At 38.8% G+C, this 72,089-nt stretch overlaps 1 protein-coding gene and 2 long non-coding RNA genes across 8 annotated transcripts in view; all 3 read left to right on the top strand.

Annotated features, from left to right (window-relative positions):
- Positions 1-546, top strand: part of LOC139587383 (carbonic anhydrase 2) — a 17,685-nt gene extending 17,139 nt beyond the window's left edge. For all 3 annotated transcript variants that reach the window (XM_071421654.1, XM_071421652.1, XM_071421653.1), the window contains one exon: positions 1-546. This exon is cut by the window's left edge and continues 311 nt beyond it. The gene's annotated coding sequence lies outside the window, so the exon portion shown is untranslated.
- Positions 547-35,508: 34,962 nt separating this feature from the next.
- LOC139600895 (uncharacterized) lies at positions 35,509-39,816 on the top strand. Of its 3 annotated transcripts, XR_011682698.1 has the most exons (3): positions 35,509-35,913; positions 36,493-36,577; positions 39,587-39,816. It is a non-coding gene; the product is annotated as an uncharacterized lncRNA (long non-coding RNA). The 3 variants fall into 3 exon arrangements; XR_011682697.1 differs by having other exon boundaries at positions 35,509-36,577; XR_011682705.1 differs by having other exon boundaries at positions 35,509-36,679.
- Positions 39,817-40,030: 214 nt separating this feature from the next.
- Positions 40,031-53,377, top strand: LOC139587382 (uncharacterized). 2 transcript variants are annotated; one of them, XR_011678382.1, is made up of 3 exons: positions 40,031-40,237; positions 44,377-45,015; positions 50,532-53,377. It is a non-coding gene; the product is annotated as an uncharacterized lncRNA (long non-coding RNA). The 2 variants fall into 2 exon arrangements; XR_011678383.1 differs by lacking the exon at positions 50,532-53,377 and adding an exon at positions 49,820-50,495.
- The last annotated feature ends 18,712 nt before the right edge of the window (positions 53,378-72,089 follow it).

Below are 72,089 nucleotides of genomic sequence, written 5' to 3'. Positions count from 1 at the left end.
GGGTGTGGGGTTGGGGGAGGCAGGGGGTGGGTGGCTGTGTGCATTTTGGTGACTATTACTGCGACTGACACTTTGGTATAACAGTAAGTTGGCCACTTGGGAGAGGATATGGTGGTAGCAGAATAAGCCATTTTAAGAAACCTCATCTACTGGTGTGATAGTACACGTAACTAACGATAACTTGAAGCTTTGTAAGAAGCACAGGTATACAGAATCTAGCTATAATTTAGAGAAAAAGGTATTTTGAGAAAGTTAAGCAAAATGAATATTTAGAATTAGACTTCTTAGATTTTAAGAAACTGACATGTAAATATTTTTGAGACTATTTTGCATTTTTACCCGTGCTGTCAACAGCCTTAGTTACGTCTTAATGGTAGTGTTGGTTTTTTTAATTAAAAATGTTCTAAATTAAATGTTTTCTTTAAAAGTTGTTATTACCATAGAAATGATACAAAATATCTTTTCATTGAAATAATATATGTTCTAATTTAAAAAGGAAAATAATATTGTATTTTAGATAACTTCTCTAATAAATCTATACTTCTATTTTTTTCCTTCCTTGCTATTATTTTAATTTTGGTAAGGAGTCACTAATCTGTTCACATGGTTGCATATTAAACATAATTACTAAATACATACATTGGGAATTGGCTTCAGTGACACTGAACATGAATGCAAGACTATATGGATATGTTAAGAAATTTTCTCTAAGTAGGTATCTTCTCTCTGATAGCAGAAGGAAGTGTTAATTTTGAGCAATCACTACAAATGATTGCTCAAATCATCAAATTTGAATGTATAATGAAAGATGCCCCCAAAAAACTTTTGAACAAAATTCTATTGAAGAATGGGCTAGATTTTGGTGCTAGTTTTTAAATTAATTTGCTATGAGTTTGCTACCCCATCAGGAATCACTTTGTAATTTATAAGGTATCAGTTGGGCAGGCTGTGTTCTGAAGCACCTGGATCTTGAAATGTGTATGATGAGAATGAAGATATCTTGAAATGCATACAAAGAGCTTCAGAAAAAAGTGGCAAATCTCAACCTTTGAAAAGCTTCCACATGTAAAATGCCCACCATGGTACACCGCCCCCCCCCCCCAAGAAAAAATCCAACAAACCCAAAACCAAACTATGGATTTTAAAACTCTAAACACATACTTTGACAATTATGATAACCTGAATACAAAGCAGTGAGACTGCTTGAGGAGTGGTAATCTCATTGGTACATGAACAGCTGAAAAGTTATCCAGGCTGGTACACGACAGAGAGTGTGAACTAATGGCTGGGGTAAAAACATGGAAATGCCCTTGAGGTTCTAGCCTCTGCTGAAATAAAGAGTTTCATCTTATATTCCATCACACTTCAAGGTTGCTCCATAAATAATAGCTAACAGCGAAGACAATCAGCATCAACCATATATTTATCATCTTGTTTGTGCGAGTCTGTTTACCTGGAATGTTGCCAGTGCCATATGTTTGCCTTTGCTGAGGATGAAGTACTTCTGTATTCAGCCAGACAGTTCATGCTGGTGTTCCTAGGTTACATATTTAGGTACAGGAAGAGCCTATATTACGTCTTACCTGTGTGGTCTACCAGGCAGCACTGGTCTTTTTTCTTTTTCTGGAAGTAAGCCAAATTACAGAACCACACCTCAAAATCCTTACCAAAAAAAAAAAAACAAACCCTTTCCAGCTCTCTCCAGAATAAAATGATACATGAACTTACCACAAATTCACATTTTGCAGTTTGATTCTAGTGCAATGGATAGATAACCTTTTCTAAGGGAGACACGTATTAAGTCCAACCCGGAAATAAAGAAAACAATTTCCTTGGCATTCATGATTTGTTTCCTGAATTGTGAGTTCAATTAAGATATGGTGAACAGAATCATCCAGCCCTTCTTTCTGACCTTATTTACTAATTGCTTATATAAAGAGTTTGTAATTAGGTCTTGCCATTGTTGCACAGCAGACAACACCCATTCTACCATCATCCTGTTTTAACTGGAAAACTGTTGCTGAATTTACAATGCAAATTAAGAGACCACTTTGGTCATGGAACCAGAGATGTTCCAGCACATGTAATTGTGTCAACTAGGCAGCTCTGATTAAAGGGAAATTCATGTAGAAGGAAAAAAAAAAAGGGCTAGTGCATTAATTTGAAATCATCATAGGATACTCAGCCAGCACTTGGATGGGGGAAAGAGGGAAACACATTCACTTGCAAACTGTTCATTTTGCACAGTTTGTGATCTTGTCTGGCACTTGTCTGCCAACTCCATGTGTTAGAACATTTTATGATTTTTCCACTGCTATTTCTAAGGTTTGGATGTGTCCTAGATTGACATGGGCGGGTAGAACTGTGATTAGAGATGTTCCCTGGAAGATAAGATTAATGATGCCCTTCATACAGTCAGCAATATTTATAGAAGTCCAGATAGTTTATAGAAGAGTATCGCTCACTAAATGACAGCTTTAGGATTTTCTGACTTTTCAGAGGAAAGCCATGCAAGCAACAGCAGTGTCAAATCTACTACCATAGAAACAAGGAGTGATGAAAGTACAAGCAATAGCTTTATTGAAAAACTCCCATGGACTCTCTAACGTCCACCACTTCCTCTTCCAAACCACAGCACCCCATACATTCATGTAGCACTTGGTGACAGTTGCTTACACTGAGTGTTTGGTATATTTTAAGTCTGTTTGGGAACTGGACACTTCACTGTTGTGCTCTTCCTCTTTCTGTATGATGGTAAACAGCTGTGCTGCCTTGATGCCATCAATGGTTCACTCAGGCCATGAGGCTCTCCAGCCAACAACATCCTAAAGGCAGATGTACAAAACTTTTCAGGGATCCCTGACTAATTTTAGACCACATTTCACACACTGTTTTTTATCCAAGCCACAAAACAAAGCCATTTGGTTTGGGTACATCCCCAGCCTATTGTGGGTTACAGTGCAGTGATTCTGACATTCACCCTAACAAGGAGCTCTCCAGAATACTCTCTTTGTTCAGAGCTCAAAGCAACACAGCTCTGTTGCCTGGCCTGATGGGCCCAGATGCTCAGCAGGCTCAGTGCTCACATGGAGTAGCTGTGCTGCTCCTAATCCCTGATCAGTCAGTTTTGTCAGGGAGGATGTCAGTGAACTCCAGTGTATTAAACAGTAAAAAGATGTCCTCGGGTCACTTGGAAAAAGACGATACATAAGCCTTGTCTTTATAATCTTGCATGTTGTGAGGTATTCTACATATGTATGAGCAGTCACTGGTCTTTTTTGCTCAGTGTGAACTCACACCCTGAAAGAGTAAAGAAATGCATTGATGTCATGTAACAGATGCATATTAACATATTAACATATAATTACATTATTTTCCCAAGGAACAGGGTTTAATGAGGCTTGTAATAATAATCAGTGGTCAAAGACCTGGAAAATTCACTGCAAAGTATTGACCTCCTTCTGTCTTGGGAAGCCCAAGTGAACTCACTCCAGTGAACCTGCAGGGTTTATCAGTGTAAAATCTGGAGCCCTTGACCACTGAAGGATCCTCTTTCCTCATCTTGTGCCACCGTACCTTACAGAGGAAAAAGTAGTCTGGTGTAATGATTCATGGGATATTCTCTCCCTTTCTGCTCCACAGTTGGGCCAGTGCACCTAAGCAGGGAAATGGAGAACCTTTCCAAAGAAAAGGAGGAAGGATATCCAATGATCCTGGGTTTGCAAAACTGTGTAGCAGCAAAATACTTTGCTGGAATTACTCAAAGGTCAGGGAAGATCTTCCCCTTTCCTTTGCTTAAATCCCTCTTCAATCAGCTGAATTGAGCTTGATTCAAGAAAAGGAACATGAGCATATTTAATAGGCTGACACATCAGGTGAGGCAGGATACTGTAATTTGGATGGTGCATCTCTTTACCACTTTATTAGCAGTATAAAAAGTTATATCAGAAGTTACTATGAATAGTCTAATTTTTTTTTATTCTCAAATGACAGTCTTAGATAATATATTCCTTGAATCAAAATCAATATCTAAGTGCTTCCAGATACTTGCACTGAGCACGTGTTTTGGTTGTTTTAGTGGTTACTTATCACGCTTCAAGAAGGAAGGTAGAAGTAGAAAAGAAAACAAAAGCAGCATTTGGCTGGAACAAAAGAGAAAAACAAGGCTTGAAAATATACCATCCTCACTCTAAATCTGTTCCTGGGAGACATTTACAAGGACAGCATTTTGCAGATCAGCCTAAAAAGAGGGTGGTAAACATAATTTCCTCCTACTCTCTGTAGAAGTGCATCAGGCCCTCTTAAATACTTTCTGACTAGTAATTGAAGCCATACCCAGACTGCATTTTGAAATCAAAGTATTTTAAATTATTTTTAGAGACATAAACAAGTGTTCAATTAATAATAATGCCTACACATACAAAATGCACTAGTCCCAGAATGAGTAAAATTCCCCTGCTGTGAGTTCTTAAATGTCACCTTCTGCTCTGCATTTCCTAAGTTTGTCTTTCTCTGGAGAACAACTCATCACATCATCAAGTGTATGGGGGAAGAAACAACAGAAGTTAAGGCCTGATCATGAAAACTCTGATGTGACTAATCATTTACATGAGTAATCCTATCCATTAATCAAAGTTTAATTGGTTTCCCACACACATTGCACAGGAAGGGCCATTCTCCTTCCATGAGTAGTAGAGGTAGGAGGCTGCATACTTGAAAGGTCAGGTGTCCTGTTCCTTTCAGTTTCAGTTTAGGGATGTATCCTGAGGAATAGTGGAAAGGGGATAGGATGGAGGAATGGGTGTGAGCCAGGCTGTTGGGACTGTCCATGTGAAGAAATCTGAGCATGCTCATAAGTGACTTGCAGGATCCAGCTCCTAATTTCTGTTGAGTAAAATTCTATTCCCATCTACTTATCTAATCCTTGTGAAGTCTCCAGGTAAATGGAAGTGTCAGATCATTCCCATATGAAAATCTGTTACTATTTCTCAGAGGATATTGCAACTGAGCAGCTATCTAGGTTAAGGAGAGGGGACTGTGAAAATATCTTTGTCTTTCAAAAATAAAAATAACAAACAGGAAAAAAATCTAAATTTGTGGAGCATTGAGATTTTCATTTGGAGGAATAATGTCAGAGCAATTGGCCTGGTTTGTCATCAATCACCACACTGTATTTAATAAAGTTATATGATAATAACAAAATAAATGAATAATGTGTTTTTAGACCTTAGGCCTCATATCTAACAACTGCAATATATCTGACTGCATGATAAATGTCAATCCCAATTCATAAGAAGGAAAAGTCTGCTCTCCTTCAGCATATTATGTTCTCAGTAATGTAAACCTTTGAAAAACTGTTTATTTTTGTCATTCAGAGACCATTTGTCTTAGAGTGGATATAAAATAGGAAAGCAATATAGCAATTATCATCCAAAACAAATATTCCTCATCAAGCCAATCAAGTGTTTTGTACTTAGGAAGTAGTCGCTTTATCTTTGATTTCAATCCTTTGCACTTTGATCAAAACTGTACCTTTTGAAGTGTTCACTATCCATAATAGGGAAAAACTGGGTCATATGTCTGGTCCAGTAAAACATAATGTGTATTTCAGACATCACAGATCTTCTTATGGTTGTTTAAAGAAACTAGAGATTCCCACCAGGGTTGAAAAAATGATTTATTAAAAGCTGTTTCAAGGACTCAAATGAAACTAATTGCCCAAGAGGGATAGGGAGACAAGAAAGAAGTAGGTCTGACATAGGCATAGGCAGCCATCACTCCCAGTCATTGCATTCCCGGTGACTTCAGAGCTAATGACACCAGACTCTTAGGAAATTCAGTGCCTGCAAGCTTGATTAGGTAAGACAGCAAGTCTAATCTGCATTTAATGAATGATTCAGGAATAACTTTAAGAGCCTAGCTCTACGGTAGCAGGGTATTGACAGAATTAGGTACATGCTCTATGCCTATCTTGTGACCTAGCTAATTATGGGTTTTTAAAACAGTTATTACACTTCTTCCATACAGTTTCAGAATATGTTGTCTGTTTATTCTGCCAGCTAAGATCTAGCATTTTGTTAAAACTTATGCTACCATGAAAGCAGGAGCAGGAGCTAGAAAATAATGAAAGAAAAAGGAAAACTGACTAAACCTGATATTTCTGCAGTGCAGTGTAGGCAGACAGATATTTATGCCTCCATGGAGCCCCAGAATTATTAGTGTGTATTCACCGAGATCAGTAAGAGGATTTTGACCTATATTGGTCTGAGTGACGAAAACATAAAGGTAAATGCGAACAAAGAAAACTGATCAAATACAAAAAGAAGATTAGGACATCATTCTTTTTAATCCTAATAGTATTTTTTTAAAATAGGGAAGAATGACAATCTACTTTTAAGAAGTGGTTCTTAGATGCATTTTTCAAAAAGAAATGATTTGTGAATGTTGGCAGCATTGCAAAATGTCACAAAGGGAAAACTATATTGATAAGCACAACCTGCAGCAACACCATCAAGCTATCAGTCCTTCCTGAAGTATAAAAACCCTTCAGCATGCTCCTTTTGCTTCAGCAGGGAAAACTTGCTGAGGCACATTTAAAGCTATGTATGCCAGGGTTCCAGCAGAGAACTGTGCTGTGTTCAGGAGACAGATAGTCACTACACTTTTCAGGCCTTTCTGAACGCCTTGGTCCTTCAGTCACTGAAATGTATGTGCAGAATTCATTCAGCAGGTACCACTGATGATTGCCTCCCTGCACCTTCCTTCAGGTGTCATACAACCCTCACTTTCTCAACTCCCACAGCCTCCATCACTTACCTCCTTCCCCAGCTAGGACCACACCACAGTGATCTAGACTACCATGTGCTCTGAGTGTAGATTCCCATTTTCATGTTCCGTGTCTTAAGAATACAGAGCCTGGGATAACCAGGGCACTGTGAAACAGTGTCACACTGACAAAGAAAAAAGTTGCTACCAAAATAATATAGTGATAACCTACTGAGTGTCTGAGTTATGGCCACTGGTTCCTTTCTTGTGGTTAGCAGATTAGGTTTCTCCTGTGGTTTTCTGGTTTTGTGTCCAACTGAATTTCTGTAGAGCTTTAGACAGTGGTGTGGCTAAAAGCAAAGCATTTTGCACTACTACCTGCATTTTACAATGGATAAAATAAAAGCAAACACAGAAATAAAAGTGATCTATAAAGTCATCCTCTGTACAATCAGAAAAAAAAGCCCAAGGTTCACACATCAACTAACGAGACTATTTTTACTTCCCAGCAGTAAGAAATGAGCCACTGATTGGAAGAGCAATAGAGATGTGCTTGAGAGAATGAGGGCTCTCAGCCCTTTGAAGCAGTCAGGGGAATCTGGGTTAGGCAGTGGCACCACCAGCCATGCAGCCTGTGCTCAAACAGCTTTGCACCACAGAGCTTTCCTCCTGCAGGCTGCTGTACATACCACAGCCTCGTGAGGACTGTGACGCAAGATTTCCGCAGACTTATAAGGTTGAAAATATCCTCAAGAGCTTCAGCTCTTGCAAGACATTTCAAGATGTATGCAAAACCTGCTGCAACAAGCCCAGTCTGGTTGTGCAGAGCTGAAAAATGTGGCACACTCTGCAGTATTTCTGTTATAAATCCTCTGTTCCAAGGGACTGAAATGCAACAATAATTAATCACTGCAGGACAGAGCTAGGCAAGAAAACGTTCCAGATAAGCACATACTATTTTTCTTCCAACAAAACTGAAAATATTGCACGTGCATGTGAAACACTGGGCAGATTACTCCAGAGCCTTGAAATTATTTCATTTTCCATGTTAATAAAAATAGATTTAACAGTAAAAACTGGCATACCATGAGATTTTGTAGTAATGGAATTTCACCAGATAAAAATGCTACGACCAAATTAGAGCCTGTCTACCTCTGTTCCCATGTCTCAATCAAAGGTCCTTTATTTAGCCCTTCCCCCAGTTCTGCAGGTTTTTTTAAACACAAAAGCTAGGCTTTTTCTCATGACCATAAACTAAACCAATGCCACAGAGTTTCTTCACAGAGAGCCATTAGTGGCCTTCTGTGAGTTTGAGCTTTAAAATGTGGTCCTGGAAATTTATACACCTTCAAATCCATTTTTTGTCTGTGGCTCTGTGACTACTCTGAATCCTTCTGGTGTTCTAATAGAAGCTGTGCTGTCAACAATGTCTGACAATATTTTTTGCTGTGCTTTTTTCCACCTGTTTTTTCTGGTCATCTGTGAGGCTTACATCCAGACAACTTAGTTAAATCTCCCCCTACAACCACAGCATCAAGAGAAAAAAGGGAAAAACATCTATTCAGGATGTAGTTCAAGCCTGTTTCCCAAGGAGATGGCAGGTAGGAGTATATTTACCTGAGATTTTGTTCTTATTTGTTCTGGATAGAGAATATCTGTGGAAAGTTCACTGATGACAAAATAACCATGAGACAAACATCACCCAGATGGTGTAAGCACAGGAATCACTTCTTCTGTTGTGGCACTGTCCTAGGGTAACCAGGACAGGCACAAAATCAGGTGTTGTGCAAGAAGATGATGGTTGATTTTGTAATTACTTGTATCGAGACAGACCCTGAAACTGAAGCAACCACGACCTCTGGCAAATGCTGCACACTATGGACACCAGCATCTGTAACTGTGCATCAACAAGTCTTCTGTCACTGTTTATGTGCTCTTTGTTTCATTTCACAGAAATGAAATGTCACAAGTCATGTTCTTTATCCCTCTATTTGGATAAAACTCAAGCTTTTATGAACAGATGTGTACACCCAATGAAAACTCATTCATATTTTATTGGTTCAAACTGAATGGCTTGTTCTGATTGGGACTCTATTACAGTGTCAATCAGTTTCTTATGCCAAAAATATTTTAAATGTTCATCTTTAAACATGTGTTGAAGAAAGCTTGGCATTTATAAATTTTAAAGGCATAATATGCATCTTATGCCTTTTTTCTTTTTAGTTTAATGTTCCTCACCTGGATTTATTATGGACTAGGCCATGATTTTATCATCACCACACAGAAAACAAGAAAAAAGCAGCCTATATTAGAAAGAGACAAATAGAAATGTCTAAATATGTCAGCTATACCATGAAAGCTCTTGAATACAGCAAACCATGCACAGAGGAGCAGACCAGAGAAAAAAAGATGTCAGTAATAGCATTAGTTTCTCATGGTAACTGACTGGATTTTTTTCTACACTGAGATTATTCTTTTTGTCCATAAAGATAAAACACTATCAGGACACTAACTTTTCAACAGTTTCCCACTACTTGAAGGTATTTATACACAAAATTGAAAATGAAGATAAAAATGAAGTTAATATGCTATCAATTTTTAAGAGGTAGCCATAGGCTCAAGTAGAAAATTTCTTCTAAAACCACATAGCAGTACATTGCCCACTGTGTTGAGCTGATAACAAAATTGGTAATTCAGTATTGAAAGTATCTTTTTTCTGTGGTTCTTGGTCTTATCTTTTAGAAAATGCATGAGCTGGAGTAACTGCTGACCTGGAGTTTGGTCAAGAGCAGTGGAATCTTGTAACCTGTGCTGAAATTTACTAACTTAAATCCAACAAAAATATATAAAGACTAAGGTGAGAAAAATTATTATTTGATACTCAAACAAACAATAAAATGCTTTTTTCCCCCCCTTCATCTTACTGTCCTACAGTCTCTTTATTAGCACTGTAGACCAATATCTATAATAGCATTCAACATTATTTCAGCTCTATGGTGGCCTGAGCTGGGATGAGGCCTGAGATTCCAATCAGGAATTCATTAGAGTAAATAGGCTTATGTCCTCATCCTACATGAACAGGGAGAGAGGTTTAGCTCCTCCTTTCTTGCAATGAACATAAAATCAATTCCCTACACCACTCTTTTCCCCCAGAATCCCGTTCAGACCCCGCAGAGAGGGAAGCTCTCTAAGATGAGGTCTAGTACCTTCCACTAGTACTACACTAACTTAACACCAGTTTCCAGGTTTTCATCCAAATGTAGCAAAATGTTGTGGTGGGAGTAAATTACTCTCTGTGAAACTGAACATGATGAGGCATGTGAGGGCTTTTAAAAGGGCTTTGAATCATCTCAGTCATCTTCACGCTTTCCCCACTCTTTGGCAAGTGGTACAAGACGTCTCGTTTTTAAAGGTCTGTTGCAGGCTGCCTGGTACTACTTGTGATTCAGCCTCCTTTTTGCAGACAGGTTTTCTTCCAACCTACACACCAGGGAGGCGGTGAAACAACTTCAATTCACTCAATCTCTGGGACATGGAGTCGAGTGGCAATTTTCTGGAATGTATTACTGCAGAAATCATAAAAAAATCTCAGGTATATCATCGAGGATTTGCTTCATTTTGCTACAGAAATAACCCAAAACCCCAAAATCAGCTCCCAACTGAGTAATACAAAGTCAACCAGCCTGAATTTGCTGGTATTATTTATTTATTTTTCACATGCAGCACTGGTGAAAATGATTTTTTGAACTAGTAACTCTAGAAACCACAACCATGAGGATGAGACTTGACTATCCTAAAGTACAGCAGTTTTACTCACAGTAGCAAAATGTAGTAGTGAATGAAACTTAATTTATACTTTTCTCTTTTTCTCTGTTAATGTTTTTGCAAGTAAAATTCCAAAACAGAAGCCATTACCTAGGGGTGAAATGTGTGGGACATTTTACCAGTCCAGGCAATCAGCTCTGTAATAACCATAATGCTTTAACCTGTTTTAAGAACAAGAAAAAAATACTTTCTCTGGATGCGTCAAACAAAGAAAATTGTCTGATTTTGAGCAAAATGAGTGAATACAAAACACTTGGGAGCCCTTTTGGTCTGATTATAAACAAAAGTATCAGTTGATGGATACTGTGAATTTGCTGGGATACATGTATCCATAACATTCTGGAAGTACCTATTTGTTTGATTGTGCTAATATTTCATTCTGGTTTTGCCGCATGGAGGTACAGACATACAATATTTTCAGAAGCTAATACTGGATATGTCAGAGTGGGGACTGAGACACTGACACCATGGTTTTTTGGAGTGAAAAACTTCTGCAAGCAACAGGAGGGGAGAGAGAGCTTCGGTGTTTTAATGACAGGGATTTTATTCAGCTTCAGAAGGAAACACAACTGCTATTGCAATTTGCAAGAGAATAACACTCGTAGTATTCTATTCTTTTACCAAAACTGACAATTACTGCATACCTACATTTCATGATACTGTCAATGCAACTTTTCTTCTTTGAATTAGCACATAAAAGAAGAGGTACAGGCTCATCCTATCTACAGTTGCTCACCATATAATTGTAAATTTTATGTAAATCAGTACAAAATTCTACTGTTTTTACTTCTAGGAATGTAATAATCAGGGAAAGAAATGAACAGCCCTACAGATTTCAGCTTGAAGAAAGAGAAAGGACTTTAAATAAGTACAAGTTTTTCTAGTGTTGCTCATTACTTTTTTTTTTTTTTTTTTTAGAATCCTGATGTAATGGGCATTCATATAAATATGACTCAGATGTTTTGAAATTTTGTCATGTGTATTAGGTCATGAGTTATGCTTTTGGGGTCCCAGTCCCAAGTTTTCTTTTTATTGATGGTGGGAAGCCTACTATCCTCTTCAGGCAGTCTCTACAAAGTTCAGCCTCACAATCAAATTAAGTTCTTTTGTCCTGTTTTAAAATGCAGAACATTTACATCCTAAAGACAGCTATCCTGAGCTAATCTGCCAGTGAACAGATTCTCTACAGCCATTGTCTCTGGGGGTTGGGAAGGGTGAAAGAGAGGTTATTTACTTCCCAGACTTATTCTACCTGAGCTTCTCACATGCACAGTAAGAGCCACAGCTTTCCATTGGCTATCAGGCAGAACAGAAGCAGATATCTGACAGCTTTGTTGCACAACTGATCGCACAATATAAGCTAAACTGCTCTCTGATCCAGATCCTGGACCAGGGCCATGCTTTGACACAGTCAAAACGTGCTGATTTCTAAGATCAGTGTGAGACTTGACAAAGCATTTTGGGGAAGAATGGAGGAGCACCTCATTCAAAAAATCCAGGTCACTCTCTTACTGACAGTTCACTTCCTTGACCCATGGTTGATTGAACACCTACATCCAGACAGTCCCAAATAGCTCCAGGTTTTTGTCTCCCAACAATTAACAATTCACTTCTGGAAATATAACAACAAGAAACCTTAATATATGACAGGACTCCAGGCAGAATCACTCCTCAGGCATGGCCACAGTGGCTTCTACTCAGAGAAAAATGTGTCACTGGCTGCAAAGAGATGAGTTTGCCATGTCTCTTCTATCTGAGAATTTCCTTAAGGGATTTCACAAATAACTGATTGATAGATCCTCTAGGGAACCTAGAGGACAGAAAAGGAATGTCATGACCATGAACACATCTTTGAAGGGTTTTAATTGGAGAGAGGTCTGCTGTTCTTCACAGGTATTACTCAGATTCAAGCTCTAACAGGATATCTGTGATACTTAGATACAGGCTCTAACAGGAGCTGATGCTCAGCCATGCCAGCTGAATTCATGTATCAGGCACTATAAATCATATGAGCAAAGACATTATCCTTACATGAAGGTCTGCCAATATTTTAGCTTCAGGATCCAAAAAAATTGCCTTTCAACATATATTACAGGCTGGCTGTTCCCTTAAAAATCGGTACTAGCCAAGGACCTTCTGTAAGAACAAAGAAAGCTACTTCTCATCTCTCAGAAGACATCAAATATTTATTGAAATCTTCATTTATTTAGCCACCCACAGAGAACCACATACAGAAGATCTTAGCTGCTGGTTTGACCTTGACTATTTAATGAGATGTATAATGATTCCATTGCAGCAAGCAAAGCCTGGCAGGACAAATGCAAGCAGCCACTGCATCAAGATCTCATCTTCTACAAGAGCAGCTGTGGGGAAAAATGGTAATATTAGATGAAGGAAACAAATCTCAGCATGCAGGATCAACATATGGTGGCACCAAATACCAGATGCCAAAAGAAGAACTAATGCTATTTTCTGGCCTATTTCATGCCATAGTTTTCTATGTAAGACATATGAAACATACATATTTTATGGTGGCTGATAGCAACAAATTTGTTATTGCTCAAAATAAAATGTATTTAAGTAGTGTCGTGTCTCCTATTGTATATTTGCTGCTATTTAGATCTGTGCCAAGCAAGTGTATTTCACTCACAAGACAGACATTTTGAGATTTTCTTTAGAAGTAGTGTTTGTGCAAGGGTTATATGACAGTAAAGGAATAAATCCTTTTCCAAAAGTCTTTCCAAAAGCAGCAGGAAGTATTAGAGGTCCATTAAACTTGTCAAGACTTAAAACTGCAAGATGTGCCTCCTGCTCAGAAGACAGGTTTGCACCACGTCCATACCTCTCCATCTGGAGACACGGTGACGAAACTAAATGTTATTATAATCTCTTGGGTTTCTTTATTGTACCAAAGGACAAAGCTTTCAGAATACAAGTACAGAGAATGCTTTGCCTACCTTCTGGGTTTTTTTCAGTTAGTTTCTTTAGAGGGAATATTTGTCATAATTCTGCATGTCTTCAGTCCAAAGTTTTCACCTATCCAGAGATGAGAATGGCTGTCCCAGTTCTCTGTAAGCCTCCTCATTTGGAGAGTCAGAGGTGCTCTGCAATGTCGTATATTACACAAACTATAATGATACTTTTCAGACATTGAGGGCTTTTAAAACCCTTAGGCATTGTTATTCGGTACTCAAGTCTGACTGCTCTTTATGTCGCCCATAAAGATGGCCTGTGTCATGCAGATATCTCGGAAGAAGTGCATATGAATGAGGGAGCTGGAGGTGGGAAGGTCAACTGCTTTACAGCTCAGGTCAAAGAGACATTTTAGTGAATGGGAAGGGCTGGGTTAAAGAAAGTTCACAGTCTGATATGGGGAAGGGGACCAGTATCCCTGACTCAGGCACATATGTTTAGGATAAGCAATTAATAGCGATTTCCAAAACAAAAATGGGCTTATGTTTCAGGAAAAGACCAATAAATTTTTTTTTTTTCAAAAATCCACTTTGTTAGTCAGTTTCATTGAGGAACATCTCTAATACAGAGATAGGTCACTGAGAATTAATGGAGAAGGAGAATTCTCATTTGGGCTACCTCCTTTAAGTGCCCTCCCATTGTGTGAACAACCTCAAAGCACACTGCCTAACACAGATGAACCTCCTCACTCTATCTGATCTTACACTCTCCTAAAAACATGGTTTTAATGACCAGAAAGTTCACCTTCGAGGCAGAGTAGTAAACCAATCTGTAGGTCATGCCTAACCCATTGGAAGTTGGTGGACTTTCCAACAGGAAGAGCATCAGGTGTAGAGTAGGAATATCCATATTGGAGGACATTCACTCTCCAGCCTCTCAGTGCAGACCTGTCATTTGTTCTTCCCTGCTGAGCCACTGCCCCAGTACCAGCCCCCTTCTCTCTCACTTGCATGGCCCCTTCTATATCTGTAAATCCTGAGCCCACTGTACCCACCTCTGGGAGCATCATGTGCATTATGGACACGATTACAGAGAAGAGTTTACCAAATCCCAGTATTACTGAGCCATCTGAGGTTTTTTTCCCAGGCCAGCTCCTACCAGTGTGCAATAGCCACTTCAGCTTGGCCATGGGGTAATGGGGATGATTGCAGTCAAGGGTCAACAGCATTCTTGCTCCTTTTGAATGTGATTCTTAAGAAGCCTCTTTCACTCTGAGCTGTCACCTCAGAGAGGCACAGGCAATGCAGAGGGGAAAAGTGTGCCTTGTACATTCTTTTGCCTTGTGTGGCTCTGTAAGCCAAGGCACAGAGATTTTTATTTGCTTCTAGGCCTGTGCAGCTTCATAGCAACAATTTTTCAACAAGAATTGCTGGAGATAGAGTCTTTCTTCTTCAGTAGAAACTGAAAAATATTTCCATTGTAAAAGAGACTTTTACAAGTACTTTTAATCAGATTTTTCCCTGACAGCCACTTAAAACTTCAAGTCAATTCTTTCAGCAGAGTAGGACCACTGTGGCCTTGCTTTCGTGTTAAGTTCAGTGTGCACATCTCCATGGACATTTCACAAACAAACAAAAAGATACTCTGCTCACATCTGTCTGTATTCAGTTGAATTTAGAAGTGCACTTAAGAAGCAAGATTAGAAGCTACTTTTCAAATACATTTCTTTGAGTTCTTTGGGGTTTTTTCCCCGTCTGGAAAAAAAAAAAAATTAGAGGACAAGTAATGTGAAATAAGATAAATATATACTGGAATACTATCCCTAACTTCATGGAGCAGTTAATCAGAGGGTTTATAAAGAGTTCTGTTATCATGTATCTGTCAGGAACTAGTGGTGCAAACCCATCAAAATTAGTTTTCGTAGTTAATGTGTTCTCTGTGCAGCCTGGATAATAACTCCTAGCTCAAAGTTTGTTGACAACATGGGATTATCCTTCTGGACTGATAGTCCTACATGTACAACATCTGTATAATATTTGCTTGGAAAAGTGTTCTTGTTGAAATTTCTTGTTAGTCCTGTGGCAGAAATCCTCTTGGGTTTAAGAGTCTAGTGATAATCAATGTGATCAGTTGCATTTTGTGTTATCTATTGTACAAACCAGAAAACTAAAATCAGAGACTAAAGCATGGAATATTTCTAGAGCTAATGTTTAGATTAGGCCACCTAAATCTTAATATACTTTCAGTTTATGTGGTCTTGACTTTGAATTATGTATTTTGGAAAAAATTATATAGACTCAGAGGCCATTTTTTTAAGCAGTAAAATGGAACAAAGAACACAATATATCATTGATAAATCATGGTTGCAAGCCTGGCTTCCCTTCTTGAGGAATTCAGAAAGACAAGCCCAGACTTTCTGTCTTGGCCATTTTTCTTTCACTTTTACAGCACAAAGACCTAAAGAAAGCAATTAAACTGACAGGATATTCCTATGGTTTGAAATTCAGGGAAGAATGACATGAGGGAGTTGCATTAGTAACACACAAGAGGCAGAATTGTTTCTGATTTTACAGGTAAAGGGGTCAGAAAGTTGTTGAATCCTTGCCTTTCTGGGAATAGGAAGCTCTTGGTGCAGGCTTTTCAAAGTAGAGAAGAGGGATGCACACATACACATGCAGTTGACCTCCAGGAACCTCTTCTCCCTCCTGCTCTCACATAAAGACAAAGGTTTTAGGAATTCTGAAAACTTGTGCCTTTCAAGGGCCTGACCGGTTGCTGTGCCTGATGCCCCCAGAACAGGGTTGGCCCCCCTGGCTGCCAGGGCACTGCTGACTCACATTCAACTTGCCATCGACCAGGACCCCCAGGTCCCTTTCCCCTGCACTGCTTTCAAGCATCTCATTCCCCACTTTGTCTGTACATCCTGGGCTGCCCCATCCTGGTGCAGAATCTGGCACTTTTCCCTTGTTTGACTTCATATGGTTGGTGATTGCCCAGCCCTCTGATTTATCGAGGTCTCTCTGCAGGGCCTCCCTCCTTTGAGGGAGTCAACAGCTCCTCCCAGTTTTGTATCTGTAGACTTGCTCAGTGCTCAGCATCCCTTCCAGTCCTGCATCCAGGTCATTCATGAAGTTGTTAAAGAGCACAGGGCCTCAGATGGAGCCCTGTGGAATCCCTCTATTGACAGTTCCCCTGTCTGATGTCATCCCATTCCCTGTAACTCTTTGTGCCTGACCTGCCAGTTGATCACCCATCACAGGATGTGTTTATCCAGCTGTGAGCTGGATATTTTGTCCAGAAGAATTTTATGAGAGTATCAAAAACTGTACTGAAATCCAGAAAGATTGCATCAACTGACTTCCCTTCACCAACCAGATGGGTTACCTTGTCATAAAAGGAAAAAAGTGTTTGACAAGCAGGACTGTCCTCTAATGAAGCTGTGCTGGTTGGGGCCAATGACTGCATTCTCTTTCAGGTGTATTTCAATACCTCCCAGAATAATCTTCTCCATAACTTTACCAGGCACTGAAGGGAGACTGACAGGCCTGCAGTGTCCAGGGTCCTGTTTCTTGCTCTTCTTGAAAATCTGGGCAAGGTTAGTCAGCTTCCAGTCAGGTGGGACCTCTCTGGATTCCCGAGACCTCTCAAAAACTATCGAGAGGTTTTGTAATGACATCAGCCAACTTCTTTGAAGATTCTCAGATAAATGCCATCAGGCCCCATGGATTTGTAGGGATCCAGCTGGAGCAGCAGCTTCAGGATTGACAGGGAGTTGATCATTTTTGCAGTCATGGTTCTCCAGGTCAGGCACTGAGACCCCCTTGGTCTGTCATCTCTGTTGAAGGCAGAGAAAAAGAATGAGTTAAACACCTCTGCTTTGTCTAGGTTCCTGTTTTAGAGGTGGTCATCCTCACCCTGTGATGGACTGATGTTTTTATACTGCCTTTTGCCATTTAAATATTTGAAAAACATATTTTTATTGTTCCCCACATTTCTGACCAGCTTTATCTCCAGCTGAGCTCCGGCCACATTAATTTTCTCCCTACATTGGCAAGCAACCTCTCTGTATTCTTCACATATCCACTGGGATACATCTTTCTTTTTTGCCTTATTTTCAAGAGAAGATTCCTGTTCTGCCTGTCCTGCTTGATTTCTGACATTTGGGAATTTCCTCCTCCCATACCCTTAGGAGCTGGTTTAAAAAGTCATCAGCACTGATGAAAAACCTAAAGTCTCTGCTTACAGAAAGTCATGGGGCTTTCAGAAACAGCAATAATGTACCCCTCTGCTCAGGTAGAGCCATCCACCTTGCCCACACAGGTTTCACAGAATATTTTGTGTTGGAAGGGATCCACAAGGATCATTGAGTCCAACCATTAAGTGAATGGCCCATATGGGGGTGAAACCCACAACCTTGGTGTTACTGTTCTGCTCTAACCAGCTCAGCTAACATTACACCCAGAGCACTTTTTAGAATCTCCCACGAAACAGAGAAAGGGAATATTGTAGGCTGGCTTTTCCACAGGAGAACAGAGTATCATATGACTTAGTGAGCTTTAGAACATGTGAGGACATATCAGATAATAATTGCATATTTGAATATTTCCATGAGAACATCTTGTCCCAGCTGATCCAGAATCCTTCCTTTGGGGAATGAAATGTCTGAGCCCTCTACAGAATGAAAGAAAAGGAGCACTAAGGCAAAGCAGTGAATAAGTAAGCACATTTTTGTCGACCTACAACAAACTGAAAAACAGCTTTATTTTCTGCAGTGAATTTCATTTGGATAAGAAATTAAGGAAAACCAGAAGCCTCTTAAAAAAATAAAAATGACAAAAGAGAAAACTGAAGCACTTAAAAGGCAAAGGTTATGATTTTTAAAGTTTCATAAACGGTGAGATTTTACATAGCTGTTAATTCCGTGCATCCTGCTGCTCTTTACTTCCTGATCTAGTTCTATTGCTGGGTGAAACAGAAAGATATCTTAGAAGCAAGACTGCTCTGCACAGTGAGTCACAAGATGGAATAGCTAAAAAGAGCTCCACAATTTATTCCTGATCTTAAATGGGATCTGACTTGGATCCTTTTGATCAAACCGCTGCTGGAAACCTCCTCTTGTGAGGCATCATTAACACTTTTCGTCTTCTTGTATATTTCCCTTGATGCTTTTACAAGCAATGATTACTGAGCTAGGGGATCAACTGAACATTTGAGGGAATCAAGGACATTCATAACATTTCAAGGTGACTTTTGCTTAGTAAATGAACTGATTCCACATAACAGCAAAAATATAATGTGATTTTAGATAGAGTTTGCAGTTCAAAGTGCAGTGTCTTCAGTTATAGGGGGTATAGAAAGCAACATGTGAAGAAGAGAATAGAGTGATCGAGTAAGACACCCTTGGAAGCAACAGAATTAATATCATTCCATCTATCTAGATCAGGGAATCATAGAATTGTTTGGGTTGGAAGAGACCTTAAAATCACCCCATTCTAACCCTCCTGTCACAGGCACTTTCATCTAGACCTGGTTAATCAGGACCTTATCCAACCTGGTGTTGAACACTTCCAGGGAGGGGGCCTCCACACCTTCTCTTGGCACCCTGTTCCAGTGCCTCCACTCCACAGTAAAGAATTTCTCCCTAATATCTAATCTAAACCTACCCTCTTTCAGTCTGAAGTCATCCTTTCCTATCACCACACAGCCTTTAGGCACAGGAAGGCCAATAATCTCAGATAGTCATTTAGAGATGGATTTGCATTGATTATCCATTTGTTAGGACTTTTAAATGGAAAAAGCTCCTCAAAATTGCTTGTAGAACAGCACAATTAAAATAATTCTGGGTTGCAGGATTGATGAAGCAGAGCATTTTTTTTATAATTGTTATAAATGTTGCAAAAACACCCAATGCACTTACTCTGAATACACAGCAAAGCATCAGGATACATTAAAAACATCATCCTTTCAGGCTATGTGTTTCCTTATGTCACTAATTCTTACTGTATTTTAAAGCTACCCACTCACTGTCAGGCTGCATTACTTCTTCAGTCAGTTTCCCATTTACATGATGATGTCCTGAGAGCTGACATCAACGGAAAATGCAAGCATTCACTTCTTTGCCAGATTTAGCTGCACACTGCTCCACAACCTCTTAGAAAACATATTTTCCACTACAGTTACCTCACTCAGTAGCTGGATTATTTTATACTATAAAACTCCTAGAATGTCAGCTTCTAGTCATGGAATAAGTTCTATATCTTTAAGAAAGAAACAATGAAAAGTTAGTGACTCTACAAACAACTGAATAATAAAAAATGAAGTGTGGATAAACTCTCTTATTTGACATACATGGGAACTGAGTAAACTACCCAAATTAGAAGTGAGAAATAAACATTGCTAGAGTAGGTTCAACTTTAATATAACCTTTGACCACAAATATATAAACCCTTTTGTGTTTCCTGCAGAGACTCCAACAAGTTTCCAAATAAACTCTTCTGCTGACCACACTTTTACCCCATGCTTTTTACCAGACTTCAGAGAGTTTTTAAGATTCTTCACATATCCCCATTCCCCAAACATCCTGCCTTCCACCTCACAAAGATTATTTTATGTCCGACTACACTTATTTTGTGAGGAAGCAGCACAAATGCACATTGCAGATGTGGTGTTCCTTATTTTAGCTAGGGCCTCCAGTGGGGATAAACGTGCAAACTGGAGCAGAGTCCCAGGGGATGGCTGTTTGCAGTCTGCCAAGCAGGGCTGTGTGCAGCACAGATGATTCACCCTGCTGATGCTGACTGCTTCTCAAACTCAGGAGAGGAGTCAGAAATGGCATGGTGGAGGAGCAGTTAAAGATAATATTCTTCTCTTTGATACAATATCTTAATATGAAACTGAATCACTCACAGTTGTGAGGAGCTGAAATATTTTGTTCAAGCTCATTTTCTAAAGAGTCTTTTTTTTTAAAAAAAATATTTTTTCTTTTTTTCTCTTTTTTTAGTTTTTACAGTGACCAGTTTCTCTCTTCTGAAAAGCTGAATAAACAGTGAAATTGTCTAGCTATTTGTCTAAATACTCAAAGACTCACAGTGAAGAAAGAGTTCATTTCATGTGCATGATTGCAGACAGTCACTTCCAGTGTGGACTTGTGGTCCATTTGTGGCCACATCATTTTGCAACTGTTGAGAAAAGTCTTCTATATATAATCCTGAACTCACCACATTGAATGGTTAACCATTTAGTTGCATATAACCTCCACTGAGAGGGCTCACCTGGAACTTCATTGGTGCCTAACTTCTATTTTACTGGATTTTAAATATCAGCTCCTATTGAAGATTACAGGCCTCCTGGATTCATGGTACCTGAAGGGCAGTGCAAGTCTGGCCATAAACTCTCTTGACAGCTCCATCCATTGGAACAGCAATACCATGAAACACAGGAGTAAAACCTGGATGTGCAAGAAGCAGAGTTTTCTTGGCAGCTGGCCCACTGAGCTAACAGTCACCTCTGGAAGGTGTCCAGAATACTTGACTTCTTAGCAACAGTATGAAATGGCAACGATTATTCTGTCTTTCCTTCCTGAAATACAGCCATTTGCAGTGCAGGCTGAAAATGCAAAATCCAGACCTAGGTTTACAAGGAAGTTTTTACTCACTATTAAAATACCCAGTTGTCAGGATACCTCAGCCCTGAGTTGCTAGATAACTCCATGCGTTGCTTCATGTGGAATACACGGAAAAATGTAGGCTCTAGACATAAAATATCCCCAAATTCAGCAAGCTGGACAGGTGGCACATGTTAACCTACAGAAACTGCTGAGATTTAGATCACATCTCCAGCCCGTGGGGAGTCCCCTGCTCCAGTGTTGGTTTCTAACCACCAGATTTCACCTGGACGCGAGTCCCTTCTGCCAGACCTTCTCACCAAGTATGGCCTAAACAGTGGCTCTGTTCCAATGGTGGACTTGGCTGGGTATTTATGCAAAAAAGTACAACTAGAATAGATTCATTCCTGTGCATTCCTGTGTAGGAAGTTGAATCAATGCTTTCCACATCCAACTTACTTTACCAGTGGTACTCAGGCAGAAAAGATTCTTTTCAGTCACTGTTGCAGAAGCTATATCCATCCTTGTAGATGCATTAAATATTCACTGTGTGTTATCTTAGATATCAAGAGTTCTATTATCATTATAGTGCAAGGATTCCATATCACCAGAGCCTCACACCTCCTCAACATCTCCCACAGGCAGCTCCTCTGAGCACTCTCTTCTTGGTCCTTGCAGTAGTCATCTGACTCCTGATGTCGCCAATCCACTCTCACTTGTTCTTATTGGCTACAGGTGTGGCCTGTTAAGATCAGGCCTGTTCCTAATCTTTAGTAATTGGCCCAGCTGCAACTTGTTGGGGGATAAGATTACATTCTACGCCACCTTCATTTACCCATACTGTATCCCCCTACAACTGTGCCCTAGAAAAAAAGAGACATGAGTGAACATGTCACTGTAGCTCACTGTTATTGTATGATTTTCATCAGGGAGAAGAGAAGAATCTCAGTTTTTGCACTCTTCCAATTCAAAATTTAAATATTGAAAAGAAGTACTCTATTCCACAAGAAGCCTATGGCTTAGCCCCTTAGTATTCTCATATTACTCTTCTTCCCTTGCTCTGACCTAATAAATTTTTAATTATTCCCTGGAAAGTCGAAGTTGAGAGAATTCCCCTCTAATCTACTATCAGATGCTCTCTTAGAAAATGTACTGGGAGTCTTGTTCCCCCTTCTGTGAATATTTAAACCATTACAGGTCATTAGGCCATAGACCTGAGGTACTGTAACTACCAGCAACCTCTATATTTTGTGCAGTCCCTTTGCTAATAGATGTGGTCTAGATTGTTTCTGAGTTGAACAAGAGAGATAGAAAGAACCTCCCCTGCAAAGCCTGAGTGAGCTATGCATCATCTGTCTCCTTAGAATGGAATATTGATAAAACTGAGGCATTTCCAATATACTTAACAGTAAAACTTTAGAGATTTTGCTAATGAGAACATAAGTGACTGTGGACTTGGACAATTCTAAAATAAGGCAAAACGAAGTGTTGCGTTTTGAATGCTTAACTAGCTAGAGCCAAAGTCCCAGTTAATTTCTATTGTGCTTTTCAGACAGAGTCCTGAGTCCTTAAGCTTCCTTATGCTCAGCATTGCAGTGACATGCCAGGGATTGTGTGCGAGGGAGAGCGTCCCTGGTGTCACCTATCCCCTGAACTACCACAGATTGCTCTGAGCTGTCAATGCCTGCACCTCCAGAGTAAGGCACATGTTGTGAGATAGGCAGATGTGTGGGGCTGTCCCTCCCTTGCTGTGTGAGGCAGCCTGGTAGGAGGCCCTGCAGGCACCCCTCTGACCATGGCAAACCAGGAGGAGCCACTGTAGCCCAATAACATCCAAAGAAACACTGACGCTTCCAAGAACCTTTGCCACATGACTTGAGGAATTTAACTAGCAGTTTCATTCTCTATCATGATTGTATTACAAGAGAAATTCTGAAAATAGCACAGTTTTTTTTTTGATCCTGCTGCCAAAGAAAGAGATGGCATATCTGGCAGCAGAAAGCTGCTGGTTTTGTCAATAAGAGCACAGCCAGGAAACAGAGAAGAGTCAGAAGTTGCACTGGACATTGGGGCTCTAGGTTGAAGCTTACTTTGGCTTTAACTTTTCAGATTCAGTGCATGCAATTAGAGAGGGACTCTGAAAATTTGTTCCCAGAAATGCAACAGTGAGAAGATTACTCAAATAAGAGGAAGTTCACTGAATCCCTATACACTCACAGTATTACAAACAGAGTTTGTATAGCAAGAAAGAAATTTATGCAATGGGAAGTGCAACAAGAAGAGATCCAGCTGGTGGTAAATTCAATCAGATTCATAGAAGAGCAGAAATACAGAACATTGGAAAATCATGTGCTCCAGTCCTTTGGAATGAAGCTGGTCAATAGTCTACATTAAGATAATTCTGAGACCTTTTTGTCTAACCCATCCTAAAAATCTCTAGTGAAGGATACTTTAGAACTTCCATAGGAGCACAATTTCAGTGCTTTAACAGTCAAAAAGAAGTTTTCTCTTATACCCAGTGAGATAATTTTGGTATAATTTAAGCTAATTTATGTTTGTTCTTATCCCATTGGCACTAAAGAATTACTTATCATCATCTTCTTTACAATAACATTTTATAGCAACGGAAGGAGAAAATGTTTTTCATCTTACTGGGATCAAGTAGAAGGAATAATTACCTCCCACATCTTTGTCAGCTCCTGTATGAATGCAACCCAGAGTAAAATTTGCCTACTTGGCTTCACTGTGAGATTTTTTTTTACTCGTTCTTAGTCTGTATGCATACTACTTTTTTCTTTTTGTGGTATCTTGTAACTAAATTTTTGCCTCTCTTTGAATAACTTCTGGGTACTGGTTGTATCATTTCATTGATTAGCTTGAAAATGAAAGGGTTAATAATTTAACTTTGTAGTCTAAGAAAAAATAGAAACTACTGCAACTGTGCAGGGATGACCATGTGCTTAATCTTTCTTTCTAGAACAGACCTGCTCTTCTCTTAAGAATGTAAGTTCCAACTCTGTTGGAGAAGCATAAAGTGTTATAAAACTCAAGGGGTAACTGTTTTATTTAAGGCTAAATGAATACTCAGATCCTTCCAACTCATTTATTTATGAGGGAAGTTTATTCATTAATACCAGAGGCATCAGATTCTGTCGTCCTTCTTTGAGTAAGCTTAAGAAGGAATAGTGCCAGAGGAGATGATTCGCCATCTTCACAAATGGAAAATTCTTAAAGAAAAAAAATAAATTTAGACCTTCAGTAACTCAGAGATTTTAGATTTCAGGAAGAACCCATTTCTGCATCCAGAATCTGCAGTGGTACAGAATTAGTCACCATGAAAATATATCCACTGTGGTTTCAGTTGGAGGGAATCTGTAGCTTCAATACTTCAATTTTGATGTTTTATAGAACTTGTTGCATCTTCTTTAGTCTCACATTTTTCTCACTTGCAGGGTACTATTATAACACAACAGAAAAGAGAAAATTAATCCCAGAACTCAAATAATAAAATAAGATTCTATTTTTATGCAAAAGTGTTTTGGTTTTGGTTTTTTTTTTTTTTAGTTATGAAGTTAGAAGAGTCTCTCTGTTAATCTAGAAAAGCTAGCTAATGAAGAAGAGGAATGAAGGTGCATAGTCTGAAAATTGCCTGAATTACCTGTATTTTCTGGCAGAAACAAAGAGAAAGAGAGAGAAAAAAATTAAAATCTTATGAAAAACCCCCCATGTCAAGTGTGTTTTCATGCCTTCATAATCATTTACCTCTTAACACAATAAATAATGGCTATCTAGAAATAGGAGGAGCCCATGGCAGTTAAAAGTATAGTACACAGAAATCCTATTGTGAGTTTTTTACTTATGGTTAAAAGCCAGGCTCTAGTGTTCATGAGGCCCCCTTACTGCTAACTAATGAATGTGATCTATTTTAAAATCAAACCCGTTATTCAGTTAAAAGTCAACCATTAAAATTTCTTCCTGAAAGTAGAAGGAATGTTTCACAATCAGTTGTTCTGCAAGATATTTTAACATGGTTTGGTAGATTTTCCCTTGCTTATAAGCACTGCAAGTCTAATAATGTACTGTAGGTTTTAAAAATGGGATTTACCTTCTGGCAGAATTTTGTTTTGCGCCTATACATCACTATGATTTAATAAGTCTCCTTGATATACCCCTGTGGCATTCCTCACCACAATATAGTCTTGTTGTTACAGAAATTAAACTACAGAACTGAAAATAAACCTTAGGAAGGCCTGAAAAATATGTTGCTGTTGTGTTGAAAATGGTCTGTCCTCTGTGGCACCTGGTATAACACATGGACCTGAGTGGTACTCACTCTTTACTTTCACAGACTAAAATTAATCAAGAAAAAAAAACCAAACCAAACCAAGCTTGTAATAAACATGATCCAGGATGTGAATGAACAGATCATTTAAAGGAAGAAGTGAAAGTTTTATAAACTGTTCTGTTAAGGAAAATTTGGTTCTTTGCGTGTTGTTCCCTGACTGGCCTGCACTGCTCTTACCACTCCTGCTCCAAATGAATCTCAGCAGAAGGAGGGAGAAAGAAATATTAAATCTAGTCCACAAACTTGAATTCAGTGGTTGTGCTAGAAAGACATTTGTCTACACCCAGGTGATCATTTATATCTTTGTCTGGATGGCAACATGTATGATACATGGGCAAACAGGGAGGTAGAAATGCAAGCATGGATGGCAGACTGAAACCCAAAATATGAAATGGATCATGTTTTGATCTCAGGCTCAAAGCAGGAAAAGTTAAGTGTTCTGGAATGAGGAACAAACCCAGTAAAAAGATACTGAGCTGTATAGTATAAGCTCTAAACTACATGACAGCAGCCACGTGCAATAGCTGATAGATTAAATCATAAATAAATTTATGGAAGCCCATTATATGTTATGATTTATATTGCAATAGTGTTTTACCTTTATGTAACTTCCTGATTCCTCAACTGCTAAAGAAAAGAGAAAGGATTACCCATGTGAGTAAAAATGCTATGAATCCTGAGTATCATTTAAATATGATATTCCACACAGAACACTGAGCTTTAAGAAGTTCTAGTCAACAACATTATCTTCAGTGAAACTCCTGGGATCAGTACCTAATGATCTGACCTAGTTCAGCAGCTGATATGCTGCTGATATGCTGAGCAGCTGACTCATGTCTAGCCTCAGTCTGATCACTGTAGCCCAAGGAGAGAATACAGCTTGTAGAAGTCTCGGTTTGTGCCCATGGGGTGTTTTTGATAGGCTGCATTTCTTTCTGCTCTGATCAACTAATGGAGAAACTTTGAAATTTGGTAATATTTACTACATTCACTTCTCAGTAAGAAATCTGCCTTTCACTCATTTTCAATATATTATCTTAGAATTCCATTTCTCCTTTGAAAAACCAAAGGTGGCAAGGAGAAAGTTAGGGGCAAGGTTTAAATATCAAAGCTTAGACTTGCCTACAGGACATTTTTCATTTTCACCAGAGTCCAGTTTTCTAAAATTATAGTCAACAACTTTAACCATCCAGAAAATGCATTGCCATGATGCTGCCTGAACAGCATAAACAGAATTAGAAATTAACAGATTTAGTTTCTTTCCAAGTTGTCATTCTCAGTGACACTGGTATAGTATATGGTTTTCATTAATTACTTGGCCTGAGTATGCTGTATTCCTGTGACATATTTCAAATCCTGACAGAGGCAAACAGCACAGAATGCAGGAAAGGTTCTATAGGCTTGCTAAGGAAAACATGTGCATAACTCTTAATTGGCCCTGACAGTAATGAAACCTCAAGCTTTGCCAGCTATTGCTTCATAGAATTCTTGATCTGACACAAGCACTGGATGGACATGTCTTCAAATCCAAAATACAGCTTTTACAGAGAAGAAGGTTTTGCAAGATGCATTACAATAAATTTTTAAAGAACTGGGAAGATTGGGAGCTAATCTGCTTAATGTGAGGATATACTATTTGTAAGTCTCAAATGGTTCACATGTTGGAGTCCTATAAAAGATAGACCAGAGGTGAAGTGAAAAACAGAGAGTGGAATAGCTTTCTAGATAATTTCTCATGGCTTTTCACAACACTCATTCTGATTTAATATAATTCCATTTGTCAGAAAAAAATCAGCTTCCTTCTGAAAGTCCTTTCTTTTCCAGCGTGCATAGAAGTAATGAAGTCATCCCTAACTATATAAACAGGCATTTTTCCATTGTAATGCAGCCCATATCTGTGTATAGCTATCAGAACAGCTGCTGACTGCATGCATAATTCAGTGATGGACAGAATGCCTTAATGCAGAAATGTCATTACACACCAATGTAATATGGCTGAGGATGCAGACTTAAGGAGCTGAAGATACAATTCCTCCTGGAATTGTAACTAGTTATCAGGGCAAATAATCAAACAGCAAATGTATTTCTCTGTCATGGTTCCTGGAGCATTTCCTGTAGCTCCTCTGGTACAGATGAGCAGTTAGCAAATACCATGCGCCAGAGGACAGGTTAGATGGAAATTGCCTTGGTTGATAAGTAGAGGATGAGGATTCAGAAGGTCAAAATGTAATGTCCAGATCTGCCACTGATTAGCTGATATATAGAGGACAATTCAGATAGCTATTTTATGTTCCATTTTCTTCACATGCAAACTTAGGACAGTATTGCTGTGGGTAAAACACCCTATTGGGTCCCATAGGCACTTTGATTCATGACTCTGTGCATGCTCATAGCACCAGAAAACAGAAAACAAGAAAACCAGAAAACAAGGAGTTGGTCATTTACATCCACGCTACTTTGCTCTTTAACCAGTGCTTTCAGGAACTGTGTTTACACCATATGTATGAGGAAAGCTGTAGAAGCTAAGTAGACTGCATTGCAGTCTTCAGATTCATTTTTTCTGCCCTCCAGTACAGAACGGATGCAGTAAATTATATTTCCCCTTTACATTCCCAATGCACAGCAGAAGTTATAATGCCATGTTCATATTTACAGTATGTATATCGTTTAAGCCTCTAACTACTGCAAAAGGGTCCATCAGTAGTGATGGAAAACTTAAAAAAATCCTACAGAAGTTTACATTTGTAAATCTGAAAATGTTACAAATTTCCAAATATTCTAATTCTACTGTGAGCTGTAAAAAAGAAAGCAACTCTCCCACGCACTGATGCTGACTCATGCACTGCAGGATTACTGAGACATAGCATCCTTGGAGGATTATTCAGTTACTCAGGGGAAGCTGTAGGATAATTGTCCCTCCCTTTACATGACCATTCATGAAAACACCTACTCAATATTTTGTTGCTGCTGCAGGCAAACTCTCTGAGCTGTGCTCTAGCAGGAAGATACTCCTCCTCTTCTGCTTCAGCGTTTTGATCTTCAGAAATGTAAATGGTCTGAGAAACTTAGTGAGCTTTCTATCTGTCCAAAATCTAAAGAAAGACCATATCTATTGCTTTTGGGTGCTTCAGACAGAAGGCTGTAAAATAGTTCCTGCAGATTGTTTTTAATTTATTGTATATACGTGCTGACTATTGAGTTTCTAATATGTAAGTTTGAGCAATAAGAAGACAACAGTGAGAACAGAATCTTGCCTGTTACAGATGCATGTCAGATATTAAACAGATATAATTAGGCTATTAATTACCATGGAATGAGTTTGCAATAAGTGTTTGTTTTTATTAAGGGTTTGCTTAGTCAACATGAAGAATTCAGACTTTCATGAATTGCAAAGTGATTTCTGAGGCTAATGATAATTAGAGTGTTGAAAGAGAAGGGTAGCCCATTTCATTTAAGAAAAATAGAAAGGAACAAAAGGGTTGACTCCTGGAAATTGCTTCAAAAGTCAGTCTTGGAAAGATGCTATGAAATGCTCACCACCCTCACAGAATTAGATCTGAACCTCCCCTCAACCTAGTTTTTCTGTTAGGCATATGCTAAGTGCCCAACACCACAAGCATTCATACCCATAGATACCCATCTATATCCCGTAAAGATTTTTACTGGTGCTTACTGGTATTTAATAAGTGCTTTAAAATAGTACTGTCAATTTTACAGAAAATATTAAGAAAATACTATTTCTTTTGCCAAAACGATATTTTTAGGGCAACTTTTTCCTTAAACACATCAAGTTCAGGGTGATGTCAAAACCCAGGAACATTAAACCTGAAGGCTAATTCCAACACTCTGAAGAAATCTCTTTGAGGTTTCTTGCTCCTGCGTTATGTACAAATCCATCTAATTCCCACTCCCTTGCTCTCAGGTAAGTGGCTAAGTGGCATGATTTTCCTTTTTCCCTTTGTGCTGGAATCTAGCCAGCATCTTCCTTCCTGCTCCAAGACCTTGTCTGACATTCAGGCTCCTCTGCTCCCCACTGCTGCTGACTCTGACGGCTCCTCCAAGAACATTTCAAAAACTGTGCTGATGATCCGATTTGCCTCAGGCTCTTGTACACCAAGCAGCGAGGCACAGGTTTGATTTTAACTGTGATTGCAGTGAAAGTTGTTATGTGCTTGCAGTTAATAGGTGTATTATTAAGTCACGAGGATCAGGCCTCAGTGAACATGCCCTCACTGGCCTGTGATGCTGCACTTACTGGGAACTGAAACCACAGAATTATTTCTATTCTACTCAGTTCCAAATATACCAGCTTTCACTACTTTTTGTGATATATCTATAGAAAAGTATCATCTTCTCTCACAGAATCATTTTAAATGTCTTATTTTAAATCTCAGTGTTCTATTGGAGAGGTATAAATTGTAGAAATTGTGCCATGAAATGAAATACTAAATGAGGCCTTAACCAAAGCCTCATTTCTGCACAAAACTTCTTTTCAGTGGGAAGCCATTTTTAATTTAAGAAAGCAATCTTCTACATAATGTTTATCAATATCTAGACAGCTTTCTCCTTTTCATTACCAGAATACTTAAAAAAGTCAGTGTTCTCCAGAGGAGAAGGGGCTGCTATTCCAGATTTATACCAGCTAGAACTGTAAAATTGCTGCTCTTAAGGATTTGCATCCTTCCCTATCCTTTAAGCTCCATATTATGTCCAGGCCACTTTTCATCAAAACAATTTACTTTCTTCTATAATCTCTTGTTGTAGAAGGCATGTAAGACACCTATTTTTTCTGTTATTTCTGTCATATTGAAAACTGTAACATTAAGAACTGTAGCGTTATGGAAAAAAACACATTAGGATTCTCTAGGATTGTCCAAAATGAACTCTGGTCTTCCTTGCTGCTTTTTGCCTGAACATGCACACTCTTATTGCCCTATTCTGTCACTTTTCTCCCATTCCCATTGTTGCTATCCTTATGGCATGGTATGTCTTCCAGAAGATTACAGCTGACCAGACTAGAAGGTCACCCATAAACAACTATAGCCTGTGAAAATTATAGAGAAGATTTTTTGTGCACCAAATTAAAGACTTGCATTTTGATTTAAAAAGAGGCTACATTTTACTGTTCTTCACACCACACTTAAAATTCTTACATATCTATAATTTTCCTCTGCTGAATAAACCATGTGCTGGATGTCAGCTCAGAGTTCAACTGAATCTAAACTTGACTCTATCTTGAATATTGAGTTTTTAATCTTTTGTCCTTCTCTAAAAGCTGTGCAGCATCAGCTGCATTCATGATATGATTGAAAGGTAAAATCTTGGCTCTATGAAGTCAATGGGGATGTTGCCACAGGATTCAGTGGGGTTAAGGTTTCACCCAATCTATTTTACGTATATCCTTTCTTTTTTTGTTCTATCTTAAAAACATTCACTGCAGCTTTTATATTTAGCTCTCAGATGAAATGCTTTACTTTCTTCGTCAGATAAAACAAAATAGGTGCATTTTAAGCTAAACAGTCTGATGACTTGTAACTACTTGAAGAACAGTAAAGGACATAGAAGGGGAAAAATCTGGGTTGGCTTATCTATTAAACTTTAATGTTCGGTATCAGGTTTATTTTCCAGACAAAATTGTGTTATCACTGTAAAAGTAAACAGGATACTTTTAGAACTGTATAAAGTATAGGTATTGATTTTCTGAAGCATTGCATTATGCAGCCCTTGCCTGAAAAACATTCTGGGTATACCACAGTGCAATGGTCTAGCCTTTGTTCAAAGCCGTACTTGTTAATTTTTCTGATGAAAGCACCAAATTTAATACAAAACCAGCTCAGTTTCTGTATAAGTTACTTTGCTCTGCCCTGTGTTTAGAAATGAAATTAAATTGCTTGATTTGAGGGTTAAAGCAAAGCTGCTGTCTCCTTCTCAGACTGAAGAATGAAAGAAAAACCAGCCTGCCCTACCTAAAGCAGAAGGCCTAGCATGCCTTGTAACAAAGAAAGAAAGTGCTTGGAAATATGTTTTTCAGAAAGACTGCTTGAAAATGTACAAAAACTGGTGGATATACAAAGAAAACAACAGTCAGTCTGCACTCAGATTTTTCTTGGGGGTGGAGGGTGTGGAAAGACACATTTCAATTATCTCAGCTGGAGAGCCAGGTATTAGTTTAATATCTCTTGGAAACCTTGTTTGGAAAGCAAGAACACATCACCTGCAGGAGCAGGGGAAAGGTGGGACCTGCTACTTGTGCTGTGGCTGGGGAGCAATGTGAACCTTTCCTGGTGCAGTGTGGGCTTGGCTGATATCCCCTGTGGGGACAGGTCCTTACTGTGGCCTCTGTAACTCATCCCTCTCAGACAAGGCTGGATGGCACCTGAACTGACTGATGATTCCCTTGGGAAAAGGAACTTTACTCACCCACTGTACTTTAAAGCAGAGCCCATAGAGTGCAGAAATAACTGGTGGCAGAGGAGTAAAGGTGCCATTCATGAGGCAAAAAGCAGCAGGTGAGCGTGCCTTGGACATCACAGAATCACAGAATCACTAGGTGGGAAGAGACTTTGGAGATCATTGAGTCCAACCCATGCCCTAACACGTCAACTAAACCATGGCACTGAGTGCCATATCCAGTCTTTTTTTAAATACATTCAGGAATGGTGACTCCACGACCTGCCTGGGCAGACCATTCCAGAACTTTATCACCCTTTTCATAAAAAATATTTTCCTAACATCCAACATAAATTTCCCTTGGAGCAGCTTGAGACTGTGTTCTCTTGTTCTGTCAGTTGCTGCATGGAGAAAGAGACCAATCCCCACCTGACTACAGCCACCTTCCAGGAGGTTGTAGAGAGTGATAAGTTCACCTCTGAATCTCCTTTTCTCCAGGTTAAACAACCCCAGCTCCCTCAGTCATTCCTCAAAGGGTTTGTGTTCCAAGCCCCTCACCAGCCTCGTTGCCTGCTCTGGACACGCTCAGGTGTCTCAGCATCCTCCCCAAACTGAGGGCCCAGAACTGGACACAGCACTCAGGGTGCAGCCCCACCAGTGCCAAGTACAGGGGGAGAATGACCTCCCTGCTCCTGCTGGCCACACTGCTCCTGATACAGGCCAGGGTGCCACTCAGCATTGTCATGAGATTCATGCAGCACTGTGGGAAGGGAATGAGTCTTCCTCAGTTGTAAACTAACCTATTTGGGTGACTTTGCTTGTTTTTTCTGAACATCAGGTCATATTTTAGCTGGCATGCTTTCAGTGCACTTGTTCCCCTGTAAGCAGGATCTTTTTCACCAGTCTTCCCTTGGTTTCACATTTCAAATGGATAATACAGTGGCATTAGCATGTTATCCGATGACAGAAGAGATGTACTAACACACCTACCTGACAAAAGTGATTGCTCTACAGGCAGACACAAGTCAAAAATATTAAAGCTGTAAGAAGACAGAAGGAAAAAAGTAGAATTTACAGCATCATCCATGCTACCATGCCTCTAATAAAGCTGTAAAAAACTTACACTATACAAGTAATTTGGGTTTATTTTATTAACTGTGCATATAGTACTCTTATGGCAGAGATGGTATGATAGCAACTCATGCATAATGCAAATGAAGCGTAGGTGTCCAGCATATCTCATTGCATTCTTTTACTCATTTTCTTTTAAACATTAACTTTGCGCTTCATTTAATTTCATTTAATTTTCTACTAATAGAAGAATCTTGCATTTTACAGTATGTATAAACACAGGGTAAGGAGAGACATACAAATATCTATAACATCGAAACTCCACATATGAACGCTGACCTGGTTTCTCAGTTTGTGTAGTGTCTGAATTTGACATCTATAGGTATCAACTTCGGGTTATTAGGCACTATTTTTAGCTATTCAAAATGGTAGAAAGAGCTTGGAGGCACAAGAAATAGCCACTCAACTCCCATCAGAAAAAAAGTGTTGTGTAAAACAGCCATTTTTCATACAACCTCAAAAAAAGCTGTCATTTTATTCTTCTTACTTATACTACAGTCTTCATCCTCTCTGCCAGCACTTTGACTAAATCTCACAACTGCAAGAAGCTGTGGAATTTAGGTTCATTCCTCATGCTGGGTTCTCATATTGGCCAAGGGAGCACTCAGGAGCACATGTGGGACTAATGCTCGCCCTTTGCAGCAGCTGTGGCCCTTTTCCTCCAGTCCTCCCTTTCTCTGCCACCACTATCTATTGCCTACCTCCCCTCAAAAATTTCCTGTATTTATCACTCTATATTTCTTGTGACTGCATTCATAAACAGCTGCAAAAATGTAGTTGATGTTTTAGTCTCAGAGTTGACAGGTTTGTGGGCATTTCCATTTCCCTCTGCTGAAGAGATGTGAGGAGGTAGCTGAGAAAATTTTATTTTCTGCTTTCACATGTTATATGCTTAAGGTCAGTGGGTTTGGCATTCCTAGAGAATAGAACTGTTACAAATAAACCTCCTAGAGACAGGGGAGAGATGTTCTTTATGAAGTTGAGATTGAATTAATGAAGGCCTTTGAAGATTAAGATGAAGGCCCTGAGTACAAAGAACCAGCAACAAAAAAAGCTTCATTTCCTCTGGCTATGTGTTGGAAGGTTCATCCAAGTCACTGGGAGGTGCCTCAAAGTTTTGTACTGGTAACAATCCTATTTGCATGAACCCTACATGTTTCTAATCCAAAAAGAATTCTAGCCCTGTTCTAGTAGTTATAGATGCTTTCTAGGAAACCAGGCTAAAAATACTAGGAGATAATATTACATCACTGCAAGATAAAGTCTCCAATCAAAACAAGTTATATCAAAGCTGATTTTCATCTGCCTTGGTAAGTATTTGAAGTTAATTCTATATCACTGAGATGTTCTTGCTGACTTAGCTGTGGAGGGACAAGAGTCACTGCCAGCCCAGGAAGAGAAACATACACATACATACCTGTAGAACAGGTTAGTGGTCTCTACCAAGACATTTGTACATTATCTACTTACAGCTGTGCAGATGGAGAGTTAGCTGTGGCATTGAAGTCCTACGTGTGGTACGCTCTGTTTGCAAGGAGTCAGGACTTGCTGACTGAATAAATGCAATGCAACCCTTAAAAAGTGTTTTAATGGGTTGGGCTACATTAAAATGAGAGGGCACTTAATGTGCATAGCTCACTGAAGCCTAGGAACACTGAGGACTGGAAAGAGGCTCTGAAACAACTCATACTCAACTGAAACTAATGTCTCAAGTATTTCATCACTGAGTGATTAACAGTTTCATGAATATATAAAGTTCCATGAATATAAAAGAATAAATTCATCTGACAATAACAGGATTTACTATTAGAGCTTTATGAAAACTTCTCTTTGCTTGTCAGTACTATAGAAAAACCTTTCTCATGATGACATGTATAATCACAACAGAGAATATTTCCCAAGAAAGTGGTTTCTTTCATTGCTGTTCCAGTCTGTATTTGTTCCATCCAATAACCTGACTCTATCCAATAATAAATTGTTTCATTTTTGTGGAAACCCTGTGAACAAATTTAATCTTAACTTTATTACTGGACTTTAGTAAGCATCAAAGAAAAGCCTTTTCTTTCTTAGTGATACTCTGAACTGTACCATTTGGTCACAGTAGAAGGATCCAGAAAATAGGATCCAGTCACAGCAACACCTTACCAGCAGCCATATCTGTGTTTTCTGATGAGCTCACAGCAGGCTGGTTCACTGAAGACTATTCACTGAGGGCTTCAGCTAATTAGCTTTAGAGAATTCTTAGCTTGAACAAATACTATGTACCCTTGAACTGGTACTACTGAAAGCTCATCCAAACACCCAGGTATCTTCCCCATCCCATGCTGGGACAAGTCTGACAGCCTGCAGTTCCTTCTGGGCTCTTCCTGATCTCAAAAGCCATCTTGGGGAAAAAGGAAACAGCTTCTGCTATCTACTCTAGGTAATTAGTTTATGGCACATACTTTATAACCATCTGGAAATTCACCATCTTCTTCATTGTTGCTGATGATAAATAGTGTGTCACTCAGCTGAATATTTTAATTTTCTTCCTGATTCTGCAGTACTCTAGAATTTCACTAATATACAAGTGTTTAGTATCTTCCTTTTTACTTTTCTTTTTTTTTTCCCCAGTGCACATGCAAGCAATAATCACAGATTCTTGGATCCAGATGAAAGGAACCTCTTCCTTTAATTTCCTCCACTGCAGCTGTCCTGAAGTCATCAGCCATACCTAGTGATGAGCTCTTGCTGTGGGAGCACTATCAGCTTTGTGCAAACCTCATGGAAGTTTCTGCTAAACATTGCAGAGATCACACCTACTGTTCCTTAAAGTTTGACAGCCTCTCCCTTTCTGCTCCACTTCATCTTCGCTTAGACTTTTGCAGAAAACTCATGAGACTCATAGGGTTTGTGAAACTAGGGGAGAGTCCACCAGGGCTGCTGACAGATGCACTTTGAGGTACAGATACCAGTATATTAAAAGAAAGCATTCACATCCTGCACAGTGGTGTTCCACCAAAGCAGGGAAACAGCCCAGTTGCTGTGGATAAATCAAAATAGAAACTCATTTTGCAAATACCATGGAAGGTCATGTGTTCTTGGACTGAGCTGAAAGAGAGAGTTTTTTCCCCATTGAATAGTGGCTGAGTGTAGTATTAGTTTCTCTGTTAAACTGGAAACAGACTGTGCTGTCTGGATGAAAAATGTTGGCAGAAAGCAGGAGGAAGGTTTTCTCAGCAGTGAGTTGCAGGCTGCGCACCTGTACTGGGTGGACTGAAGAGGTTCAGGGTACCGTGTGACATTTCTGTGTGCCTGCAGTTCAGGAGTGAGTTTTGTTTCTTGGCCCTCATGCCATTCCAGCAAAAAGATAGTGTTATGATGTCACATTCATATTTCAGAGCATTAGCTTGAAAGTAGTATAATCTAAATGTGTACTGGGGGCCTGAGTGCTGTATATGCTGTGGCATGTTACTCTACGCTTCATGGCAGGCTGCCACTAGAGAACAATAATCACAATTTGATTTTTTTTTTAATGTAGGCAAGAAGTTGTGAATATGCAGCAAATATTCTCTAAGCAAACTGAAGATATGCAAGTAAAAATAAAAAGTCCAGTGGTTCAAAATGTAAGTGCAAGGAAAAATGTGACAAATCAGACATTGTTTGTAAAACCTTGGTAGAAATATTTTTCCTGGAGAACCCATTCTCTGTTCCCAGGAGAAGAGCAGGTAAGATACCGGAGACCAATGGACTCCTAAAAATAATTTTAATTTTTAAAAGTTTGAATGCCTATCGTGCTCCACAGACCATGTCAAAAGAAAGGCAGCAGGCTTCCTTGTGGATCAGACACACTTCTAGCTGTAAAATGGGGGAGAGCTGCACAGCCTCCTCAAAAACTGTCTTTTCATACCCACTCAGGGGTTTTAAATCCATAAAAGCAGCAGGGCTAATAATGAAATTAATGAGGCTTAGGATTCATACTATTTATGATGCAAAAACGCCCAAAGCACAGTCAGTGATGGGAAACTGAAATGAGTTCACCATACGGCCAAATTGCACATTTTTCATAGGGAGAGTGATGTAATTAAACTCACTCACATCCAGGACATTATTCACAGGCTAGAGGTCTACATGTTCTACCATCAACAGAAATTCCCACATTTGGCTTGTGCTATGAGTAGACAATTCCTGCTAAGGTTAATTTTTACTGCCAGAAGACTATGATGTGTATTTTTGAGACTCTAAACTTTCAGAAAAGGTGATTTTCCAGAAATGTGGTAAAAGGGAATTATTTGGTGCAAAAGAAGAAGGAATCAGCTTGCCATTTCTAGATATTCTGCAAAGCTTAACATCACAAGAATCTACTCTCAGACTGTATTTCTTTATGTGTATTTCTACATGTGTACCTCATGTATGAACAGACACATATATACAGGTATATAGACATGTATAAATGTATGCAAGCAATACGTGCAAATTTGTTAAGTGTGTGTGCTTAAAGTAAGGCTGGGAGTTGCTTCGTCAGTCACAGCAAAGTTGTACAAATTGTGTTATGTAAACTAGTGGTTAAAGCATTCACTACCTGAATCATATTTTGCACAGCTACTACTCAAAAAGACACCACTGTTTTGGCTTCTTTTCTTTTTCGGGGGCTGAATCAGATTTCTACTTGACATAGCATTACACTTCCATTTTTGGGATTTTTTTGACAGTGATACAGCATGAGCAATTTATCTGCTGGAGGAGAACATGCAGCTGTGTAGACCCTATTTGGAAAGCTTTTTGGGCTAAGCTGGAGTAAAGAAGGGCACTCATCCATACACTGCCCAAATGTCTTATAATTATAAACAATATTTTAAGGATGCTGAAAGTCTAAATGAAGGATTTGTAGGAAGCTGACAGTGTAAGAAGCAAGTGTTTCACCCATGTATTTATTAGAATCACAGATCTAAGCCAACCTCCTGCTCAAAGCAGAACTAAGTCTGAAGTCAGACTGTGTTGTTCAGGGACATGACCAGTCATGACTGGGAAATTTCCAAGAGTGGAAATTCTCTCCACAAGCCTATTCCTATTGTTTCTTCACAGCACTCAAAGATTTTTTTAAATTTTTTTTTTAGCCACAATTTATCTTGCTGCAGCCTGTAATTGTCATGTCTCCTTCTTTCCCTAAGCACCTCTGAGGAGTCTTTTTTCTTTCTTTTGGCTAACTTCCCACTAGCAATTAAGGACAACCAGATCTCCCCTTAGACTTCTCCATATTTAACAAGTCCAGGTCTCCAAATTTCTTCCTTTATGCATTTATGTGAGTCACTTAATCTTAGTGGATCTGTGTTATTTGCAGTTTATCTATTTCTCTCTTGTACTGGCAAGTCCAGAACATAACACAATTTTCACTAGAGTTGAATCACTGAAATTTCATTAACCACCCAGGTGATATAAGGGCAGAATTAAGTGCCATGTAAGTCAAATATTGGGTTGAAGGTGTAACAGGTGTTAGCAGTTTCCAGTAGCAAGTCAGCGTAAGTTTCTGAGAATCTAGTTCAGTAAAAAGTCTGAGATCACATAAGAGGTCAACATCCAAATAATATAAAAGCAAAAATTTTATAACAGAAACTCCTCTTTCTCTGTTGGTGGTTTGTGCTAAGCTATTTTTGTTCCTTGCAAGATGACTGTTTCATACCTTGGTGATTTCAAACAAAGTGCTATTTAAAATTGAAATGTCAGCTTGACTGGAAAAAAATGATCCAGAAATCACTAAAAGGAAAAGCCTGTGACAGATTATTTTTTTCCCAGCCTTGCATAGAATGTTGATTCTCTTTTTAAATTCTGTATAGCTTGGTAGTATATGCAAAAGGCACACAGTGGCATGTAGACAATTTCAAGAGAGGAACTCAAACTTTATGCAGCAGCATCTATATTTTAGTGTAACTCCCTACACAATTACTAAGATATGGACAATTTCATGTTGTCAGCTCCCCTGGTGTTCTTCTCATCTTTTAGTTGTTGGCATAATATCCACTACTATGATGTGGAAATACAGCAGTGTACTCACCTTTGATAAGCACACTGCCAGTGTACTTAAAACACAGTTACTAAGTGAAGCAAAGATTTACCTTTTCAACTAGTAATGCTTGTCTCAAATACAGCCAGAATGTTGATACAATCTTTACAAAAATAGCTGTCCTCCCATAACTTCAAAAGGATAAGTCAACCATTAAATAATAAATTCTAAAAATGTTATTCTGACACCTACTCAGCATTCCACTCTTACCTGAATCTGACTAATGCTGGTGCTGATTTTGGTTTGACTGTTATGTATGATATTGGTGCCACTAAGACAAACATGCACATATGCACGATCTGCAATGTTGCTTTGGAATATTTCACATTGTGGTATCAACAGAAAAATCATCTCCTCATGTCTGAAATTGTATTTGTGAGGTTCTGTGCCTAAGGCCAGATTGTCTGGGTAATAACTAACATAGTTAATGAGGGCAAGGACTCTCCTCTCCTTTACTCAGGAGCACAGTGCAATCTCCTTGCTCTCTGGAGAGAGTAAGTCAACCAAAGGGAGAAAGATAAGGGATAGGACTGCAACATATCTTTAAGGTTTCTTTTTTCTTGCTTTGTTCCAGGAGATTATTGTCACAGGAAATGGAGCAGTCTCTGCAGTCAGAAAGATATGGACACACCATTATGACTGGCTTGATATGGGGAGAACTCCTGATACACAGAGGCTAGTGATGGCCTGACCTTTCTAAGCTCCTCATTTTTGTAGTAGTCTTAAATGGAAGGGCATGTCAGTCTGTGATACTGCCCCCTCTGTGTCACAATAAAAAATGAAGTAAACAGGAGAAGGGAATAATCTTTAGTGTGTCTGTAATATATTTTGAAAGGTCCTATAAGGTTATGAGCATTATCTGGAAAGCCAGATGTGCCTTTCACTCCTCCCTGCTCTCGATAAGTCCCTTACTCAAATGGAGGACAGGTTGGACGTCGTTTACTGACGTTTTGAACTTTATCTGCTGGTCCTTATCTCTTCTGCCACGAAAAATACGTACATGAGAACCTTAATTTCTGCACGTTAGCAGCAAAAAGAGCTAAAAGAAGAAACATGTCTTTCATTCAGCTGTTCTCTGACCTGAATGCTAATGAATGATTACAGGCCAGAACATCAGAGAAGAAGATCAGCGTAGAGCACACACCCCTTTCTTCAACAGAATTAAAGCCCTGGTTGGTGCTGCATTTTTGTCAGTGTACATGGTGCAGGATGAATCCTGTGTCAGGTAATGCCACACATCCAGTACCAGATTGCTGCTGTTATTGCTGCTGAAGTAGCAGCAACCTGAGTAAGGAGTGAGGTTGTATCACAGTCAACACTTCACACAGACAGGATCAGCCTCAGAAGCACTCAGGACCAACAAAGCAGGTTAAAGAAGGTGAGGGGGTAAACAGTACACAAGGAATAGAAGACTCATGAACCGAGCTCTCCTTGCAGGGTCACGTCCCTGCTGGAAACACTCCCTTCAACCTACAGTTTGTGATCATATGGTAAATACAGGTAGGGGCTTGTTATGTCCAAAGGGCATCTGGAGCTCACAGTGAACAACAGCTCACATCCATCAGTTCAGCAGGCATGCTGCCCTGGCCCTTCCCTCACAGCCATGGCTGTTAACAAGCTCATGTGCTCATTGCTGGTGGGGAGCTTCCAATTGTTTGTGGAGCTCAGCTTTGGTATAAGAGCAAAAAGGAGCAGTCATGTTTGTGACACCCTCTCACTTATACAGATATGTCTGACTTTCTTATCAGATGATTAATAAAATTAATAAGTGTTTTTTCTCTTAATAATGAATGCAAGTAAGATAAACATATGGTCATGTTTTTACCTAATGTTAATTTTTAAGTATTTAGGATTTGCTTTCTTGGCACAGCAAGAGCAATACAATTTGATGCTCTTACAGACATTAAATAATCTAGCTCCATGGTAAAATAGAGCTGTTGTTCAGAACACATACACTGGGATCAGTGGCACTTGCAGCTGAACAGGAAATGCCTAATTTTTAGTGCCTAACATGAGGCATAACATTATATTAAGGACTGTAACAATTCATCACAGTCAGTGCATGACAGAACTTTCAATGTTATGCTTTGAGCAAGGAAAGCCACAGTTTCCAAATCTTTTAGTGTTCCACAGCTGAAAACTATCTTAGGTACCAGAAAAAGAGCATTTTATGGAATATTGTTGGGAGAAGATATTTTCTCCAACGGCCCCTAGCCATTGATGAAGCCACTAGCCCAACAGATGAAAGCATTACCATTATTTGAAATAACACTCTACATAGCACCATATAGACTACAAAATACTCAACCCTGCATTGAAAAAAAAGCCTCCTTATGCTGACAAATCTACAGTCAAAAGAGCCACATGAGATAAGTTCAGTACTTTACTAGTGAGAGAAATGGTGGTGTGTAGAGCATTGTGGACAACTGCAATATTTTGGGAAAAGATTTGACATTACAAAGCTTGAAAAGAAAATATGGTATTTAGTGGAAGTGAATCTTTTATGCTAATAGATACTGTATTTCTTTTGGAGACAGACAAATATTTAGACTATCCATTATTTGGAGGGAGGATATCCTCTTAGCCATATGCCCTAGTATTTATAAACAAAAATATTAAGAAAATGTAGTTTCTGTGGGAAATGCTGGTGTTCCAATGTCAATATCAAATTGACATTGCCCTTTATTGTTAAAAGGGCAGTCAGACACAGAGGTTTGGTTGCAGCTTATTGTAAACGTTTTGTTGCATGCAGCTTTTCTTACTAATGCCACCATCATTAAAATCTGATTTAGTCTTACTTCTTTTAAAATGTGTATTTTTAAAATCTAATGAACTTTACCAATGTGAAAGTCATTATTTTACCCTGTAATGTTTGTGGCCAGGTCTTTGTTACAATATTAAAATTTCTTCTGGCAGTTAAGAAATCTTGTGAGCAATTTAAAGGCACAGTGAAAGGGATGGGACTCATCATGTTAATGGAATTCAGGTTTAATAATTAAATCCCAGTAACTAGAGGGGAAGGTATACTTTACAAACACTCCTTCAAGGCCTATGGTTCTGTAATTGCTGTGCAGTTTAAACCCATTACAAATTCTCTGAAGTTGTCCACTCGACGTTTTTACTCTACATTGCATAACAACTCACGAGCTGTGCTGTGGACTACAATGAACTCCCTCGTGGCAGTGGTAGCACTGAACATACTGGTGTTCAGTGAGGCTTCTACATGCTTCTCAGGCCACTGCAACAAGTTACTCCTGCCTTATGCCAAAACCTTTGCTTTGGCAGGCTTCACTTAATGGCAAATTGCCTGGGTAGAGACAGCTGTAAGATGGCATTTCTTTACATTTCAAGTCAAGTAGCACTTATCTGTGCACAAAGGGCAGTGCTGGTAGTACTGAAGAGAGGAAAAAGAAATAAGAAGCCGTTTGTAATTCTAGGAGCTTTTTCTATTACCAAAAATTTATTCTATGTGAAAGAGTTCATAGCTCTAAGCATAGGATGTGCTGTATTAGATAACTGTACATTATCCATTCTGCTGGATCAATAGCACTGAGCACTGGGTTATGTATCATGTGGTTTATTCCTTCTTTCAGTCAAGGTCAGGTCAGTTAGTTTGACAAGCATTTGAATGATATTTAATTGAAGCCAATTCAACAACAATCAATTTCCTCATACCTTTTACCATTACCAAAAGTATTCAATTTGCTAAAAAAGGCTCTTGGTTGGTAAAAAAGCTGATATTTGTTAATTTCATTTCTGCCCTGAGGAGATTCCTTCTGTAAAAACTCCAGCTCAGTAGTTTCGACCATGTGCCTCATGGAATGTTGTGTAATTGCAGAGGATCATCAATACCTGTAGCTGCATTATTGTAGCTCATATGATAGGTAGTTTTCAGTTGCAGACTCTGTTGTAGAGGACTAGAGCTTATGAAAAGGATTGTTAAAATTCACATGTTATGTATAATATATAAATGGAGATGTGCCCTTCTTCACTCTACGTGAGAGTTCAGTGCAAAGTAACAAAACTCCACCCTTGCTTGGGTGCAAGCTCAAAAGTGTTCTAAATTTGCAAGATTTTGATATCAGTGGGAGAATGTAGTTAAAAAATTAGTGTTTTTGAAAATGCCAAGAGAATGTAAAATTATGTTGGTATTTAAAATACTGAATTTAATAATTCTGTTAGAAGGAATGACGTACTTTGAACTTCACAATGTTATGTTTACATGCATCCACTTGTGTTCACATGCTGCATCAAGTGTGGACCATAGAGATATATAGCATATTTAACATCTTAATTTAGAAATTTTACTTTTTTTTTTTTTAAACAACATGGCTCACTTGTTCCTTCTGATGAGTTATTTCTGTGCTACTGCACATCTGTGATAATGCAGTCTTCTGGGGCTAGTCTCTACAACTTTATCATACTGAGGCCAAAAGGCCTATCCTGCCCTAACACACAAATATTTTATTTATAGGCCAGTAGGACAGGAGCCTTCCCATTCTTTATCTTTTATAACACTCCACATAATGTGGTATCAGATAGGGTAGAACTTGAAGTTAATTTCAGCTCCATGGATAACCTTTGGCATGAGCACTTAAATATAAAGACAGAGCAGAAACAAACAGTGGGATGCTGCAAGAGGGGAGCAAACTCTCCTGCCAACATCTCTGAAGCAGCTGCCTCTCTTGAGGCAGAAAAGGTTAGCACTCATTAAGTTGGTTACTGCTATTTCCTTAGGGAGCCTGCAGTACAAATGACTTGAAACATGAAAGGTGTCACACATCCTTAAAAAATTCCAGGGTGTCTTTACAGTCAGGCAAACCAAAGGTATCAGGGTCATAATTTCCACATTTCTACTTGGCTTTTAGTAATTTCACATAAGGAATAAGTGTAGCTGAGCCAAATAACCAGAAATTCATTTTCATTTTGCACTGTGCTATCCTAACCTCCTGGTTATGCTACAAAAATGTACAGGCTCATTTCCACCCTTGTGTAGCACTGAGAGCTGCAGACAGACAGTACTGGAGGGACAGCACTTTGACCTGTAGTGGTCCTGCCCCTGCCTCACAGAGAAAACCCAGGATTGTCCCTAAACTGGGCCTCTGCTAAGAAAAGAAGGTCAAGAAGATCCCTTAATACCTGCTCTAATACTTGCTGAAGAAAAAGTCCTATTGGCTTAATTTGATTTTTGACTTGGGTCTTCCTGCAGGCAGCCCATAGTAAAAGCCTTGAGACAGTTTAGTTGTTTTTACCAGCTGAACCACTCTGATGTTTCTTGTGTAGTACCATTATATGTACCTGTGTAAAAAGGGGGGATCTGAAACTCCTCGATATAGCACTTTATATTTGCTTTCTCTGTTCCAGAGGCAACAGCTGAATCTTGGGGAAGTGAAGACCTCACACTTATTGCGCTTTCCTGTACTAGAAATGGGCTTAAATCCTAGAAATGGAAAAGAAACCAAACCAACCAAACCAAAATGCCAGAAGCAAGTACAAATTTATTAAGAACTGACATGTTAATTTTTGCTATGTTTCAACATGAAATAGAATAGGTTTTGGTTGAGATGAGGCATCTGTGCTGAATCATGCCCTTGCCTGCTTAGATGTAAGGGGAAAAAAAAATATGCCTTTTGACCTTGCTTTTTTTGAAGATGGTATTAATATTGCCTGAATCAATGTTCTCTCTCCATGAATAGTTATTTCACACACTTTACAGAGATCCAGCATTTATATTTCTAGAAGCTTTAACAGCCTATCTCCAAACTTTGGAAATGACAGATAAAAGGAAATCTTTTAAGGTTGCTTACTGTTTTGCAGGACTCAATTCTTTTATGGCGCGAATTTTTTAATTTATCAAAAACATAGTTGACATTGCAATAGAAAAAAAAAGCTGACTGAAAAAAGCAGATAAAGGACTCAGAGGACATCCCTGAAGAAAAACCACCAGGCAATGAGCATGTACAGGAAGAAAGGAAATTTTCTTTAATATATCTGCCACTAATGGTATGCACTTCATATAATAAAACTTCCTGGGAAGTGAGAGAACCACACCATTTAATGTTGTTGTGGGAACTAACAATTTACACTGAAAAATGTGTGTTCCTCATTCTTCACAGTTTAAAATTTTCTCTTTTAAATAGTTTAATCTTTAAAATAATGAACAAACAAGTCTGGCTTGCCAAGCTGTTATATAACACTGCATTATTTTAATTTGCAATTTTTCTGCCTTTACAGTATCAAAGGTGCCATCTACTTTTGCTTGTATTTGCTCTTCAGTCATTTGTTATCAAACACTACAAAGTAGCAATTTCTTTTCAGAGTACATAATAGAAAATGTGAGAAAAATAAAAGGGTAAAATCTCCATGAGAAGAGAATAAGAGAGGGTGTTTTGCACAGCAAAGACCCTTCTGTTTCTGAATCTAAAATCTCATCAAAGGCAGTAAAAATGTCACCCTAAAAGCTCTTTAAGGCGTTCAGTGACAGATCAGAGCAGTGCACCAACAAATCCATGACCTGCACCCTGGCAGGAACAGACAGCAATGAGGCAGACACAGAAAGTGAGTTGACTGGACTGAGACCACATACCTACAGGAATACAGAGAGGACTTGTATGTTTTTCTGTCACACACTTCAAACTAAGTCCTACAGTAACTCCTGTTTGTGTGGTGTGAAGAATTGCAGTGTGCAGTCCAAAAATAATGGAGTCAAATATTTTCACAGGTATAGCTGTGAGGTGTGAACAGCTCAGCAAGGCTAAGGCTTACAAGCCTGGACAGCAGTCTTGCTGGGCATTCAAGGTTAGCACAGGAGCAGCATCCTTAAAATGGACAAACCCTGCAGAAAACCTGATGCTCTGGTGTCCCAGGCAGTCACAGCTACACGTGAGGTCAAAGCAGCCCAGAGAGCAGCATTCCTTAAATACAAGGCAAAGCTCAATGCAATGATAAACTGGGCTCACTGCCTCAGAAGTTCAGCAGTGTAGCACATACATCATAAACCACCACAGCTCCATAATCATGCATAACAAGGTGCAGTGTTTGATTTCTAACAGATTAGCAGCTCCTACTGCTTGTTCTCCACTTGCTGTAGGAGTCTCATCTGATCTCACTTGCTTTTGCAATAGCAATAACAGAGTGAGAGTCTGACCTCCAGGGATCTGTGTTGATAAAACAGGATTATGATCTTCATGAATCTTGGTTAAAAGCTGAGGACTACTACTTCAGATATAAACAGTGTGTAGAGATGAACTGTTCAAAAGCAACATTTATTTTGGTAATTGATTTCAGTAACAAAAGAAGAGAAGAAGATTATGTGACACGGATGCCAAGGTGTCCACAAGCAGAACATTTCTCTCAGGTGTTACCAGCCAAAACTACATGGGTACTTCATCCTAGAAAGACCAATATAAATAATTTGTATATGAAACCACAGCTAATATTGAAGAATTTAACTGTTATTTGCCAGCTCACTGCTAGTGGTTAGCAGCTAGACTTTCACCTCTTGGATGGGGTTTCCAATAGGGTCCCCAGTCCTCTGCTTAGTGCAGATGTTCTGTCAGGCTGAGCAGGCAGGACAGGAGTCACTCCTTTCTCTATGCCATGCTACCAGCATTATCCTTTCTGAGATATTTTAGCTAAATTATAGAAAAAACTGAGGCCAGGTTCAGAAGCATCAAACCCACCAGAAAGCTGTGGGAGTTCAGGAGCTGGGTGTTTAGATAAAATTTTGTGCTTTTGGGATGAAAGAGAATTCAGAGATTCTCCATAACTCTCAACATGTCTAAACTCATCAGCCTCTTGACCTGCACGCTCCTGTCAGCTCTCTTCACTGACTGCTGCAAGGGCAAACAGGGCACATTCTGCTGACCCCCTGAAACACATCAGGAGGGCCAGAGATTTAGTTTCCCTCGGGGTCTTCTCCTGTGTAATTTGACTTCAGTAACACAGATAAAGTGAGGTGTTATATCCAGAAATGCAGAAGCTAGCAATTTGGGTATTCTCCCAGTTCAGGACCTGAAAGTCAGTAATCAGTGATCACAAAATGAGCCTTTACCATGAAGAATTGCTTTTGAAAATTTGTCTCACTCTTGTTTTTCTCCCTTTGTGACTCATTCTCTGTCCTGCCTTCTTTTCTTAATATTAAAAAAAAGAGTAACCCGCAAATTACCATTAAAAAGTCTGAAGTTATCCTAAAGGCCATTCTTTTTATAGTTTCACACTGTTGCCATACATTGTAGCAGATAAATTTTAACAAGCATTCACTTATCAGCATGCTCCAAAGTAAGTAAACAAAAAGTGTCCTGTCTTGATGTAAATTTATTTATTTGCTGACTGAAATCAAAACAAGACAGAGATGAGTTTCTCTGATGCTCTCAGCCCAGAAAGTGGAAATTTGAACAGAGACTTCTGTGTCTGATCAGCACAGGGGGTCAGATTAAGGCAGAAAGTAGCTATTCTTAAAGTATATATTAATAATATAAGCCACAAAAAAGATGGCCTTTTCTATCAGGATTGTAAAAATCCATGGGAAAGAACTAATTTTTTCCTTTGATCCTCATCAAATGCCATTAGTGGTCGCTGCACTTAACAGAAGTAGGTTTCCTCTCTGTAAAAGGAGAAGCTGTGTGGGAAGCAGTGAAAAACCCTGAGGTGCTTCTTTCTGAGTGCTTTCACAAGTAGCTCAGTCGGGTTCACAAATGTCTCTTTAAACTCCTTCAGCTTTGAAAAATCAGCAGGAGAATCTTAATACTAGAAAACAAAGTATTTAGAGCTACTGAACCAAAATTTTTTGAATAAGGGATTGTAAGCACATGACATGACCACATGGAATTTTAAATTGCATTAGAAATGTTTTATGTAACTGTCCTTCTTGTCACATTTTCAGACCTCCAGTATTGTTTCAGAGAAATAGTCCTGCACAGTGAGTAATAGTACATCACAGGACCCTGTTCCCATAGATCAGAAATTTCTTAGTTTAATCTTCACCTAAACAAATATTCCCTTAAAAAATAGAATAACATTCTTAGTGTCATGTGCTGAGCCTTTTGAATCACTTGGAAGAGTAAACAGAGCACCCCACCCCCCCCCCCCCCTCCAGCTTGTTCCTGCTTCCTTTGACTCCTGCTTCCTTTCCCATGTGCTTTATTTCTCTGACTGTTTGACCCATGCCTGGGTCTTACAGGTTCCATTGTCCTGTCTTGGCTCCAGCAGCTAATGAGCCACCAAAATGAGCTCTGCCACTGGGAAACCAGAGCTGAAACTTCTCTACTTTTTGGGAAATATTTCCATGTGGGTGTCAGAGGCACTGGATCCTATCCACAGAACAGCATAGTCTTCTCTTATCTTGACCTTTTTGCCTCTTCTTTTATTCCCTACACTTTTTTTTTTGAGCTGCTGGATTCTTGGCTAGCTTTACTGCTTGCTATAGATTATGCATGTCCTAAGATTTAGATTTTTAACAGAAGTATTCTGAGGAAAGAAATGTTTATTTCAGTCAAGATAAGAGCTAGACTTAAAGAAAAATATTTCTTTTTATTCTCATCCCTCCAATGCCTAAATCCAGATTTTGTTCCTGAAAAAAGTTTTTCAAGATGAAATGAATTAAAAATATGATAGCTCAGAAAATACTTCGCAGTTTGATTGCTGCTTAAACAATGTGTAGAATATGTATGTGACAAGACAACAATGCCACACTTGGAGGAATTTTTCTACTTTGAAGTTACATATGGCTGATCTCTGTTTGAATGTCACTGATGACACAACAGAATATCAGCGACACTTCTCTTTTCCCTTCCAACTCATTTAGCAAAAAATGATTCTACTCAGTGCTCCCTACCCTATTGTGAAGACATTTTCACCATTACATACATCTGCCAAAGACTTATGGTGAATCTTAAATGGTAGAACATCAAATGAATATTAAATATTGAATAGTGTGTATTTAACAACAGTACAAGAATGATGCAGGAAGTCTTGTTGGTAATAGCTGATCTTATCAATATGGTAAACAGGGATGACACATGCACCTTGATACACATTATAAAACAGGTCTTCAGAAGTTAGAAGCACTTGTGTGATATTTTTTGTTTTGTACATATATGGGCCATGATACCGACTACATCCCCCAACAAGGCTGTTTTGTGAGAACACACTGGTTTTAGCTCTGAGCCTTTTAACTGGGGCAGAAAAACTACTGATTGGATCCAAGTAGTAGCCATATTTTTGCAGTTTTTCTTGTGATTTTTCCAAATTCTTTTGATTTCTGAACTCCTACATATTTGTTATAGAGGTGTGGATTAATAAAGGTGTGTTCCTCCCAGAAGCACTTGCCTACCTGCCACAGCATATAGGAATTTTATTTTCTTTCCTTTTAAAGGCCTCCTGTGAGGTAATCCACAGATCTCAAGGATATCCAGACAGTATGATGAAAAGCCCTATTCTAAGATATAATCTTTGGGGTATTGTCCTCCTGAAATATATGCATTTCACAAAGCAGGGAATCATTATTTCAAGCCAAATAGAAACTAACATCTAGAATGGGGATGACCAAAAAAGCAAGAATGGCCATAAAAGTCCACCAAGTTGATCAAAAACTAAGAGGTTACAGTCATATATATAGACAATGAATATCCAGCTCTGCTGAATTGCAGAGTTCACAACAAAAGTTGAATTTATCTAACCAAATAATATCAGATATCTAGGCTTCACAGAAACCTAGGGAAATTTGTGTTTGATGAGGAAGTCTCTGTTTGAAAATGGAATTGTGCTTCTTGCTCTTTATGTGTGGGATGGTGATTGACATTTACAGGATAACCGGATTCGCCAAGAGACACCACTTTAACAATGGATGGTTAATATGTGACTGGGAAACCTTAATAGCCACTTCCTGAAACTCCCTGAGTTGGTGTCTGTCTAAGCAAATTCCATGGCAAAAGAAAGTCCTGCACAAAATTTTGTATCTGCATTTGGATTTGACCTTGTCAGCAGAAGAGCAAAGAAGAAACAGTTTCTTTGAAAATTGCAGTTGGCTAGAAGCATCACCTACAGACATGATTACCTGCTCATCTCTTGCTGTCATGTCAGCTGAATAACTGGTGCAACTAAGACCAGGATATGAAAAGAAGGGTTCAGTTGTGCAACAATGGCCATCTGCTAAGAATTTCATAGGTGGATATTGGACAAAGAAGGAAAGGACCACATCATGTGCTTCTTTTAAGCCCTCAGTGAATTAGAAACAGTGTTTGTCCCTCTCAGCAAACGGCTTCTAGTGGTCAGTGAGGAGCAAGTGAGGAGCAATTTAAGACATACTTGATGATGCCATAATTCTTGTTTAATCTTATGCAGGTACATGTTTAGAGGCTGAGACTAATAGAAATATTTAACTGAGCACACAGTAATGTTTCTGAAATGGAATGTCAACATGAAATTACTTTGGCACACTTCTAGGTAACCATCCATGTCTACACACACCTATTATTAACCATTGCATGCTCTTAAAAGATGTTGATCTTGATTCACAGCACTGCAAAGAAGTGGATGCACTAAGTGGAATAAATGCCAGCAGTTCATCAGCCATCACTGAGTAATATGGTGCTCAGTGAGCATCAGCAGCAAAGACAGAAGCAGACATGAAGGCCTCTGCATTATGGAGAGGAAGCAAAAGCCCCCTCTGATAGCATCAGTTAGGTAGACAAGTCACTTCCTGAGTGGAAGCTGAAATCAGATATAATTCTAACAATGTCCATCAGGAAATCACAAAAAATGTGTGGGATTCATTGGTTTCTAAAAAAAATTGGATGTTTCTCTAAATCTTGAAAGGTAATGTACATGGTGTTTGTTTTCAGCAAGTTCAACAAGGAGTATGACAAAGATCTTGTTGCCTCCAAACTTAATCATGTTCCTTTATAAATTGCTACCTGATGAGCCATTTAAATAACTGTGTCCCGAATTATTTCCTCTGCTGTCTCTCCACCAACAATATCTAATCTGACTTCGTTTCCTATGATTCTTATCCAGTGCTGCATTGAATGTCAACATGCAGTCCAAAAATCAAAGTGAACAAAAAAAGCCCCAGATTTTGCTTAATGTTTTTATTAATTGTAATAATGTCCATGGTTTTGAACATAAATCTGGCTATGATAGCTCCCCTTCTGAGACATTTCATTCTTTCTTGTCCGTAACATCAAATTTTTGTCTGTTAGCTATGGGTCTTCCTTATTAGCCAGATTTTCTACCCTTTTTGCCCCTCACACTTAGACTATCAAGTAATTCTTTCTCTTTATTCACTCTTCTGCCTTGTTATCTACTTACATGTCAACAAGGGAATATTGTGCTACTAAAGAAATCATTTGGAGATCTTGAATGAATGTCCATATCGCTTCAAGTATCTCAAAGTTTCCACTGTATTCAGATTGATCACCACCTTCCAAGATCAGGTAGAAAGTGTAAGGAGACAATATCTGGTGCGTTTAGTATCACTAGTTTTCATATAATTCTAATTTGTCTAATATCTAAATGAATTTTTGTCCATTTCATGCTGTTATTTACTGTTCTATCAGTACATTTTTAGTTTATTCATTATAGCTGCTCCCTATACTGCTCTGCCGTGAAATTATGGACATAATGGTAGCTATGGTCCCATTCCCAGATATTATTTCTATTTACTTAATCATTGATAAGTGAAAAGTAAATGTGGGAGGGGAGACACTTACTTAGGAGGCTTACTTATCACAATGACTCACTGTAAATCAGTACAATTAGTACTAGCTACGTGGAAGCACAGCTTTCCACCATCTATCGTTTGTGGGCAAGGGCATACTATGCTAAGGATCATATTAGCAACCTGCACACCAACTTGGGAGATGCATTTAATTCTCACTGTGAGGAGAAGGGTGCAGGAGTGCCTGCCTCAGGAAGAAGATGATGTTGAAGTGAAAAGGAGACTGAATTCATGTGGCTAACTTAACCTGTTAGTCTCTTTAAACAACCACTGTAAGCTATGGAGCATTTCCTTAATGCCTTCTCTCCTCCCTCCATTACTGTCAGTAGCTGCTATTGACAGTTTTGCTTTTGACAGACGTGTTTTCAATTAATTTCCAAAACAAAAGATAGATCTTTTTTGAGACCACAAGTTATGGAAACTCTCTTGAGGTGCTCACCTGAATTTCTATTTTCTAATACCAGTCTTCCTCTGGTCCATACTTTCTCACAGAAACATTTGTACTTCCTGATAAATTTTTATTTCTTCTAATGTAAATTTCTTGTGTTTCTGTGTTGTCATAAAATCTAGTGTTTCATCACATTTCACTGATAGCATATGCAGCAGTCCCAGAGTTCAGTGATCCATAAGTGACCATAGGTGTAATGACCCCAAATGCCTGCACATCAATGGGCTCAAACACACAAAGACTGGATTTGCATCCTAATGGGTGTTAGGAAAAATACTTTATAGGCCATAATGAAGCTATATTGTTGTGTAACCACTGTTAATGTGCTTTAGTAATTAGTTTTGAAACTGTATTTCAGCATTTCAGAATCAATTACCCAAAAGAATTCAAAACTTTTAGAAAGCTGCAACCCACATCTAATGTCTGAATTTAAGGTCTCCAAAGAATAGGTGAAGCCCTTGCCAGTCCCTTCTAACAGATCTTTGCGTAAGGTGCTGCATTTTAGGTTTTGGAGAAACTGATATATATCTGTTTTTACATGCAAGCACACCTTTTGATATAAATCTGAGGCTATAATTTTCATTAGATCATTTCATTTTTATTTTAAATTTGGAACTTGGAAGGCATTAAAAAGTTGGGCTTTATTCTGGATTTTTTACTGTATTAATTCTGAATGTCTGTTCTGAAACTACCTTCTGAAAGCCTGTCCACATGCTAATTTTCCTGAAATTAAATATTTTTGCAAGGCTTCAGTTGTGGCAGTAGGAATACCAATCACATAGACATATATGTTTTTATGTATCTGTGTTTCTCCTTTGCTCTCAGTGGAGCTGCTTTTGTATCTAAAATTACACGTATGTAGTAGGAGGAGAGTAAGCATCAGTGAATGATGGACACATCTTACTTCAAAAGTAAAAGTAAAGAGTAAAGAGTTTAAAGACTGTAAAGAGTTTTTTATATGTGGTCTTCTGCGCATCTACTGAATGTCTGACAAGCAGAAATGGAAACTTCCTAGAGAAAGAGTCTTCTGCTTCATGGAAAATAGAATTCTAAAGAGTTAAGTTCTGGATGTGTTAAATTTAATGCTGCTTAATTGCAACAATTAATTCCAATTTAAAAAGTGTCGCAGGTCTATCCCCTCAATTTTTACTCAAAGGTGCCTTGTGAGACCCACTGAAATAAATTTAAGCAAACTGGCTTTAGATTTGTTCTATCCTATACTCAACAGTGAAATTTGTTTCTACATAAAATTTGTTGAGACCTTTAAAAGTTTGCTGTTAACTAATTGTAATTTTGAAACAAAATTTGTCATAAAATTTATCAGATTATCACCAGTTTTCACAGAAATATTAGGAAAATTAATTAAGTGGTTTATATCACTGAAGAAGATCACATAGGGATTGAGGAAAGCAACAATTGTGTTAGATTTCTGTCAGCACTTCTGTAACAGAAAACTGCCATTATCATCAACAGTGCTGTGGATATTGATAAAGAAAGCAAGAAATATATGCACTCAGATCATAGTCTAAGATCTGATTCATTTATGCTGGATGTAAGGATTGCATGTGAAATATATTGAGAGATAAGACTGACTAAAGGCTCCAAGGCTAAGTACAAGCTAAGTACAGTTTACCCTCTATCCTCTTTAAGGGTGATCCTCTGTCTCCAGCATCAGTATTGGCTGCTTGTACCCAGTGTTGCTCACTTGTGTTGCTGCTTCCTGCAACTGCCTGAGCTGCCCTGTATATGTGTGCATATGGGCTTGAGCTTGTACCACAAACACTGGGCTGTGTTAACTCATACAGCTTTAAGGAAAAAAACACCTGTTATATTCTTTGGTGAAGTCTAAAATGAAATTAATTCAGCTCCTGGAATAGTACTTAAAAGGTGCTTTTTTGAGAGCTTGTTTAATGAAGAGCTGCTTCCTATTAAGGGAAGGGTAGATCCCCTTTTTACATTTTACAAAGGAAACTTAGGATTAATTAAATGAATTATTCTACGTGGTAATTAGTAGCCCTTGGAATTTTCCACATCCCTACAAGTTTGCAATTCAGTTATCATGCTCACAAACATAAGATCTCTCTGCTTTCCTTGCTGTCTGTTTCAAAGCAAAAGCTGAGTGTATTCTTATCACTCAGTCTGCAAACAGAAGGATACACAAAAGGGTAAGTAAAAAAAATCACATTAACATGTATAGTCTTGTGTAAAATGAGAATATCCTACTCTCAGAGTCATGCTTTACTCAGACTAAGGATTTAAAATTATGAAAGAATAGACTAATGCCTGTAGAGCTGACTTGATGCTTCCTTTCCTTGTAAGGCCTCAGCGAAGTCCTTGTGAGAAGCAAAGACTTGTTACCTTCTGAGATGACTAAGCAGGCCTTAAGGTTTGCACCTACTTTATATTTAGCTGTTCTTTAGAAATAAGATAATTTTTAATTAATTGTCTCCAGTAATTATGAAAGAGGTTGGGGCTTTTTCCTTTTTTTTTAATTGGTGCAGTACAGCTGATTGGAACAGTTGTTGCTGTGATACTTTTATTTTCTTTCTACATATTTATACTAATTTGCTCTCTTCTATTTTGTCACTCTTAACTCCTCCTGGAAGTTTGGTTAGAAAGTTTCCTGTGTGTCCATTTTATAAGGACTGTGTAAATTGAAGATGATGACCTCTAGAAAAGGCAGGAGAGAAACACCTTCTTCCTCAGAGGAGGATCTTTCCAGCTGGTGAGGTTTTAATCAAGTAGAAGCTGAGCTCAGTGTGGTACCTGCTGAGTAAAAAGCTGTGGATGGTGTTATAATGTTATTATATCTAAGAATCTTTCCCAGTTTTAAAAAGGTTCATAACCATGTAATGCTCCTTCCCTTGAAATGTGTGAATTTTAAGTGCTGTTCTCATGAACAGAAGCTGCAATCTTCTTCAAAATCTGAATAAGACCCTGCATTTAAAGACCCTAAAGCCTTGTGAAAGATCATTCTTCAGTATCAGCTGCATAATCTCCTTAGATATTTTAAATAGTAAATGTGATAATCCACATTAATACCCTTGACACTAAAATTAAATACCTTTGGATTTCAAATCCAGCAGGTGCTATTTGGAAAGGTTAAAATTAAGAGGAGTAGGGACTTTCTTTGGAGGCAGAAGACCTCATGAGATTCTCTTCAAGCTTCAGGCCATAGAGAGGCAAAATGTACTATCAAAACCAAATATCAGGCTATAGAGGGACAATATGTATTGCTATGTGCAAAATAATAAAAATTCTTCAACAATAAATAATAAAATTAAGTCTAAAACCATAATAATAAAAAAAGATATTAATAGAATAAAACTTGTATTACTATAGCCCCTCCAATGCATCTCTCTTCCTCTTTCAGGGGTATGAGTGGGAACAGGGGAACTGCCCAGTGTTCACATTATTTGACCCTGTGCTGAAAGGCATCACAACTCGGTGGTTAATCAGAAATATTGTAGCTTTCAGTCTCCCTGTAAAATGTTATTTGGAAATCCTGTAAGACTATGAGTCTGAGCAGTGGGATTGGCTCCATCTCCTGGGCAGGTCTCACAGGTTCTTTTGGAGCTAGAGACTGTCCTGGGGAATACTGAGAAGGAAGAATAGCTGTAAATCCAACTCTCTTTTATAGGGCCTTGCTTGAAAATGAGAATTTTTTGAGAGATCGTCTTGTCTTTGTGGGCTCAGCAGTATGAGTTCTTTCCCTCCCAACCACCAAAACAAATGAGAAGTTATCTAAACTTCAGTTTGATTATAATAGCAAGCATGTTTGATCTGAACTGCATTCAGACGTCAAATTGAATCTGCCCTTGTATTAATGAATCAATTAATACACCATTAATTTTTAGAGATTAATTTAAAGATCCACTGATGTTGTGTTTTCTAAAGAAAAAACTTGCTGTATTTGTTTCCCACAGAGAAGGTCCCCCATGGAAAGCAGCAGCCCTTGGCAGACCACTACTTACACAGTCCTTTCAACAAACAAAATCTATCTGGAAGGAGAGGCAGGGAAGGTGCTGCCTATTTCAAAGGATTTTCTATTATTTTAATCTCCTTCTTTCCTTCCTATTGTTCTGTGTGATTTTCTCTGTTCTCTGTAGTGCCATTTCCTTAAGGTCAATCTATTGTTATTCTGGAGTGTGATTGAGATATCAGGCTGAGTCATGCAATGTTTGCCAACTCCACACCTTTCAGCAGTCTGACACAGAGAGTGCTTGAGATAGCTGCTTGAGATTATTACTGCTTCCTAAATGAAGGCTGTTTTTTAAAAAGAAAATGAGTGATAAAATGAGCTGTAAAGAAAATTACTTTTCAATGCATTTTCTTAGAGTTTTCATAAGCCTGTAATGAAACTGCAGCTGTCCAAGGCCAGCAGCATTCACAAATAATACCACAGTACCATAAGCATCTAAGTTTAAGAGAGAGAACAGGAAGGAATTCAACAAAGAAGCATGTATTAAATCCACTGAGGATGCAGAATAAGAATCAATAAGAAAAAAGGGTTAAAAAATTCTGAGAGATTACTGAAAATTTGTCTTTCATTTCAGAAATAAAATTTTACTCTAACAACGTGCAAAAAACCCAACACCAACTCCTTACCCAGAGAAGAAAAAGATGATGCAAAGCCTAGCTTGTGTGACTCATATCTCCTGTCAGCCGTTATTCAAGACACTAACCCTAATTTTGTTTGCAGCAATCTTGTATCCCAAATTATTTTGCATTTCCTTTAAATATTTTCTAACAACTGCACGAAACACCAGTATTGCAGCCCAAATTCTCTAAAGGGGCATCCTGAGATAGTTGCACATGTGGTGGTGAGGTATTTGTTGGTTCAACATTTTTCCACCTGACTGACATTAAGAAACTGTTTGAAAGAAAATATATTTCTGATAAGGAAAAAGGCTGCAGATCTGATTGTGAATTAGCTAAAGCTCTGGCTAGATACATAAGCATGTGTTTACTTTTGCTACCTTAGATCTACAAAGCAAATTTTGATAACTAAATCCAAACAGAGCACTATTTTCCTTTTTCCTTCCCTTTCAGATTTGCCCTTGGAGTCATGGCTCAAAATTCCCTCCCCCACTTCATGACATATCAGAGGTGCCAGAGATGAAGTTTTCAGGCCGTTCGTGCCTTGGTGTTTTAGGTGAAGTTTGTAAGCACACCTTTGCTGGGGAGGGAAGCAGCAGGAATAACTGTACTTAAATGTGACTGTTTTCATAGAATTCTGCTATTGTGAGAGGAAAAACATTGATTAACTCTTCAGCCTGCATCTCTGTCATCTTGAGACTTTGGCAAATATAAGAAAAATTCTTTCAAAATAGGTAGGTTCAGACTACCTGCATTACTATTTCTATAAAAAGATTGCTATAACTAATGATTTGCCCAAATGGTCACACTGACTCTGCTGGGCTGTGTGTTGTTGTCATGGTGACGCTGTTGTGGGTGATCAGGAGGAGGAAGTGGATGAGGCCTTTGGAGGCGGCTTGAAGCAGGCTCAAAGTCACAGAGACCAGTTCTTGTGGGGGACTTTAACTACCCTGACACCTGCTGGAGAAGCAACACAGCAAAACACAAATAGTCCAGGAGGTTCCTGGAAAGCACTGACGACAAATTCCAATCAGAGGTAGTCAAAGATCCCAGAAAGAATGGTTTGCTGCTCAGCCTCGTACTAACAAACAGGAAAGGGCTGGAGATGTGGAGGTTGGGGAGCAGACTTGGCTGAAACAGCTATGAGATTGTGGAGCTCAGTATCAGGCAAGGAGGAAGCAGGATGGCACACAGAGATTGCAGCCATGGATTTCAGGTAAAGTAACTCTATCCTCTTCAGGGATCTTCTTGGAAGAATCCCATGGCAACAGGCCCTGCAGGGAAGAGGGATCCAAGATAGTTGGATGATTATTAAGGATCACTTCCTCCAGGCTCAAAAAAGATGCATCCCAATGAGCAAAAAATCAGGTAAAGGAGGAAAAACACCTGTGTGGGTGAATAAAGATCTTCTGTCATTATTCAAGAGTAAGCAGGAAACACACAGGAGATGAAAACAGGTCAGGCAACTTGGAATCAATATAAAGAGGTTGTCAGAGTAAGTAGAAATGAGACAAGGAAGGCCAAGGCCCATCTGGAATTTAACCTGGCCAAGGACATCAAGGACAACAAAGAGCGCTTTCTCAAACACATCAATAGCAAGAGGAAAAGTAAGGATAATGTGAGGCCATTACTAAATGGAGGGGAGAGCCCTGGTAACAGAGAGTGCAGAGAAAGCAGAGTTACTAAACAGCTTTTTTGAATTGGTCTTCACAGGCAAAACCAACCCTCTCTGACCCAAGAGATCAGGGTAAAGGGATGTTGGAAGAAGGACTTGGTCAAAGAGGGCTGGATTAGGGAGGACCTAGGCAAAACTGAAATCCAAAAGTCCGTGGTCTTTGACAGGATCCATTCACGAGTGCTGGTGGACACCCATAGTGAGGTTGTTTACAATCATCTTTGAAAGGTCATGCAATCAAGAGAGATGCCTGAGGGCTGGAAGAAAGCAAATGTCAGTCCCGTCTTCAAAAGAGGCAAGAAGGAGGACCCAGGGAACTCCTGGTCAGTAACCTCACCTTACCTCTACCCCTGGAAATGTGATGGATTGCCTCTTTCTGGAGGCAATCTCTGTCCATGTGGATTACAAGAATGTGGTCAGGAGTAGTCAGCATGGATTAATTAAGGCTAAATCATACTTGGCCAGCTTGACTGCCTTCTATGATGAAGCAACTACCAGGATGGATGAGGGGAAAGCAAAGGATATTGTCCACTTTGACTTCAAGACTTTTGACTGTCTCTCACAATATCCTCACAGGCAAACTCAGAAGTGTAGACTGTGTGAGTGGACAGAAAGGTGGTTTGAGAACTGGCTGAACAGCACCTCCCAGAGGGCTGTAATCAGTGGCACAGGCTCCAGTTAGATGCCTGTCACTGGTGGTGTCCCCCAAGGTTCAGTAGTATTGTTTAACTTTTCATCAATAACTTGAATGAAGGGACAGAGGCCTCCTTGGCCAGTTCTCTGATGATGCAAAGCTGGGAGGAGAGGTTGACACATCAGAGTGCTGTGCAGTCATTCAGAAGGACCCTGACAGGCTGGAGAGATGGACAGAGAAGAATAGACAGAAGAAATTTAACAAAGGCAAATGCAAATTCTTGCACCTGGGGAGGAAAAACCCCAGGCACCAGTAAAATCTGGGGGCCATCCTGCTGGAAAACAGCTCTGTGGAGAAGGACCTGGGGGTCCTGATGGACAGCAAACTGTCCATGAGCCAGGAGTGTGTCCTTGTGGCCAAGATGGCCAATAGTATCCTGGGGTGCATTAGAAAGAGCATTTCCAGCAGGCTGAGGGAGGTGATCCTGCCCCTTTACTCAGATCTGGTGACACCACATCTGGAGTTCTGTGTACAGTTCTGGGTTCCTCAGCACAAGAGAGACATGGAGATCCTGGAGCAGGTCCAGTGGAGGGCTACAAAGGGGATGAGTGGACTGGAGCATCTCTCTTATGAGGAAAGGCCTGGGGAGTTGAGCCTGTTCAACCTGGAGAAGAGACAACCAGGAGGTGGCCTCATCCATGTCTATAAGCATCTGAAGGGTGGGATTCAAGGGGATGTTCCCAGGCTCTTCTTGGTGGCACAAAACAATAGGACAAGAGGCAATGGGAAGAAACTGTTGTACAGGAAATTCCACTTGAATATGAGGAAGAACTTCTTTACTGTCCAGGTGAGCGTGCACTGGAACACATTGCCCAGAGAGGTTGTGAAGTCTCGCTCAGTGGGGACATTCAAGAACTGTCAATGTGATCATGGCCAGAATAATTTACTTCTCTTTGAAAAGCTTTACTCTCTGAATATCCTCAACCTAACAATTATGTGCTTATTTCCTAAGTCATAGCCACTACTCGTGGGACCCATGTTTTGCCCTTGAAGTCTGTGACAAAAAAAATTTCTTGAACAACTCCAGTTTTCTCTCCTACAGGGGGTAAAAATAAGCACATGTTTTTCCTTTCACTGAGAAGGATGATATGACTGACTGCTAGTGGGAAATCTCTATATTTTTTCTGAGTTTGGAAGCTGATTCATAAATCACACTGATTTAGACAAAAGTGTTCATTGAGGTGCCTTCTAGAGTTTCCTTTGATTTTCTACTTTACATATTGATTGCTTCACTGACTTCTATCTACCAAACATGTCTCATTGATGTAAATGATCTCTGTAGACTAGAGGGGTTTACTCTCAACAACAGTAGGTTTGTAAGAGGTTATCTTGAAGAAATCTCTTCTGACTGCGGAGTGGAATTTCTATCCTAAACCAGGGAAGGTTAGTAATAATATTTTTTTTCCAAATAAAATATTCTTTCCACAACAGGAAATTAAATCCAACATTTCCGTTCCTTGTATTGCTCAAAAATAGTGCAATGCTCTAAGCTGGATTCCACCAGCTAAGCAATAGTTGGATGGAAGACTTCTCAGGATGTGGTGGGAGTTGACCACAGAGTGTCATCTCGCTTCAGTCAGCACTGAGTATTTGCTTACTGAATATTCTATGGTGCTCTTAAAATGTGAGAATCTTGAAAATCCCATTGTTCTCTACATAAGAATAATCTTAAAAAGAAAATAAATGAAACTTGACCCCTGGAAATTAAACTTTCTGTAGAATTTCTGCCTGCTGAAAAAATCTTCAATGTCCCATCCTAAAACATTGTGTATTGTTGGATGTTAATTAAAATTTGCCAGGTTTCTTGCCCATGAGCAGCAACATTTCAGTGGAGATGTATTGTGTGTTTTAGAGTAAGTAAAATATTTGGGAATTCTTCTGGGTTACTTGCTAAGTTTTTGTTATTGTAGTCATGTTGTAGCAACATTGGTTCGTAGTAGCTGTGAAGTTTTTAGGGTTTGCTAATAAAAACCCATACATACAAAAGAACAAAAACACTTGAAGAGCAAAGTAAAATAAAGGTAGTGCTTGTACAATGATTGGAGACCAGTTACTTTAATTTTTCTTCCTACATTTCCCCCAGATGTTTTCTTCTCTTTTCTGTGTTCTGTTAAAAGATTCTGTTGTGTTACTACCATATAATCTATGTGAAAAGTTTGGTAATCTATTTACAACTGCCCCTTTACTTATCCCCAGACTCCATGTGGATATACCTGTTACCATAACATACTATAAGGTTCTCAAGCACTGGTGCTGTCTGTTCGTATCATACGGAATTCTAATTCTATATCTGCATCTTTTTAGGATAATGTGATGTTAAAAAAGGAGAAAAAAAAGTTTGGAATATCTTCTGGGGAACAGATATTGTAAAGAAGATGTTATGAATGTTCATTTTAATTCGGAAGGATTTTTATTGCCAATTTCCACCACTTCTGTATGTTTGTCCAACAAATGTGATCTACTAAGGAAAAAAAAAAGCTATGGAAGTTGAATTTCATGGGTTCATTCTGGGAAGGTTACATTGAAGTAGATTTATTATCTATCATTCAGTACCGTACTCTGCAAAAAATTCCAATGACTCATTATGAATATTCATGATATGAAATAAAAACCGGCATGGTTGTCAAAATATGTCCCTAATTTCCCACAATCAAATAAATAAAGAGAATTAATTATAAATGCCTTGATTTTCGAGTATATGATAAATCTGATAAGTATGATGAAGAGCAAGTTTATGCAAGACTTCATTTTCAGATCAGTGTCCCATACTATTCACATCAATAAGTTCTTGTCAAGGAAAGTAAATGTTTCACAAACTGGCTCAAACACTGGTTAATAAGTTATTTGATTATCAATCTCTATTTATCCAGGTTAATACACATTATTTTTGCATTTAACTCTGCTACATTTCCTCGTGGGTTTATAATTTAATATTAAAAAAAGTAGAGTAGTAAAATGCTCTATCTGGAAAACCAAACAGACCGGAAGGAAAAAGAAAAATGCAATAGCTCAGGAAAGCTCATTTGACATTTATGAGTGATTTGAATTTGAATATCTGAATTTTCCAGACCACAAAGGAAAAAAGCAGGAGGCTACAAGTGCAGAAGTTTCCTGTGGCTCTTCTTTTGAGTTTCAGAGGAAGGAACTCTGTACCCCAGCAGGCTCTGTAAAGCTGTTCAGTCCATGCCTACATCAAGACTGCATGGTGATGCAGCTTGGGAAATCTTTCTGGGCATTAACTATCCTTGCTCTCCTATCTGTTTACACATTCACAGCATAAGAACCATGCCCATTTTCCTGCAGCTTCAAAAAACCAGGAAGGTTTTGGTACACTGTATGTTCAAATAAATTGCAAGATCCTTTCTTATTGATTTCAGAGTTTGACAGTCTTTTTCAGTAGTTGCTGTTGGAGGTAACTATATATAATGCATCCGTTTTGCACAAACCAGGAGTTCTCCATTTCCTCAGTGTGGATCACATCCAAACAGAGGGACTCCTTTTTAGTTTCAAGTACTGTGGGACAAATAACAACTCTACAGCAGCATTTTTTACAAGGAGTTTTGATATCTTTTATTTTGATATCTTTTAGAATAGTGTAAACCCAGGCAATAATACTTAGGACAAGGCAATCCAACAGGCAGTTCTCTATAGAACCCTCTATGTGCTGACTAAAATGTGAATTGTTCATGGTCTTTGGACCATGAATCATTGCATCCTTTATAAAAATAGAACTTGGAAACCTACATATCCTTAATACAATTGGTACATGCAAATAAGGACTGTGTGTAGGGTTAGAAGGCAGAAGGATACAGAACAGCTTTCAGAAAGAATGATTGAGTTCAGGGAAGTTTTGTGACTCAGGGAGTGGGATGCTGTTTTATTCAAGAGCATGTGTATGCTCCCATGACAGTTGTAGACCAGGGAGAGTGCTGCTTTTTGAGAGACATGAAAATAGGCTTTTAGCCATTTCAGTGCTAAGAGTTTTTTGAAGGCAGAAAAATGTGAGAATAAATCCATTTACTAGAGCTAGGGAAGCAACTTTAGAGAGGAGCTAGGCAGCTGAAAAGGGCAGATTTGAAGAGGGAGGAGAATATCTCCATGGAATTGTCAAGCTTGAGCTAGATGCTGAAATGACTAAGTATGAAACATTAGTTTCCTGCTAAAAACCCTGTTGTGTCTCTGTGGCTCTACTCCAGCAAAGAAAGCTTATAAACCTGTCAGAGAGGATAGGTTGCTTCTGTCACATCTTAGTTATACAGTTTAAAAAAACAGACAATGCTGGTTCTCAGCCAGCATAAAGAGTGGGGATGGAAAGGCTTGCGATAGCACAGTGCTACTTCTTGACCTTGCAATGTCAACTATTCAGTGGTTCCTCAGGTTGGTTTAACTTTTTCTACTAGATACAGTGCCCTAGTAGAGGATGAAAGGAAATTGTTATATTTCATGACTGAGGACATGGGAGGGGTTTGCCAGGAAATAAAGAAGTGAGCAAGGGAGTTCTGAATTTGGAACAAATCCAGTTTCAGTGAAGTGATATCTGGAACATTGGTGATTTTAATGCTTTATGCAGTGTATTAATTTGAAGGAAACCACTAGCAGCCTGAGGCTGGAATAGATGCTTTTAACTTAAGTAAATTAATTAATTAAATTAACAAATGTGAGGCTAAAACAATAGAGCTGAGAGGAAATGAAGACTTGATTATGAGGGTCAGCATAGTGTTGGCTAAGATAAAGCCCAACACAGATGGCTTTTTAGGGATTACAGGCTGAACAATTACTTATATGGAAGATACATACAACAAATGAGAAGATAATTTAACAGTAGCTGAATTCAAATTCATATTGTTTTTCCATGGCCTTGAACATTCTTTTCTTAAGCAATTAAAATTTGGCAGAGATTTTTAACAGCATTCATATCTACCTGTTATATTTCTTAATGACCTTACCAAAAAAGCGCTTCTATTACATCTATTAAAATTTTGTACATCTCTCCTGTCAGAAAAAATATCTACATGACCAGGCACTGCCACAGATAGTGACAGAAATTCTGATCCAATTGTTTTTAAAGTGAATGAAGAGTATCTCCAAATTAAGATGTATCATCTGTATTTTTGGGGATTTTTTAAAAGCTCTATAAGAAAGGTTGAACTCTGTTAAAGGATCAATGCATATGAGAACTGGAAAATAAATTGCTGGTAGTATTGAGGATTTTAAAAGTACTACATTCAAATTGGTAATTTGTTAAAGGAGTGTACATATCAGGGCACCTTGTTTTCATGGAAAACTTTGAAACAACCTTTCAATAATCTGAGCAGTAAGATCAGCCTCAATGTCATATGATGGGGGAATAGAAAATCATAACCTTGAAAAAGGAAAATGCAGAGTTGCTGCACAATTAACTATTTCTTCATTTATATTTTTGCATTTATCTGAAAAATGACTGATAGTAAATTTCACTACTCCTCGTGGAAAAATAATACTAAATTTAATCTGTATCATGTTAGTTTCTGGGTTCTGTCACATTTACTAATTTTTGATATACCTATCTATGTCTTAGGAGACCCACTCACCTTCACAAAAAATATATATTTTTGAAAATAAGCCTTAGCCTTCCAAACTAGGGTACAAAAAAAAAAAAAAAAAAAAAGAGAAATCAGAACTAAGACAGGGCAGGTGCTGGAGAGAAGGAGTTCTCTGAGAGACTGTAAATTTTATTTTGCCAACATCTTTCATGCTAGTAAATCACATGGCTGAGGAATCATAGATTCATTTTATAAGTAACCTATAGGACTTGCAAATAATTCAGTGATGTAAAATAATTGTGTGGGCATATAAGACCTAAATGAATCACATGTGTTTCAAACCTTCTGGTCCTGGAGGTGAGTGGTGCAGTGGTGCAGAATCTGCAGACAAAAGCAGAATACCATCCAAAATATCATTTCTTTTGGATCTGTGAAGATAGTAGTGGGGATGTGATGTACTGATGATGATTTTCCACATGTCTAGTATTAAAAAAGTCCATAAATCAACATGCCAGGATCTTTTTTTCCCCTGTTCCTTTTGGGGAACAATAAGTGAAGTTTCACTTTGTAACACGTGAGTCATTTATATTTTAGGCCTATTCACCATGCCCGAGATCTCACTTTCCTCTTCCCAATACAACTGGTACTTCAGGGGTTTGAACTGTAAGTCAAAAGCTTATGAAAAAAAGTTAAGATGATTTTGTAGTCTATGAGGAACAGGCGTTAAAAGGATCTTCAGTAAGTAATTGGTCATTTGTGACCAGAGCAGACCCTTTCAAGTGATAATTTTGTCCCTCCCAGTGCTCTCATTGATTTTTGTCCTGTGCCTGCACATACCAAAGGCTGTGAAGAGCTGGTGTCTGCTGTCTTTAGAGAAATCTGTGGATTTAATACTTGATTCACAGACATCTGTCCGGCACCACTGATGACGTTAATTTACAAAGATGGCTAGCACTGAGGGCTATTGGTGTATCTACTGATCATATGCATTTGGGCATTAAGAAAACAGGATGGACAGAAGCAGTTTTCCATTTCCACTCAGTGTGTGACTCAGTCCTGAATATATGGGATTTTTGTTTCATAGCTCACCATCTGTGCTGATTGATGGATCTGAAGGCAGTAACAACAGTTAAAAGCCAGCAAGAAATCTCCCAGCAGCTTCAAGAGCAAAAAGAGCAAAAGGTGCAGAGCTAGCACCTAACATTCTCCCAATTCAGGATTAAACAACAGTCAAAAAAGAAGCAACTACCCTTGCCCTTTTAATACTCTATGCAGGGAGTTTTGCCTCCTGATCTCTTAACCTAGTTCTCATCACTATGTCCTTTTGCTGACTAAAAACCAAACCACAGACATATATCAGCTGTGGCAATACACTAAAATGGACAGGCAAAAAATAAAGCCATCTCTAGCTGCCCATATATCTTTGTCATTCTGAGAAATAGAATTGAAAAGTTTAAAAAAAATCAATGCATTTTAACTTTGCCATTCCTAAGATTATTCTTTCTGCCTTGCAGGGTAAACACATAAAGCAATGAACAGACAAGAAACACTCCCAGCAAAAGAGGATTTACAAACCTTCAAACAATGCTGAGTGTGAGTGGGCAGATCATGACAAAACGTTCACACTTCTTCATCAAATCTAACTAGTTTCCCACTACATATTCATGCTATAAACTGGGAACTGGAGCTTCTCTGTGGGAGAATAATCCAAATGAAACAACAGGAAGCAAAAGACAATTGCTTTTGCAGGTATGGAATAGGACAGGATTTGCTGGTTCCCAATTCGGTTTATTTAATAAAAAAAAATCTTCAAGAATTCCTTTCTATAACAGAATCCTATTTTACTCAGAGATTTAGTTGCAGCAATTCTAGTCATACTTTCAATGAAATAATGCCTTTATCTTTGTCATTGTTAAAATGGAATAATTCTGCCTGTATCAGTTACAGATTGTGAAACTGTAGGTGTATTAAACTGAAACTGTGCACCAGTACCCACAGTGGTTGGTACCAGTTCAAGAATGGTGTATTTCATGATCTTTAGACAGAAGTATGCTCAGAAAAGTCTTTTTGTTAGAAGCAGAGGTTGCTTCTTGTGCTGACATTTAATTTACAGTCACAGTAGTGCAAAACTTTCAAGATTTCCCAGTGCAGTAAGTTTATGACTTCAAAGTAGAAAGCATATACATTTTATTTATAAAGCACTGTTTAATATTTACATAGACAAAATCTATCAAGATGGAATTTTTCGTGGGATTTACTGTTTTGCAGGAATCTTGCAGAAAAATGCTGACTGTTTAAGAATAGTTATTGATTGTTATGATACAATGCTGTGTAGACTGTCAGCCTGATATATTTAAGATATTTTTGTCAAGATAAATTTAAAACTCAAGAGGAGATTTTGAACGTGAATTTATCAACATCATGGATCAGACAGAAATGTAATCCTTTACTTATGCTGCACTCTAAGACTGGAAAGGAAGTTGAGCAGATAATCCCCAAACTATTTGTTGCTGGAGCACTTGCCCTTTGAGGAGAGCCTGCAGGAGCTGGGCTTATTCAGCTTGGAGTAGAGATGGTTTGGATGTCAGCTCACCAACACAAACAGCCCTCAACACTTGAAAGGAATATTCCAAGGAGCTGGAGTCAGGCTCTTCACAGCAGTGTGTGGTGGGAGGACATGAAACTATGGGTAGAAGTTGAAAGAAGAGAGATTCTGGCTGGGGATAAGGAGACTCTTTTGTACTTGTACAGCTGAGCAGGGCTGTGGGTTGCCCTGGGAAGTTGTTCTTGTTCAATCCTTGAAAGTTTCCAAATCCTGACAGGGCACAGACTAGAGCAGCCTGGTCTGAGCTCAGAGCTGCTCCTGCCTAAACAGGAGCTGGAATTTTCCTGACCTCCCTTCCCACCTGGATTTTCCTGCAATCCTGTGTGGCAAGTGTCAGAAGCAGACTGCCCACCCATTTAGATGTGCGTGGCAAAGAGCCAAACAATACTTCCAGCTCTTGCTTCCCACTGATACTATGAGAGCCCATGGGAAATGCTATCACCTAGGTCAAAAGCAAAAATACTGATCATTTCGAAAGGACTCCACCCAATTGTATTTTGTCTTTAAATAAGAAGAAGAGATACTAGAGTTTGGCCATCACCTTCAAAGGGGTCATGTAACCAGGTAGCCTGAGCCAGCTGCCTTCAGTTTCTAACTAAGTATCTGAATGGACACCAGGCATGAGATTTAAAACAACATTGAGTATTTGGGTGGGTTTTCTTTTTGAGCTTTTTTTGTTGTTTTGGTTTGAGGTTTTTTTTTGGAGCTGTTTTTTGGGGTTTTTTTATTGGGGGGGGGGCACGTGGGGTTGAGGGTGGAGTATATATGTACCTAGTTTAGGGCTGGGCACAGCTTAGTTTTTCTAGGAAACAAACAGCTGTAACTGATACTCTTTTTCAAGGTTAAGCATATGCAATATGTACCTAAAGTGTGTGGCTGCCAGACAGTGAGTACATTTAATATGATTTTACCTGCTGGTACACAGTTAGGTATGACATTGTGTCCAGAAAGAATCTCAGTCAGTCAGTCAGTGCTCATGCAGATTAAAGTCATATCTTCATATATATGAAACTTGGATGTGTGTTTGAAGTCTCTTCTGTTTCTCACTTAGAGAGCATTTAAATACAGTGCATTTGAGATCCAAGTACTGACATTAATTAAACTATTTATTACTTTAAAGCACTAAGTGAAATTCTTTTGCATTTGTCATCCAGCTCATTCCCTGACCTGTGCTGATATATCCCAGTCTCCTCACCTCCCACACTTCTGTGCAGTCTTTGGGAAGGTTAATTAAAAGCCAAAGGCACTAGATCAATGAAACACAGGGTAAATGGCTGTAAACATGGTGAGAATGGTAAATCTGTATATTAAGAATTTAACCTTTGGGGAATTGCCCTGCGTAAGAGCTGCATTTTTTAGTTTAACATCCTCAGCTGGATTAGTTTCCTCAGCCCAATTAGATTTGTGTGGATTTTGCTACCCCTTTTTCAGTTGCATTATTTGATTTGCCCTAGAATGACCGAAATACAGATTTACTCTTTAATAAAAGTCTGTTGCAGTAATGAAATGTTGCAGTAAAGATTTTATTATATTGATAGTATTATGTTATAAACCACTTATGCAAAAAACCTCCAACAATTTTGCATTGATTAGGTAAAGATCTATGGCCTGATGAGAGCTACAGAAATACTTGGGGGTGCATAGCTAAGAAAATTTTATTTTTAATATCATGCAGGGCATGTATAGGCATAAAGTAGAATTGCTTTACTCTGGAACTTTTACTTTACTGGAGCTTCAAGAGGATCTCTCTTCTGCATCACCTTTGACACAAAGCTTTATTCAACTTTAATGAGAGGCATCAGTAATGTGTAATGAGAAGCACCAGTATCAAAACTGTCTCTTAAGGAGGTAAATCCTCTTTTAGGGATTTACCTAAAAACAGGAATAAACATGAATTCAAAATACACCACATTATAGTTAAAAAAAACCCCAGCAACAAATGAAACAGAAATCTAAGCAAACATATCTACTTCTCAAGATGTCTCCATAATTAAAGCTAATTTTATCTTCTGGTCTAGATCTTTAGTCCCACACCCCTGTTTACAGTTCTTTCTTGTCCTTGGTTCTGCCAATAGATTTTTGAGCAAAATTACAGGACTGGCATGCTTAAAATTCCTCATGAATAAAGACCAATTCCTGCTTAGAAAAGATATGTCTGGCTAAACAGCTATCAAGTGGTGAGGGTTTGGCTTGCCTCATCTGTGTTGTTGGCTCAGATCAACTTCTGCTTCTATCCACAGGGCATTCCCATAAACAAGCCAGAAAGAGGGGAATATATTTGCATTTCTTTCACTCTTCTCAGAAATGCTATCAGAAGTTAAAAATAATGAAAACATATAGTGTATTCCAAAACCAGACCATGAATATGATTTTAAACATTACAATATATGGATTTTCTCAGTGCAGTAATACCTCTCCTAAACACAGGAGCAGGATAACAGTATTCAAGTTCACTCCTATTTCAAGAGCTGAAGACATTGCAGATATGGGTGAAGACTGAAATGTGCTTCAGAGGATCTGAAAGTCCTCACTGGTTCCAATGGCATTTTAATTTGGGCCTTACTGTCTGGATTTCCAGAAAATTTCCAGAGATAATTGTAATGATTAACCTTTTACCATTGCAGACAGAAAGCTGGCATCTGCCTAGCCACAGTGTTTTGACTTCTTCCATAAGAAATTACAATGGGATATTCATTCTGAGGATCTGTCACACCCATGGATTTGATAATTAAATCCAAGTCTGTACATGTAGAAGCAGTTCAAAATCAATTCTGTGCAATTCAGCAGAGTCTGATAGGACAATGAAAGGGATGAGGAACCTGGGTGGGATGGATGAAAGAGACCAGGGACAGTCTCCAGTCCCAGGTCTATCTGGTGCAGAGAGCCCCACCATGGCATGGTGCCAAGGAGGTTACTGTAGTCACCTGTTATTGCACAACTTCTGCATGTGTGTAAATTTTAGCCTGAGAAATGTAAACTTCATGATCAAAATGACTAAGTGAAGAGGAAGCCTCCTCTGGTAAATGTGTGCCTTAGATAAACAGAAAAAACCTCACATAGATGCATTGCCTTGGCTGCTGTACAAGGCACCATTGCCAACAAAAAAAAAATTCACAAAATGTTGTAAAATACTTTTGTCCTGTGTCTTTAAGCAGTAAGGCTTTATTTTGCAATTTTTAAATCTTATTTAAAATTGCAGTTTGCAGAGACTCGTGCTTGTAGTCTCTTCCTCAGACCATGATTTCACCCTTTATTCTGTTAAAGAATCTACAGTCACCTTTCTTTACAGGTCTCAGGACATATTTTCAGCAAAGACATATTTTGTTCTGGAAGACAGGATGGGTCAGTCATGGTACCATCACAGGTCAGCCTGACTGAGGGAGAACACCAGCTTGTCTGACATTTGTCCCCTTCTGTCCCTCTGTGGGGCTGTGTTAGAGATGTGGCCCATACAGTGATTTCATACTTTTGCAGGTCAGGAGGGTTAGGTTATTACTCAAATCTAAAGCAATGAAGTAAACAATTCCTACTTTGCTGAAGTTTAATTTGAGTGGGAAGATGATGTGTGTCTCCAGAGCATGTGTTGCTTGACATGCTGTAGCTTCAGTGCTCAGACATAATATTCATGAATCACAGGCAGTGATAAAAAAAAAAAGTATCTGGGGAAATAAGTTAACTTTAAATAATTAGTCTCCATTTTAAGGGCTTTGATCAACTGCAGACAGGAGGATTAGCTCCAGCAGATTAAGAGGAAGGGAAGAATATATATAGAAATATTAAAATAAATATATCTTTTTCTGTGTTACATAACTTCATAAGGCATTTGCCATCAACGTTAAACAGGTCCAGGGAAGAGGACAGCACTGAATCCTGGCCTTTAAATACCTTTATTGCCATGCTGATGAAAGAAAAGCCAAACAACTGAGTTTTTTCTCCTAGCATCTACTGGAAAAGTCCTCTTCATGTTTTTCTTGGTTATTTTTAATGGTACAGAGATCCTGCCTTTTACTGAGAGCCACACAAGTTTTTTAAAAGCATCAATCTAACCCAGTGGTACAAAGCCAAGTGATAGATTTATATCCCTCTAACTTCTATTCATAAAATCCATTGATAAAGTAGTTCAAAAGCAATTTGCAGTGAGCTTGTGCTTGTGTCAGCAAGAAAGGAGCAAAGAGCTGTCTCATGGAAAGACTTAGGGGACTCCTCTAGTTTCAAACAGCTATTTTCTGCCACATTTCATGGGAAGCTGTACAATAAGCCAGGTAACCTGCACTGCTACCGATTCAGAAGTGTCTTTTTCAGCTGCAAAAGGTGGATTTTGAATATTGATTACCACAGTTCTCTACAAACTAGAGACAGTAGCTGTGAATCTCTGCTAATCCTGTTCATTATAATGAAAATTGCCTTGAAATGCAGGCTTTTATGCCTGCATATTCAGACTAGATCTGAGTCCACACTGACATGGAAAAATAGGCAAGCGCTTTGAAAGAATGTAATTTTACTGATCATATCTAGAACTTGAATTCATGTCTCTTCACTTTGCTTACAATTTCCAGAATAAAAGAAAACAACCAAAGCTCTAGTCACACCAAATGCCGATCCTACTCCAGGGACACATATAACTTCTCTTTGGAGGCCAGATACTGAATTTTCAGATGTAATTTTTGGTTGCTTCATTTTGGAGCCTGTAGGACCAAACTGTTAGGAAGAAGTAGAACAAAACTCTGAGTTTATCACATAGCCAGATAAACTGTGTTGTGTTCTTGATTGCCTTTCAGTGATGCTAACTTTTGTTTATGCCTAGAGCTTGATGAAC

Source organism: Agelaius tricolor, unplaced genomic scaffold, assembly GCF_023055355.1.
Source record: "Agelaius tricolor isolate 1412-34295 unplaced genomic scaffold, bAgeTri1.0.p SCAF_2, whole genome shotgun sequence".
Classification (NCBI taxonomy): Eukaryota; Metazoa; Chordata; class Aves; order Passeriformes; family Icteridae; genus Agelaius; species Agelaius tricolor.
The sequence above is the reverse complement of the archived record's forward strand: the minus strand, read 5'-3'. Positions and strand labels throughout refer to the sequence as shown.